This window comes from Thermobia domestica, chromosome 6 (genome assembly GCF_964235325.1).
Source record: "Thermobia domestica chromosome 6, izTheDome1.hap1.1, whole genome shotgun sequence".
NCBI lineage: Eukaryota > Metazoa > Arthropoda > Insecta > Zygentoma > Lepismatidae > Thermobia > Thermobia domestica.
Window position 1 is genome coordinate 123,337,343 of NC_137459.1, and position 72,089 is coordinate 123,409,431.

Sequence of the window (72,089 nt, forward strand, 5' to 3'; positions counted from 1 at the left end):
GTGATTCTTATAATATCTGCAGATACACAACGGATATCTCACTGTGGTCCATGGCAACGGTCCCAGTCCATGCCAACAGAAGCATCCCCAAACTATACAGCCGCCCCCATCTGCCTGTACAGTTTGCACCATGCACAAGGGGTCCATAGCTTCGTGCTGTTGACACCACACATGCACATGTCTGTCCGAGAGGAGTAGTACAATCTGTGATTTATCGGATCAACACATCCTTTTGCAATCAACCACGGTCTAATTAGCGTGCTCATGTGCCCAAGCGCTACAAAGTCAGCTGTCACGGGTCGTAAGGAGTGAGTCGTCTGCTGTGGTACCTCATGCGTGCGAACGTAAGCAGTACAGTTGCATGGGATTTGGGTGTTGTGTATCCACCATTGTATCACGCAATTCCCGGACATTGATGGTTCGTTTGGCTGTCACGAGCTGTTCTACGCGACGCTCGCCCCACGTTTTGAACTTACGTATGCTCCTGTAGTCCGTTACCCCATTTTCTTCCCACTTCTTGTACACATTCACTACACAGGAACGGGTGGATCTGACAAGTATCACTGTGTACCCACAATCATGCCCTATTGAAATGGGGATAAATCCTACCACTTTCGATTATAACAGTGTGCGGTCTGCCAACATGTAGACTCGAGTGTGTTCTTTCACTGCAATGCTACCAGTCGGGGTGATCATACAACCAGTGTGAAGAGCAAAATAGTTTCAAAAAATTTCAAACGGTGAAGAGTATTATGCTTTTTCAATCTACTTTTTCCCCATTTTACAATCAGGAAATTAATGAATGTTAAGAGTTCCCGCATTTCTTTGCTCAGGCTTAGAAGAGAAAACATTTTTTTTTATATTTAGAGGAAAAGAAGTTGTGAGAAAAGAAAACTAAAGATTGGAAAACAAAATTAATAGTTTTGTTCTACTAAAACCCTTAACTACTTACAGAGCAACACAGAGGACAGACGTGAAGAAACTGATTAAGCGTAATTCGAAATCGGTTGTGAAATATTTTAAATGTGTCGATTTTCCCTTGGCTGTGAATATGACATTGCTAACTTATTTCGTTTATTATGTATACCGGTTGACAGCACAAATAAAAGTTTAAATAGCACAATTCAGCAGAAAAGCAGCAGAACCGTTAAGCTGATGTTGCAATTATTGGGTTACTTCCAACATTTGTTACAACTGACCTAAAATAGAATTTGTTTTATTTCTATCCAACATCGCTTCAAAGAAAACAAACTCCAATTGCTGTGTAACACTAGAATTAAATATGACGTTTGCACGGAAAGCAGTTGTATTCTTTCATGCATACTAGCAGTATCGTGTTTTGCATAAATATAAAATTAAAGAATATTAGGGCTAACTACAGCAGAGCGCCACCCAAAGCTGGTGTACATTAAGAGTATTCCGTGAAATTAAAAGATAATAACATTATTCTTTTACTTGTCTTGCTTTAAGTGATTTTTAAGTTGTTGTGGTATCTTATTTCTGGCGAATGTCCAGATAATTACGTACAGATTCATAATTGCATCTGATGTGTCTGGAATTATTATGAACTATCTTATTATATTGAATTAATTTCTCAAGAAATTCATCCGTGGTATCTTGGAAATTGTTTCTTAGGCTATGAGTTGCATCCAGTGGTGCAGTTTCACTTTGCGAGGACTTTCCTTAATCTATAAATACACATCGGACGTATACCATAATAAAAGTCTGCAGAAAATACAACTTGCATTTGGTTTTCATTAAAAGCGAGGATGTTATTTAACCATGTCACGGCAGGAGTACAGCAGAGAACCCGCGAGTTAGCACAGTGTTGTGTCCGCAAGGAAAAGGGGCGTCAGTGAAGGAAGGTCTGCGCGTAAATGAGGCTAGTGCGTAAAACAGTTGATGTTGCATAAAATCACGTAGGTCAGAACACATGCAATAGTTTCTCATTTCTAATATAAACTACTGTTTCTTACACTGTGAAAAATTCCTCCGGAAATTAATATCCTACAGAATCTTCTTTCATATGCACTCTCTCGTTTTAACTGAACAACTATCATTTTTATGACGGATTATTTATTCTTAAGCAGTACCCCAAAGTTACAAAAAATACTCAAACTGAATTAGACGAAATTTAAGCATCAGACTATCATACAATATAACCCTGTTTCAAAAAGAATATGCGTATTTCGAATGAATATATTTATTAAACTTTAAGACATACGAATATCAAATTTTACAAACATATTTACGAACCTCTCAAGTTCAAATTACAGTTCAAAGTTCAAATTACAGATGTTCAATATGTCCTCTATCAGAAACACGAACAATATTAAATCGATACTCAAATTCCTCCCATACTCGGGCAAGTATGTCCTGCGTCACTGATGTTATAAGAGTACGGATCCGGTTCTTCAACTCTTCCAGGTGCTGAGGGAGTGATGGTACATAAACGTTGTCTTTAACGAAACCCCACAGGAAGAAGTCACAGGGTGTTAAATCCAGTGACCGTGGAGGCCAGCTGAGACATGCGAAGTCGCCAGTTGCTTGACGACCAATCCAACGGTTCGGTAGAGTTTCATTCAGATATTTACGCACTTGGCGACTCCAGTGAGGGGGTGCCCCGTCTTGTTGAAAAATGAAGTTGTCTTCGTGCAGCCTCGGAAACAACCAGTTCTGTAACATAGCGAGATACTCCTGATTGTTAACCGTATTTCTATTAAAGAAGAATGGGCCGTAAACAGATGATCGGGATATCGCACAAAACACATTGACCTTGGGCAAATCTCGTACATGTTCAATCACTGCATGTGTGTTCTGTAGGCCCCAATTTGTTCGTTTACCTGACCACTAACACGGAAAGTCGCTTCATCACTGAACACGATGCGTTGTACAAAAGTGTTATCATTGTAAATAGCACCCAGAATTTCGTTGCAAAATACCACACGTTTGCGTTTGTCGTCAGGACGCAGAGCTTGTAACAGCTGTAACTTGTACGGCTTTATAACCAACCGACATCTCGCCAAAATGTTGTTTTAGGCACTTGTACCTCCTGACTGGCACGACGAGTTGATTTAGAGGCACGGCAGTTTCAATTCGTGCAACATTTTCTTCAGGAACATGAGGGCGGCCAGGACTCTTTCCTTTACATACACATCCTGTATCTAAAAACTGCCTATACCATCTGCGAATGTTCCACTCGTTCGGAGGAGCAATTTGGTACCTCAACCTGACACGTCTTTGCACTGTAATCAGGGAATTGCACTTCGAAAACTCGAGAACACAAAATGATTTCTGCTGCGGAGTAGGCATTTTAAACAAATGACAGTTACCAAGCAAAACAGAAGACAACTGACATCTAGCGGCTATTAATATAAACTAGACTATGCATTCCTTTCTCCAATAGCCGAGCCGAGGCGCAGCGATCGATAGTTTGGACAAAATAATTCTCCGTAATACGTATATTCTTTTTGAAACAGGGTGTAGATTCATGCGTATGTAGTGAACATAAAGGAACGCATGAAAATAAGAAGTGTTTGGGAATAACAATAAAGGAGGAAAATGAGACAGAAGTAATTGTAAGTAGTCATTCCGTTCATTTCTACAACTTACTCATTATAGTTACACTACAGGTAGAACTATAAAAGTACACACGTACGCTGAAGTAACCTAAAAATTTAACCACGAAATATGAACAAATGAGCAAGGATCTTTATATTTGATCGTTTATAATGGGTGTAAAAGTTTTAGTCAACTTATTTGAAAAAAAATCAAAGAAAAGTTTCATACACTATTTGATGGAAAACTATGATGATGTATAATCGGCTTTAAAGATTAATTTGAAATTAAATTAGAAATATTTTGTTTCGTGGCAATTTTCACTTGACTATTAAACCAGCATCGCCACTTATTTCCGTTATTACTTATTTCGGTTCATAGCACTAACGAAAATTTTAACGACACAGTCCAGACAAACTAGCACAATCGTTTTGAAGTAATTTTGAAAATTTTGAGATATATTTTAAGAAATGGCGTTTTTCACTGACGTCAAGCCAGCAGAGTCACCTAATTTTTTATTAGCATTCTCATTATTGGTTGGAAAGATGAAAAATCTCAACTTTACAATTCAACAAACGTAGCAGAACTAATTAAAAGTTATTTGAATTAGTTTGGAAATATTTTGATTAATGGTAATTTTCACTTGACTATTACGCCAGCATCGCCATTCTTTTTCGTTTATTAAGTATCCAGTTGATATAAATAAATAAATTTTTGGGCTTCTCCGTGGCTAAGCGGTTAGCGTACGCGCCTTTGGCATGGGAGGCCCGGGTTCGATTCCCGGCGGGAGCTCATGTGGTTCGGATTCCACGTTAATCAGTAGGTCCACGTCTCGTATAGCCTCGCTGCTGAAAAGGGACGTTCAACTCAAAATCAACTCAACTCAACTCATAAATAAAATTTGAACGGCACAATCCAGAACAAATGTAGCTCACTTATTTTGCAAACATTTTTAAAATTTTAAGATATATTTTATGCAATGGATTTTAACAGGACGTCATGCCAGCATCGCCTTCTGCTTTTTGATTGACATTCTGATTATTGGCAAGAAAGATGAAAAATCTCAATAGCACAACCCAGCATAAACTTCGCACAACTGATTAAATGTAATTTGAAATCAGTTTGAAAATATATATATATATATATTTTTTTTTGGCTGCGATTTTCACCTATCAGGTCTCATCGTCACTTTATTTCCTTTGTTATTTATTCCAGTTGATACTACAAACAAAAATTTGAACATCACAAATAAAACACAAACGATTGAAACTGTTCTCCATAATAATTTTAAGGTTACCTATTTTGTGTTAACCTATGTAACTTCTGTAACTTAATCTGCTTTTTACATAAAATTTCCTTTAAATTGGATGTATATTTCATTGTATGTTTATGTTTATTTATGTAGAAACCTCATATTAAACCTTGCAAACGTATTAAATTACAAAGAATTGCTATTATTTTTATTACTATATAATTATATGTAGTAATATATTCAGTTACTAAATAGTAAAATATATACTGAATATAATATATTCCATATATAAAAGAATTGCAAGACATACTAAAAACTATTTATCAAACATATATTGTTTTTCAATATTTTAGAAACATGCCTACTACTAATGATAGCACTGTTAGGGGGGGGGGGGGGCAAGTTCACTAGTAGGGCCAGGTCTGTTCTCTCTCTGCCGCTGCATTTTTTTCCTCCATTTTTTTCTGTAGTACACGTATTTTTACAGATATTTTATACCATGTCTACAGATATTTTGCCTGCCGGATCTGGTACTCTTTGCAGGAGGCTAGGAGTGTGAGTAGGTAGGAAGTAGGGATAGCCACTCTTTGTAGCAAGATGGCTGCTGATGGTGATGAACCGATTACAGATCAAGAAAAGGTAAACAACTTTAATTGACACGTTAAAACGAAACTTTTATTACTCGTGTTTTAATATGTTTTTTGTGCAGTTTAGTGAATATAATTTGTGCTTTGGTGTGAGTGAAATTTTGTGGAAATGACCACCGGTGACAGCTTATCAATAGGTTCCGTAGCTTCGTGAATGAAGCCGGATGTTAAGCATTTATAATGGTCTTATTCTATAATATGTTTGCAATGAACCGTGTAGTGCTTGGTTTGGGAAATTTAATGTAGATTGTTTAGAAGGTTTTATCCGTATAAATTTTTACTTCATATAGATGATTTTCCAATTTAAAAGGCGTTATTCTTTTGTCTTGCAAATGACACGTTTGTATCTTGGAAAAGTTTTCATAGTTGATGAGGTGAGTCATTCGTATACCTAATTTGGTTTGTTAAGAATTCAAACAAGGCTGATTGCATTTCTCTATTACACGTCATAGTAAGTACGTTGATTTTATTCACATCCTTGAGTTTTATGGCAGTCAACGTAAGAAATATACATTGGTGTAAAGTACAACTTTTTGATGATTTGATTTTTAGATACCAAAAATCGACAGCCCACTGAAAATTAGGCAGCTAATATTTTATTGTTTTTGTTTCATAAGTGGATAGCACCCTAAATATTGAATAAAAACATGACATTTTAATTTATCTTTCGAACTTACTTTTTAGTTGAGACACTCTTTTCAGTTTGTTCGATGGAGTCTCCTACATTCCTTGATATGAAGAGGCTTTCCATGTCTCTCGTTCAGTTTTACTATACGGATCCATAGTATAAGTAGTAGGCAGGGGTTCGTTGGGTTCTGTTCTCGAAATAAAATAGGCAGATTCAAGACTTTCCCAAATTTTTCCTTACATGTTACAATCCTTGGAACCGTATAGTAAAACTGCATCCTCTCTATTTATATATGTTTTTGGGACCTTGTAGGTTAGTAGCAAAACAAATATATAAGGATTTTGACATCGTGTCACACCGTACTGGAATAGTGAATACAGGTTTCATATAAAGTTCCCTGTCTTATGGAACTCCCTACAAACTTTGTGTTTTCGTTGTTACCGGAAGTGATGACATTTCTTGACGCATCCAATTACAGTTTATTGTCCAGTTGTTGCTTTTTATTCACCAATTATAATTATTTCTCTTCTGCCATCTCTTAAATGTAACTTGTAAATCAGTTTCGTTGGGTTTTTCGTAGTGTATTTTCAGGCTTTAAATCGTAAAAGTTCTGACATTTGGCGGGGTATTCACCTCCACTATCTTAGAAAGTGTTTCTCAAGAATTCCTGTATGCTCTTTCACTTTAAGATGACTTCCCCGTTTTGCATGTAAACACTGTGCCCGGAAATATGCCCTAGAAACTACAGTATAAAAACCACGAAAGAATTTGTGCTGGGTAGCCAATTAAAAGTACGAATATTATGCACCGGAGTGAGGGCAGGAGTGGACCAAGTTTGCGAGGGTTGCGTCCGTAGGGAGCAGGCGCGTCAGCGATGGCTGGTATGAGTGTAAACGAGGATGTGTCTAAAGACACTAGATTTATCTGTGCACCAATACATTGTAAATAACAACACATTCTCTATTGACAATTTTGTATCCACACACACAAATACCTTTCACTGCCGACTTTGCCAATGACATTTTACACCAACATATTGTTCACATTTGAAAATGTAAGTGTTCGACAATTTCTTTATTTTCAGTGCCTCCTTACATTTGCCACAATTTCTGCTCAGTTTCAATAATCATTGCCGCTCCACGAAAACTAATAACTCTTTCTTCATCAACATAGGTTGTAATAAACCTCATAATTGAAATGTCACATCCGTCACATGCACCTACCGTCACTGAGTGCTGGGAATTATTATTATTATTTTTTTTTTATCACAGCATAATGTCCGACGTCGTCATTCTTCCACTCAAAATAGTACCAACAACACGTAGCTTCTAACACTTCGAGATGTCAGATTACACTTATTTTGTTAACATGAATATCATTTTAAAAAATTACCAATTCACCTTTTCTTTCTTGTCAATTCACCATTTCTGGACCCACTCTCAGGCACTTCTACTTCCGTACATGGTGCCCATGTGCAGGAAGTTAACAGAAGTAGTGCGACAATTTCGATGTGTAATGTTTGCATTTCTGATTGTTTAATAGTGTGTGTATATGATATTTGATCTATTGCTATGGCTGTTAGGGTGCTTAACCCGTTAAATTATCTGGATTAAATTTAGCCTCTTATTATCTGACAATAATTTGTTAGTTTGTTCGTTTTCGTTGTCTGTACTGTTTCGGTTCGTGTTCTAGTAAGTCATATTTATCTTTTTAACTGGACATCAAAACTTTACAGAGCTCATTCGTGGCTAAGCGGTTAGCGTATGTGCCTTTGGCGTGGGAGACGCGGGTTCGATTCCCGGCGGCAGCTCATGTGGTTCGGATTCCACGTTAATCAGTAGGTCCTGCTGCTGAAAGGGACGTTAAACTCAAAATCAACTTAATCAAAACGCTACAGACCTCTGTTCGTATCTTTAACTCAGTTGTTGTTTTACTGATTAGTGTCGTTCTGTGGAAGTTTCAAAACTGTTGGTCTTTGGAAAAGATTCTTGCTGTGATTAAATATTGAGATGTAACAGCCCACACAGATTTGAGTCGTTTATGCAATGTGTGCACATTGTGTGGATTCATTGTAGTTTGATTTTATCACAGCCATCTAGTGAATCCTGTTCGAGAAAGTGTTTCGGTTTATTTTGAATATTGATGTTGGAACATGTGGGCTTTGTCATACTTCGCTTATGATGTTATTTGTTGTGCGGTGAGTATAATTTGTATGCGATTATGAGAGTGGTAGTTATATTAAGTAATGTGTACTAGTTTTTTGTGGCTAGTCTGTGTTTTTATACATACAAATTGATCAGTTATTTGAGTAGTGAATTAGTTTCTGAAATAAAATCGTTTATGGGTGTTTACTTTGTTAATTGGATTGTTTTAGTTTCTTTTATTCTTAAATATGATCGATATACATTTTTTTAAACTATTCTAATTGCCACCTTCAATCTTGTTTTATCTTGCAAAGTTTCACATATTCCTCCTTATGCAGAGTCGTTTTGTTGTACGATTAGCGTCATATTAAAACCTGACTTTTGCAGCAAACATATGTTAATCGAATTCTTTAGTGTGGCACTAATCATGCGTCAGAACGATCTGGATAAGGCCCATTGTGCTTAAGATGTTGGATTATCATCTTTATTCTTGTTTTCGTCAAATTGCATGTTAGATCTTATGTTTAGTACTTCCTATTTTATTACTGCATTCTCTTGTGCTTAACATGATATAGATAGTAGTGTATTTCCTCATTATGTAGAACATAGACCGTTCTTTATAATCTTTTGCATGGAGGGGTTTTCGTAGTTCCTCAGTGTAGATACATGAAGGCCCGTTGGTTTGAAACAAATGTTTTCTTGCTCATTGTTTATTAATTTAAAATCCGTAACTAGATTTTAAGAAAAGTATGTATTATAGTTTTGTAAAATTTGAACATTTAAGGAAAAAAGATAAGCTTCCTAATAGTTAAGGTACTTCATTTGATTGGCACCTTGCTTTAGAAAGTATATATGTTGACAAAATAGCACGGTTTGCCATGAAAACTATTTCAAGTGGCAGACCATAGAGTTGCTAAATGTATTGTGCGATAGCAAAACCTGATAATAAAAATTTATCACTAATATATGTATGCATAACAAAGCTAGATTTATATTTGCGGTAAATGAAGTTTTGTTTATTGAAAGGTCCCAGTCTCAGTGATATTTTTGTATTTTGTTTCTGATATAGTTAACATGTTTTGCAGTCGGACTAGGCAGTTGTTAGAAATAATATTAAAATTAATTATTGTTAAGTTTTCACAACGGTTAAAAGCTTCTGATTTTTGATTTTCAGTTTTCCTCATTGTCCATGTCTTATTTCGTGTAGCTCCAACGTTCCAAATAAAATCCTTAACGCAACGTTTCTTTAATTCAATCGAAATAACTTTGAAAGTTGGTTCCTTCCTTTGGTTTTGCAAAATGCTTGATCTATCTTGTTGGCACAGTTATTCCACTTCTCCCATCCGTGATAATCACAGGTTTTCAATCGTATATTTGGTTCGTAGTGTCGGGTCGGGGACAAATAGCCTCGATGCTCACGTCCCCATAGATCCTCCCTAATTCCAACTCCAATTGATTCGTGGTGTTCTTTCTACGTAGAAAATTATATACATAATCTTTTCCCTTTGTAAGGAACTTTTTGGGTTTCTCAGGTTTTTTTATTATTATTTATTCAGAACTAGTGGTTAATGGGTACTTGTCTTCATAGGTGTAACAATGTCTCGTAGTTGCTCCCAAGTCTTAGAAATTTATTGGATTGCAATTCGGTTATGTTGGCTACTACGTTGTCGTTCTGTAGCTGCCCACTCCCCCTCAGTAAGATTCTTTCAATAATGGCAGGAGTCCATTATGGTGTTCCTTATTTAAAGAAATAATTAGAGGGTATGTAACATTTCCGCATAAGATGATAGTTTTCGAGGTTAAGCTGCTTTCTATTCAAGTGTGTGTGGATTGAAATTGTTAGGGAAGGTTTTTATTAGTGAGAGAAGTGTTAACAAAGCAAGAACTGCTAACAAACCCAACTAGCGTGAGCTTCTTCGGCTGCAATAGGACGGTCTATGAAAAAAAAAAATAAAAGTAAAAAAAAAAAAAAATAGATTTAGAAAGTGGGTTCAGTCTCTTACGGTGTTTATAGTTTCGTTAGTTCTGGCCTTTCTGCTATTAAACACTTTTCCATAATTATTGTGGCCAATTCGGTCACAGGTGGGTGATTTTCTCGATGTGAGCATGCGAAAACTTGTCGAACGCTATGGTAAATGCTTCAACAAACATGGCAACTATGTAGTACACTAGCTCAATATATACAGAGAAAATAATGAAAAAAGTAATGGCAAGGTTTTTACTTTTATTTTGACACTCAAGCCTTACTTAGAAAATAACCATCGTAATCTAGGTTCTGAAGGAGGAAAAAAATATATCGGTTAAATATTCATACGTAACCGTATACTCAAGGAAGAGGTTCACCAGGATTGACTTTCGATCCTGAAGAAATGAACAACCACATGTATTCAACCTTAGATAACCATAAGAGTCTAAAGACTCAGTCCTTCGAACAATCAGCAATTAAGATCGCTATTTCAGGTTTGATTTACTTTTGTGTGTGTGTATATATATCTTTACATATCCTAACTATATATAAAACTACATGAGCTCACATAAATTATTGAGCACTTCCTGTAGGCTACAATGGGTAAATTTGGCATGGTTTTAGCTTTCCGGAACTAACTCACAGGAAAATTGCCAAAAGTGAATATTTTTAATTTTTAGAGGATCTAAATCCTAACTATGTATAAAACTACATGAGCTGATATAAATTATTGAGCACTTCGTGTAGGCTACAATGATTAAATTTGGCATGGTTGTAGCTTTCCGGAACTAACTCACAAGAAAATTGCCAAAAGTGAATATTTTTAATTTTTAGAGAATCTAAAGAGGGGATGAAAAATTTCCCCATGTTTTTTAAATGGGCTTTTTTTTTTTTTAGCTATAATCTCATGTTTTAGGTACTTAGAATTGGTAATAAAACTTGAAATTCGGTATGCTTGTACGTTTTCTTAGCAGTACCTAAGTAAATTAGTAAAAATAATAAAAAAAAAAAAAAAAAAAGAATCCAACTTCAGAGTCGTTTTATAGGGAACTGAAAAATCTTTCCCATGTTATTTATATGGGACACCTTTTACACCCCCAAATTATTGAGCACTTCCTGTAGGGCTACAATGGTTAAATTTGACATTACTGAAGCTTTCCGGGATCAAACCCACAGGAAAATTGCCAAAAGTGAATATTTTTAATTTTTTAGGGGTCTAAAGGGGAATGAAGAAATTCCCATGTTACTTAAATGGGCGTTTTCTCGGAATACAAAATCTTATCTCTTAGATAGTTGAAATAGGAAAAGAAACGATAGAATTGTGGGTTCAAGAGATGCGAGGCCGTAGGCCGAGCAAACTCGGGGGTCTGGGGGCAGAGACCCCAGCTAGCCAAAGGCTAGTATATATATATTCTGTTTAAAAAGTCCGTAAATTTCTTTGATGGAACGTGTAAGGAAAAGTTTCGATTTTTTAACTTTTTGTCCATTTTCGATCACTGTAATGACATCGTACTTAATTGAGACTTTGTCTGGAGCATTCCAAATCATCACTGACGTAATAGTTCAGGCTTTTTACACATCATTGAGTTTATTGGATGGTCGTTTCAAGTAAACTTAAAATTCGTGTGTTTCGTATTCGTAATTTCCATCTCAGATTACTTCGGTTAAGAACACAGAGGAGTAGGGGAGAATCATTTTACTATTTCAGAGAGCATTTTTGATTTGATCAAAATAATAAAAAGAAGTTAGGAAAACCTTTTATTCTTCATTTAATGAATGTGAACCACAAACATCAAATCATTGCACTTTTATTGTTCCCAGTGTTGCTGTGACATCAAAGTTAACGAAACTTTGCTAACTTTAAAAGGTTGTAGTTAATTCATGAAGCATTGGTCGAGAATGATATTTGGTATGTTTATTATTCATGTAAAGTTGAACCATCTGACAAAATTTCAGAATTTTAAAATATGGTTTTTTCGAGAAAATGGCGCCCGAGTTCCATGTCTTCTACAATTCATAAAGTGTACTCCCCGTCTTTGATGGCCCATTACTTGGCGGGAAAATTTTTTTCGACAAAACAAAAAAATATGGATCTCTTAAATGTCTAGTTGCTATAAAAAAAAGTTTCAACAATGTCTGAGATGATGATGGTACATGCTCTGCCTAGATTGAAATGGAAGGCACCCATTGTATGTAATATGATTAGCGGTAAAGAAGGTACGGATTTGATTGCTGGGGGAAGCTCATGTGCTTTGTATTTCATGTTAATCTATAGATTCGCGTCTCATATAATATAGCCTATGTGCTAAAAGAAAGAAGAAGAAGAAAAAACTCAATTCAACTAGATGTTTGTTAGTTTGTCATTTGCACGTTGTTATAAATATTGTAATTTCAATGTGTTAATTTTTCACACGGGAAGAATAGGTTTGTGAGAAGTATTTGAACCATCATATCTTCTAGGATATGTATTTGAATGAATGTACAGTGATAGTGATGCAGTTACTCTCTTGCTTAGTTTGTTTGAGCTACGTAAACTGATTTCTGTAATCTTTTATTTCTATACTTCCTTACGAAGTATACAGTCTATATTCTCTACACAATTTTCTTACTGCTCTTGCGTTTGCCGATTTTTTAAAACACTTTCTTTTGCGAATCACTCGAGATTAGAACGATAATATTTAAATTAAACAAAATGTCTTGTATTTAGTCGTAATCAAAATTATCGAAGCTATTTCATAGACTATCTTCGTAGGGACAAACGCAAAACGGCATTTGTCGATTTTTAAAAACACTTTTCGTTCGAACTCACCTACACAAGCATCCAACCGTTATTCCTTTCTTAGTTAATAATCTTGTAATTTCATATTAAAAGGAGAATCATAGTTGCAGTGTTTTCTAGTATAATCAATGACGCTAAAATTCTAGAAATAAAGTTTAAATATGTGTTAAAAAAAAAAAAAAAAAACTGGATGCTATTCAATTCAAATAAACAAAATGAACCATTGTAGTTCAATTTTACCCTATGTGTTAGCATTGGAATACCGTTGCTAGGGGCATTGTCTTCATTTAGGGAACCCTTTCGGAAAAACTAACGTAATAAACAAAAATATCTGAGTTAGGCCATGATACACTAATGTATCAAAAATAATCAAAATCTATGCATTGGTTTAGGAGGTATTGGTCACCAAACATCGTTACGTCCATTTTTATTTATATACTAGCAGAATACCTGTTCTTTACACGGGAATAATACGTTTCATTTGAACATAAAGGAGTGAATTTGGATTTAAATAGCATCGGAAGTGTCACTGTTCATCTCAGCAACGCTGGAAACTATGGTTTCTACACTAATATTGGCCATTTTCAGTCATTTTTACATATCTCCCGCTCCCCAAGTTGCGGGGCTGAATTTGAATTTAAACATCATCGAAAGTTTCACTGTTCATTTCACAATTCCAAGAACTATGGATTTGACACTAATATCTGTCATTTTCGATCATTTTTGAATATCTCGCCCCTCCCGTGAGTTGCACCGTCAAAGTGAAATGGTAAAAACATCCCAGGCCCGAATTTATGTTGAAAATTTGATCGAGATCGGCGGGTGGTTTAAGAGTTAAGTCACAAATATAGTGATTTTGATTTATATGTATATAGATAGATAGATACATAATATTGAAAGACATTGTATAAGCACGCAGGTGAGTATGTTGCACTGAGTGTCTAAGAATGTTGAAAGTTTTTTAAAGACCTTATGGCAAATAAAAAGGCATGTTGATATAGATGTCATAAATTTATCATCAATGGTGTCATTCAAAATAGCTGTCGGATCAGTGAATATTATTAGTAATTAATTATAGTATTTAATAAAGTCCGAAATTAATGACACGATCCCATTATATTGCAACTTTCGTGATCTTTTCAGGAAAGTGCAGTTTCACAGTTTAAAAGCAGTTTGTTGCCATTTTCCATTTTGTCTTCAATGCTCTTTATCCAAGTATGAACGATAGCATACCAAAAATTTGGCTCGCTGTTATCTGGCAAAGCAATCACAGTGTCTGATAAAGTGCACTCTGGGGGCACTTGTTTCCAGAATTTTATAGGCCCCTGACATGTGTACATTTTTACGTAACTAAATTTGTCACATTTTTTATTATTTCGGAAATATTTCAGGTCGCAAAGTTAGGGGACGTACGTACGATGATACTAATTTTTTTTGCGATTACAGCCATCTATTAGAATAACGAAAAAGTGCTTCATATAAAAGTTGCTTAGTTTTGATTGCAAAATCATAATCTGCAATAAAAATAAGGGATTCTGTTTGAAATTTTCAAGTTGGCCCGTGAGGCCGTATGATGGAACCCCTGGGGGCACTTGTTGTTTACAGAATTTGAGGCCTCTTCCATGGGTACATTCTTGCGTAACTAGATTTGTCAAATTTTTTGTCATTTTGGAAATATTTCAGGTCGCAAAATTAGGTGAGACACCCTGTATATATATATATCTACTCTAGTTCTCTAGAAACCTTCAATGATGTCGCCATTGTTCTGAGTATTTTTCCCGGTGACAGGGGCGCGCACATTTGACGACAGTGATCACTCTGTAAGTGCTAATCCAGTTTTGGAAAACTCGAACACTGCTAGTGTTACGGAAGGTGATGCTGATATAACTGTTGACAATATCATGAATCCTTCCCAAACTAGTTTCCAGTGACATTTGTAGATGGATTAGAAAGATCATTTTCACATTTAAAGCAAATTCTTTCTAACAAGAGAGAATCTTTCGTTTGAAAATCTTAATTTCAGAGAACAAAAATATGAAATAATTATAAAGGGCATATCTGCCCTTAACTATTTTAGTTTATTTTCTTTTTTCCTTTAACAGTGGCTTCTCTCCATAGCGGTTCATGTAAAGTGTCTTATGCAACATGCACCCTTTTGTTTAAAAAAATCTTGGCCATCCATCTTTGTCTAGAAGGCCATATTCTGGTGACCGTACGTGCGAAATTCTGCTAATTTGGCTCTAAGTAAAGATCTTAATTGGATTAAAAAAAAATAACTATATTTATTTGATTTCATTCCAACTGTAGGTAAGAGTGCGTGGCTTTAAAAGACTGAAGGTGGCCAGTTACTGTACATTCTTGGTTTCAGAAATAATCAGGAACACAAATTGGACTTACAGATTTCCGTGATATCATAACTGCTATGAATATATATTGTAATAATTTGTGTAGGTAGAGACAATAATAGTCCAGGATTCTAGCTCTTCACCTATTTATTTCTACAAAAATACAAGTGAGTATTTGTGTGTACAAAGTTTGATGTAACTTCCTTATGACCTGGGGTGAAGGAAGTAACGTTTCAGACGGGAACCCCTTCGTTCATGGCAGGCACATGAGGTATGGTTTGTGTTGAGGAATCACTTTTGCTTCAAGGCAGCCTTCAGGGATTTTTAGGAAAGGTAGAGCTCCTTCGTCCAGTGCCACTTCCGGAGCTTGTTATGGGCGGGACAGGACGTTTGGGCGCGGACGTTTGGGCGCCAGATGTTTGGGCGCAAAGCCGTTTAGGCGCCAGACGTTTGGGCGCGAGGTACATAGTAAAAATCACAATTTATGACATATAAAGTGTGCTAGGCACTGAAAACTAAGCGCGAATCAAGATATGTACATTTCCTACATTTCTATCTTTATCTCACCTCATTTATCTGTATATTTTCTATCTCTATCTTATTCATCTGAATTAAATAGTTTAATGCGTTTGTGGCATTTGTTGCCTAACTTCGTCATGGATTGATTTTTCGCTTGTTCACGATTCTTGTAGTTCTGATCTAATGTTGATCTAATTTTTGTATTATATAAGAAAGCTAGGAAATGAAGAGATCAGACGGTGTTAATAATTTTCTTAATGTTAATTAAAACATATTGATTTAATTTTTGTATTTTTTTAAAAAAAGTTGATAATTACATACTTACGAATATTAAAATTTGTTTTCTTTCGTATTACGTTTGCCAAACTCTTCTTTTCCGTAAGTCCAATAAAGAACTACCAATAAAAGATTTCCGCGCACTCGAGTTGAGGGAAGTGGCCCCGCGTAGCGTAGTCGCTGACGCTCTCGCCTTCGGTGCGAGCGGTCCTGGATTCGATTCCCGGTAAGGGCACTCGGTCGAAAAAGTGTAACACGCTCTTTCAGGCCAACTACCCTGAATGAGGTTTTCCTCATTCACACCAGGCAAATGCCGGGGTGGTACCTAATTTATAGGTCCAGGCCGCTTCCTTCCTTCCCTTTCCCCGGATAGTGTGCTCCCTCAAACGTGACGGGCTAAATGGCCTTAGATGCCGAGAGCCCAGAAATCTAAAAATCCTAAGTCCTAATCGAGTTGAGGGAAAGATATTTCGCATACAGGGTGTCTAAGACATTGAGTTTAGGAACTGCAGTATGCCGTATTTCTGGTATCACCTTTTTTTTATTAACATTCCAATATAAAAATCAAAACTTAACACATTTTTTTGCCCCATTGTAAGCATTTAATCTGCATTAAAGAAAGTGGCGAAAGGAAAAAAAAGAGAACGATTTCAAATTGGAAAATAATAGTTAACTGTACATATACAGGTCATTTAGCCACTAGAAATGTGTTTGACATTCATACTTATTGCGTAACTACAGTAGAAGGCCTGCTTTAAATTTTTTTAATGGAATAGGCTCACTATGTATGTAATGCAGTCAATCATATCTAGTCTGGTCTACTTACCTTTGGCTTGATAAGTTATCAAATAAAAAGCACACTTAACTTTGGTTGAAACTTAAATTTACAAAATTTAATTGTTAATTCAGTTTTTAGAATTTTGAAATTCCAGTATTTCTAGTATGTAAAACAAAACCCAGTATAATTCAAGGCTTCCACTACAGTAGACACCTTGTGATATATTGATTCCAACTTAGTACTCAGCGCCTAACATAATGACTTTTTAATTTAACTCGCGCCAAAACGTCTGGCGCCCAAATGGCTTCGCGCCCAAACGTCCAGTGCCCAAACGGCGGGGCCCAAAGGTCCGCGCCCAAACGGCGGCGCCCAAACGTCACGTACCGTGTTATGGGTTAGCGATCAGTGATCAACTGATGCCGCCTCCTTCTTTGGATCTACTTTTTATAGGTCCTCTTTCGGTTCCCATCGTGTTGATCTTCTTGTCTTCTTGGTCTGTGTATCGTCTGCTTGTTTATAAACAATAAAACGTGCCGCTGATAAACATGTGCTTACGCTGTGATGTAGAGATCCTTACAATATAAATAGATTATAGATAGATAGATACCTCACGATGCCAAAATAAAATGTTTATCCTTTCGTTTTTAGTATTAATTGCATACTTACGAGCGAAGAGAGCTTAAGTAATAAAAGTTCATTCCGAAATTTGGAAGTTTTCGATTTGAAATTTCGTGCTTGCTACCTTAAGTAAGGTTTTCCTAGGCTGCTGATTTTATCGTCAGATTGATACTGGGAGGGCACCTTTAAATAATAGCCGTAGCCGACTTTTTCTATCTCGTTTTCTTTCTGTTGTCATTTTAATATAAAATAGCCTTCGGGGGTTAAATAAATAAATACGTATAATTTCCTGTATATGTGTAATAAAACCAACGAAATTAATTAATGAGGCTACATGTTACACAGGCGTAGGCTTTTCATCTCCCGATTATGAGGTGATAGCGATGAGGTATTGTATACTGCTTCGTATTTGCTAGCACAATTTTAGAAGTGTTATCCTTTAAGTTAAACCAAATTCACAGTTTAAAGTGTTTCTTTCTGTTCAAATGACTGACGCACGTTGTTCGATTTTCAGGGAAAGGTGTGGGGTTCCGTAGTGCTGAAAACAGACAAATTTCAGTGAATCAGTCAATTTATACTTTCGTAGGTTGAATTGTTTACAGTATAATAAAACATGCTTCGTTATACAGGGTGCTGCAGCGTTCATAGCGTAATTTGACTTGCGTAGTACAATGACGTACTGCATGAATGCGCGCCAGTTCATGCCGCATTCGTGTACTAATGAACTTCCATTTCGAGTGTGACAGTGATATGGAGCGGTGGAGTGCACAGCATCGTGCCTTTGCTGTTGAAAGTTATTTCAAGAATAACGACTCTGTTATTGCTACCCAAAGTCTATTTCGGTAACATTTCAACTTGGGACATCATGGGAAAGTTTCAGATGGATGGACTATTGTGAGGTGGGTACGTGCATTTCGAACAACAGGTTCTGTTTGCAATGGCAAACCGGGAAGAAGTGAAAGAACTGCGAACATCAGAAGCCGTGGAAAATGTTCGTGCTGCAATATTGCGTAGCCCAAAAAGATCTACTCGTCGTCATTCGCAAACTGTGCATATGTCCGATCGCTCATTCAGGAGAATACTGCACGAAGATCTCAATTTTCATCCTAATAAGCTGCAGATTGTTCATGAAATTAGGCCTCGCGATTGGGTTTCACGAGAAACATTCTGCTTAACCATGCGTGATCTCCTTCGCCAAAATCGACAAATGTTGCACACCATCCTGATGTTAGATGAAGCTCATTTCGAGTTATGTGGTTCAGTGAATAAACAGAATATGCGTTATTGGAGTGATGTAAACCCGCATGAACTGCACATCAAGCCCTTGCACAGTTCTCATGTCACAGTGTGGTGTGGAGTTGCTTCCTTTGGGATTATTGGCCCTTACTTCTTTGAGGATGACAGCGATGTGGCTGTAAGTGTTACCAGTGAACGCTACCTCAAGATGCTGCAAGACTTCGTTCTTTCCCAATTAGGTAAGGTCGATGTGGATGTGGAACAATTATGGTTTCAACAAGGCGGAGCGACCTCGTATGCAGCCAGAATTTGCATGGATTTCTTGCGACAGACATTTCCAGGCAGAGTAATTTCCCATTTTGGTGACATTTCCTGGCCGCCTCGCTCACCTGATCTTTCATGTGCAGACTTTTTCCTTTGGGTCCTCCTGAAGCAAGAAGTTTTCCGAACACGTTGTGCCACCATTCCTGAGTTGAAGGATCGCATCAGAACTGCCGTCTGCAATGTCCCAGGGAATACGTTACGCCGAGTTATGGAAAGCTTCCAACGCCGCCTAGATGAATGTGTTGTGCAGAGGTGGCATCATTTGACAGGAGTCATATTCAAAAAGTAATCCACGCAATGGACAATGACTTACACATAAGTAAATAGCATATCTTTAAATATTAATTGACGTAAGAGGTAATAAATAAATTTCAGTTACTGCCTGTTGGTGTGTTTTTAATATCCTACTATGAACGCTGCCGCACCCTGTGTTACGTATTTGTACCATTGTAGTTCATCAGCATTCTTTGAATCTTAAACACAACACTTGCCAATTTCTCACTTAATAAAGATTATTGAAAGATGTCCGGCAAACCACCAACATATTTTATTATCTAGTCTTTTCAAATTCTTTTCTCCGTAATTTTACTAGTTTCGTTATCTTCATGAACAGCTTTCCAAAAAACAATGTAGTAATGCGTTCTCGTTTACTTACAAATTGCATACAGGTGGACATTACTTGCTTAAAACCTGATCACATCATTACATACTATTCAAATCAACTCCACCCTAAAGAAAATATGAATTTTGACTTACGTAAATCAGTTGAACAGACAAGATGAATTATATTGCTCTAGTAGATTCCATGGTTTGCCTGTTGGTTTAAGAAGCGCATTGAGATGTTTAGATTTGTTCTATGATTTTTGCAGATTTTTCTGCATCGTATAAGCAATGTTTCAGTTTTACTTAAGTGTTACTTATGCATTCTGGTTGTCATAGTTCTTTCAAGTTGTCTTTTTTTTATTTCTTCTTCTTTTTTGTTCTTTTTTCATTGTTTCTTGTTGGTTCTTGTAAAGATTTGCCTGCTTTTGCAAACACTCGGTTTTTGTTCCACTATGTACTCGTATTCTGTTACGAGTTTGTTGTGTTCGTTACTAACGTGTATTGTCGCTCTGTTGAAGATGTTCTAATGTTAATTGTTTTCCCTATTGCCTTTCTCATACTAATTTACCCTACGTAGGTCTCTCTTTTTTCTGTTTTTCCGGTAAGCCTTTTCGTCCAGGGCTATTTCCTTTGGACTTCGCTCAGGTTTCTGAATTGCTGTTTGTTTAGGTTCTTTATCCCTGTTATTCCTGTTGTTGTTAAGACTGTGCATTGTCTAATGGACGTTATTGAAAGTTTGTTTTGTTCGCTTCTTGTGAAATATTTTATACATATTTCTTCTGTCATTTGTCTTAGTTTTCCTGAAATCATGATTTCGATATTGTTGGTCTTTTGTCTATTTTGCAGAATTCTGAGTTTACTTTTTTGTATTCTGTTTTGAGTCTGTCTCTGTCTGATTCTTCCTTGTTATTATTATTTCGGTAGCTGTGTTTGTAATTTTATGTCTTTAGATTGTGTCCATTATCATTCTTTGAGTTTTTTTTTCTTTTCTCTCGTTTTGGATGGTGTTCAATTGCGTAGCTGTTGCTTTTGCTGCTGCTTCTTTAATGGTTTTAGTATGATTATTCGTATTGACTTGTTTACCGATCACGAGTAGTCTACTATTCTTTGATTACTTTCTCTTCTTTTGAACTGCTTTACAACTTCTTGTCCGTATCCTATTTTATCTATTTCGAATTTTGTTGTTGTGCATTTGGCGTGGGAACCCGGGTTCGATTCCCGGCGGGAGCTCGTGTGGTTCGGATTCCACGTTAATCAGTAGGTCCACGTGTCTCAATGCCTCGCTGCTGAACGGGACGTTAAAATCAACTCAGCTCAGTCGTGATGTTCAAGACATGACTACTATAGTATTACTACGTTATCCACATTTCATTAAGCACTTGAAACATTTGAATTAAATTACTGTATTCCTTCGCCAATAAGGGTAGTCAAAAATACTCAGGTAGCTAGGCAACAAAGCTTTGAGTACAAGGCATGTTTTGGTGGTTGGTTCCCAGCTTAAGAACTGGGGACAGGCATGATAAATCTAAACTGTTTTCGTTCCTTTAGATATTGATTCGAGTATACTTTTAGTCCTAAGTAATTTGTGACTCAGTGCTGGGTGATGTATAAATAAACAACTCTTGAACCAGCGGTTTCGAATTTACAGATCATATTAATTAAATATTTTTTAAAGATGTATAGATACAGAAGGCAAATTATTACAGCAACTGTTAGATCCATTAATACGGTTGTGCCTTTTAATATTTTTCTCATTTCAATAAAATAGGAGTTCAATGCAGAGAAATGTACGTAGGATCTGGTCCTTTACTTGTATTATTTTGATTTTACTTCAAAAGTGTATATATACAATCTAAACAAGTTAGAATTTACGTACAAGCCATCAATCTACACCGTCATTTTTGTAAGAAAGTATTAATACTTGTTCTACGTCATTTTCTGTTGATTACAATTGAAATAAATATCAGTATAAGGTGTTTTGCAGCTCTCTTCCCTAAAGCACCATTTTCAATAACCTTCTGCGTGAAATATCAGTTATTTCCTCATTTCGATTGTTCATTTTTTAGAATCTTTCGTTGTTTTGTCTTTTCATTGAAATTATTCATCGGATTGTTTAATGATAGTTAAAACCCTTTGATCTTTAATTAATTTTTTTTTTTTCGTTACAGGTCAAAATTGTATCAAATTTTATTTTGCATTCTCCTCCAGGAGAGTTTAATGAGGTTTTCAATGGTAAGTATTTGAATTTTTGTTTTCCTCTACTATGTATTGTGTAAATGTGTGACACTTCAAGTGATTTCATGTACAGAATTTGAAGTTTTAAGTAAGCATTTTACTGTACACAAGAAAGCTTGTAGACATGCACGTCCTGATAGATAAATACTAGAAAATGTCAACTTAACGTTTTCAAAGACGGCTCTCCTAAAATGTATCACAAGGCTGTGAATTTTGTAATGTTCTTCTTTCCATAGCTCGAGGTGTAACATGTAGTATTAACTGGTGCTGAGGGCTGAATATATCTACCCGCACCGAAGGTAACTTTGTCTATCAGTCGGTTAATCAAGATAATATCATTTAGATAAAACATTTCTAGTACGGTCCGCTTTGTTGCTTTGAGTTTGTCTCCGTAGCAACAAACAATGAAGCATGCAAGCTGTATACAATTGTTAAAAAGCCAGTAAAGTGATATAAGGAAAGCATAGTTACTGTTCAAGTTAAAACAGGTTCCCATAGACATAAATGAATTGTACAGGGTGATCCACGAAAACCCTCTTATGAGGTTGAATGAGTGATTTTGTAAAGAAATAGTATCTGATGGTACAGAAAAAATACGCACACACGTCATTAATGGAAAGATTTGTGCTCATCAGAATTATAGGTGGTCTGAAATGTTCTTTCCATCCATCAGTGCACTTCTGCGCACGTCTTAACATGTGCATTCAGTGCAACTCTGCTACATCATTTTTCGAATTTCACTACGGATATTGTCCTTCAAGTCTTTGTTTTTAACTTTACCCTTCAAACTGCTCCAAAGATAGAAATCACAAGCAGACAGATGTGGTAATAGCAAATAGCATATCTGGTGATCGCAGCGGCCACAATCCTTTCCTTTGTGAATTTCTCGTGAATAAGTGAGAACAACGCGCGGGGAGTCTGACAGGTAGCCCCACCCTGTTGAAAGAAGGCATAATTACATTCAAATGGTGTCAATTGTTCATAAAATTCTTCAAAAATTCCAATATATAGTGTTTACTGTTGATTAAAAAAAAAAAATCCTACCGTCAGACAGCACACCAGACCTCGATCTTTTGTCATGGAGAGGCTGTTGATGAATCATGTTAGGATTTTCCACGGAACAATATCTAGTGTTCAGCGAGTTTATGTGCCTTGACAAAGAAAACCATGCTTCATGAAGAACAGCATCGGATCCGTCTAACCACTCGCATTATTTTAAAGAAGCCACGTACAGTAATCGACACGTTTGGCCTTGTCTCCCTCTTTAAGTTCTTGGACCTATGTCGTTTTGTATGGATTCATTTGTAGACTGTGTAGAAACGCTCACACATACTGCGCAGAATACCTACTTCGTATGATAACTTACGTGTTGACTTCAGAGGACTTCTTGACATCCATACTACGATATCAAAAAGGACTCACCAGGTGTACGGGCGGAAGGAGTTCGATTCTTTTTGGCGTTTCCACTGATCCTGTTGTTCGCCATTTTTTCACCAAACCTTGAATACTGCTCGTTGCAGGAACACCTACACTAATTTTCCTGCTTCTCCCTAAAGGAACCGGTGAACACAAACACCTCAACTATTGTTATTCTCTGCTGATGGAATACATTTTGCAAACAGCCATCACACGCTCGTCTACACCTAATCTGCATGGCTCTACACTGTCTTGAGTATGCAACAGCAATGAGGCCCCATCCTACGTAAATGCCGCAACACAACCGTTAGCAACAATTACTGGTGCCGACAACATAAGGAGTTTCATTGCAAACTTTTCAACAGGTTTTTCGTTGGCCACCCGATACATCACCGACGCCGTCACCAGTCATCATAAGTTCTTTCATAATGTGTAGATTTTTAACCGCAAACAATGGATTGAAGATTTCAATTAAAGAAGATGTCTTGGCGAGCGCAAACAATCGGACAGCCAAAACGTTGCCACAGTGTAACGTCTTGGCATGATGTAAAAGAGCTGTCAATACTGAACTAATTTTTTCCTCATTTGAATGAGAATATTAGTCACAAGGAACAGTGTGGATATTATATATGTAATATTTGCTTAGTTAATAATCTTTTATTAACACCAGTGTCATATTTACCCATTGTAATGTTGGGGTGAATGTACAGATATTTTTTAAAATTATTGATTACACAGGCATGGGCGTTCATATGTTCGTTTCCAAGAGCGCGGGGAGGGGTAGATTATTACACACTATATATATAGAGAGGATGAGTTTCTTTCAACGACCACCCCTTACCCTAACCATTGGACACTTCTTGCTTTCATCTATGGACAACCTCTTCGTATTACAGGAAATCCACAAAGACAAGATATCACGCTGTCGGACTTCCTTTTGCCCGCTTGTCACTTGGAATATTTTGTTGTTTCTGGTCAACCAGTTGTTCTATAGAGGATCTAACCGGCGGTATTCATTTCAAAACTTAAAATTCTTGCCTTACGCCACTGCCAGAACACCAGTCAAACCTATGTTATACGGCCGGGATTGCTAAATGTTGCCCCAATCTCAACCCTATTAAAGGGAACTGAAGAAAACTAGTAGAAAATTAAGTAATAAATGACTTCTGCAGAAAAAATGATATATTTGTCAATTGTCTTCTTTTCTTATCAACCGAGAGCTGCCTTTTGTTTTGTGATAAATAGCTAGTGTTGAAAGGAAATACTAGGTGGGGACAAACAGTTTTTACAATCACTGATAGAAATGAGCTAGGATCTGCAATTTCTCTACGGACCCATCTTTCTCCACGTGTATGCACTTCGTATTGCTTTATATTTCCTTCACCTATGCTTTATATTAATGTTAATAACATCTGCATAAAGTTTGCGGAGTTGGAGGCAAACCAGGGTTCCACCGCATTAATGGCCACATTACCCGCAAAACGCCTACTTCGCAATTTTTTTTTTTTTATTTCATTCATATTTGGGAAGAGGAAGTAATCGAATGGAGCTAGATCGGGTGAATATGGTGGTTGGCCAAGGGTCGTAGCCACATTGGCGCATAAAGTGAATGTTTCTGCAGTTTGGTGTGCTGATGCACTTTCCGCTAGAAGTAACACGTTTCGAAAGGAAACTAGGTCTCTTGGCTTTGGTAGCGTCCCGTAACTTTTGCAGCAGGTTGGTACAATATGTTTCTGTGATTGTAGCACTTTTCTAGAATAAACGGTCTAGATCACATCTTATGGTCTCAAATCACAGAAATGACCTTGTGGATGAATGCTGCACTTAGCCTTTTTTGGGGTAGGGGACGAGGTATGTTTCCATGTTTTACTCATTTTCTTGGTTTCCAGGGTCAAATAGATGCATTCAAGATTCATTATAGTCGCTATACTGTTTACAAAAGGATCCTTGTTCGTGTGACGTAGGTCCAAAAGGCTTTGTGCACATTGCAAACTTGCTGTTTTTGAAATTGTCAACAGTCGGAAACCCAGCTTGCTCCCACTTTGCTCATATGCAGAATAACATGTGTAATACGGTATGAAGGAACTCCCTACTATTGGTCACTTCCCTGGCTAAACAACTATAGTCACACATCTATCTCGAAGCACTAGCTGCTGAACTTTACCACCAGGCTTGAATCTGTAGCCGTTGACAGACGATGTTGTTTTGGGTCATCCTGTAAACATGTGCGACATATTTGAATTCTCTCTTCCAACGTTTCCATCTTCCCTAATTTTACATATCGTTTATACATATTTTTCTTTAAGATGAAAGAACTTTATCACAACTCCGTACTCGATTTAGGTAAACATGGTCGTGCCTCCGTCTAGTTTTCTAGTTATAACATTAATTCAACAGTTTCTATCATTGTGATGCTAAGACCTCGCTATCCCCTTGTAGAACAGTGTGAAGATTCCCAAACGCTTTCTGGAATTGGTTTGCTTGTTCAGAAAACTTAATATACAGATGTTCAAAAAAATAATTGATAACCCTAAGATGTATGACTACATAATAAATGACAGTAGATTAATAATAGCTTTTGAGGCAATAGGCAAGTGCTTTCTCCAAATCAGTGACAAAATTGCTTCAACAATTTTTAATTAAATGAATGTGAAAGTCTATGATCTGTGAAAATATTGCTTTAATACATACATTGTAATGAAAAGAATAAAATACATAATAATAATTCTTCCTCGTTGCCTAAATCACGGTAAAATTTAAATTTGTTCAGTAGTTTGCTACACACTATACACACACATATATAGAAGCGTTTTATATATATATACGTAGTTTGTATTAATTTTTTTGTCTTGTTTTAGCACCTTTCTTTTCCTCTTTTCTTATAAAAACCGCTCCTAGAAATCCTAACTCTGCTCATAAACTGATTCAGATGAATTTACAGGGTTCTATATACATTCATTTTTTTTTTTCAGATGTACGGGTACTATTGAATAACGATACCTTGCTGAAGGAAGGTGCTTCATCGTAAGTGATACATACATATATATATAATTGTAATATTTATATATCAGTATTTAATAGTAATATTTAAGCCCAGAGTTCAAAAGTAAGTACAGTGTTGTGCTAAGTACAAAAGGTAATTGGCTAATGAGTATAGATGCAAGTATATATTTGGTAATTGGGTATAAGTATGCTACATAACTATATATATTTGAAATGTAACATTTTCCTACCAAATATCATAATAAATGTAGTAAATGCTAAATATATTTAGTGATAAAATCAACTGTTTATGTTTAATGCAGTTTCAAGTAACATTGAGGGTGGGAGGAATCAGTTACAGAAAATCGCACCTAATCTTTCTATTCATTCCCAATTCATTGGTAAAAGGAGTGAGAAAAGGGATTTTGAAGTTGAATGTCAAACAGGATGATTATGGAATACATTATTTCCAACTTTCGTAAAGAATTTAAAACTATTCTGCAGTCACAAACAAAACCGTACGCACTTCCCGGAAAATTTCTTATATAGAAGATGTGATAACAGAGATATAGAGACTGGCTGTAGCTTCCTATAACTTTTATCTTATGTATCTGGAATTCGGTCAAAATATTAAGACAATCTACGTTTAACTTACCCCCCCCCCCCTCTTTTTTACTTTACTTTTCAGCGGAGAAAAGAGAGAAGGATCGAAAAAAAAACAGCGGGATATCAACGGATTTACACGTTTCATGGCCCATAGATACAAAAAAAAAATAATAATAATAAAAAAAAAAATAAAAAATAAAATAAAATAAAATAAAATCGTTCAACATATGCTCGTCCATTCGTCGTGGTGCACACTCGTCTAGAGGCCGTAACATTCGACGTATCTCAACAAGATTTTAAACTTGAGATTTTTGCGTGATTCTTTAGGGAGGGGAGTCAAATTTTATTCGTACTCTTAAAATTAAGGATAGTTTACTGAAGGGTGACAATCAAAAATTATTTTCTCAATCTACTGTAACGAATTTGTTTATATTTTATAAATCTGTTTTCCAATTACAATTTCATACTGTAGTATAAGTAATTTCTCTGGGATAAATTGAGACGAGGTAGTTTTTCCGTGGCGATTTTTTCGGACTATTTCGTCAAACACAACCCAGGCGATTTTGTTGATATTTCATAATTAAATATTTCATTAATAACCTGACAATATGTTATAAATTATACAACGATACATGTATTTTATACTTGTATTTCAACATCTTTGGACAGAATGTACTTTCAATTGATACACAAGCTATTTAAGAAAAGGAAGAAGAAATATATAAAAACGATATATATAAAAATTGTAATTGTTTTGCTGTTGATGTACGTTGCTGTTTGTTAAAAAAATAGAGATTCGTTGTCATAGCAACAAAGTATCAATATATATAATTCCGGAACCATCTTTTAAAAAGCTGCAAGCATAATCTTTGAGGTGTGTATGTATTTTAGTAATTATGTGCCATAATGAAAAGGAAAATATTAAATGCAATATAAGATGTGTTACGGTGGGTTTAGTAGCCTAGTTTAGATATAAATATAACTGAGGACCTTTATATAAGTGTCGTGTTAATTATTTGTCCTGAAAATATTACGAGGGGTAATTTATTCTTGGGGGTGAATTTTTTTCGGACAGTTTTTTCAACGAATCAGGTGATTTTGTTTAATTTCATTAATAACGTGAGAATATGGTATAACTCATTTGTTATATAAACTGTGAATGATAGTGTATTCTTAAGGGTGAGCTTTTGGGAAGATTTTCTCAGAAACTACTCAGACTATTTTGTTCTTTTATAAGTAAGTGTTTCTTTAATATTACTGTAATGTTGCATAAGTCACTTTCATGGGAATATCCACAAGGAGTAGTTTACTTTTTTTTTTTTAATTTTTGTTTTTGACAGTTGTGAGGTAGACGCACGCGACATTTTATTTTATATATAAATATCTCAATAATAACATAGTAAGTCATTACTTATAGCTTACTTTTTGGGGTGAAGTGTTCGAAAACTCCATTATTTTGTTCGTATTTCACAAAAGAGGTTTCATTAATAATTACAGCACAACATGATTTAGTTTACGGAATTAGTGAGAAAATTGAGTGTAGTGGCCAGGGACTTCTATCGTGCTTCTGTCCTTATTGTTACAGAAGACTCGTATTTCAGATATTTGAGACATTGCACCGCTCTAAGGATACGATTTTAGTTGAGCGTCTCGTTCAGCAACGAGGGTATGACATGCAGACCTACAGCTTAGCGTAGGATTCAAACTACATGACCTCGCACCGGGAAACAAACTCAGGCCTCCAGCACTAAAGTTGCGTACGCTAACCCTATAGCCACGAGGAAACCGTGAACCGATTTTAGCATGCAACATTGACGAGCAAGTGGAATTTTACAGGACTATTATAGATTTAAAATGCACAAGAAATTTTTGGTGCCATTTGAAAAATACTGGATGTCCGGCTTAAACGTCATCTAATTGTTCTGTTGCTACAAAGCTGGGTTCTACAATCTGAGATTTTTTTGTTTTGTTTTTGTTTTTTGTCGTAGGCGATTGTCTTCACAGTTCGAATGCGCAATACTGCATTGTGTACAATTTATACACCATGAAACCATCACTAGCGATGTGAATTCCACAGGAGGTTTTCTGTGTGCTAGTTTTAGCCGAGCTGAAGTCTGTAACACTGGTGCAACATTGTTTTCGTCTTGTGTCGACTACAAAAAACAAACAAACAAACAAAAAAAAAAAAAAAAAAAAAAATCAATGCGACATATTCTTGAAATCGGAAGTTTGCAGTCATTGTCGGGTCGTCATTAATTAAAGCAATGCTTACAATAATTGATGAAAAGTAGTCATTTCCCGATGTTTTAATTTTCTGATGAGTGCACATTGTACAGTTTCGGGAAAGTAAACAAGTATAATTGCCAGATTTGGGGAACAGAACCACCCCATGTCGTGAGGGAGCACGAAAGTGATACAGCAAAAGTGAATGTATAGTGCAGCGTTTCCCAACCTTTTTCAACTTGCGGCACACTACGGGTGTTACTTGGATTCTCGCGGCACACTTATAGATATTATTTGTATATATAAAATACAGTCATATTTTTTCTTTGATTATTGGTCTCCTTGTCACAGAGAAGAAAACTCCATCACTGGGTTTTCCGCGTGGTAAATCATTATGCTTATTTTACATTTTAATTTAAAAATAGAAAACAATTGCAATAAATATTGAACTCAGGTTTTTAAAAATACGCTTTCTTTTTAAAAACTCTATCCAACCTGAGATCACTAAATAACGAATGAACAAACAAATCTCTTACTTTTAAAACACAAATGTAGGTAATTTGTCGAAAGGATTGAATGATATTTTAAATTTTCAAGTTACGAAATAGTGTGCAACAATAAATAAGCACTAATGGTCATAACAATGATAACAAATACTTTTTTTCAATATTAGAAATGTACAGAACAGTAACCCGGTATGAAACTTAAAATTGTAGATTCGTAGTAGAGGTTCATAGTAATGTGAAATATAAATATACTTTTTTCCCTACGTTTTGCAATTTGATTGCTATAAAATTAATAATTTTGTTTCGATTCCTCGCGGCACACCGGTTGGGAAACGCTGGTATAGTGTGTGTGCTAATGAACAGTTACATGGCCTTACTTCTCACGGAACATACCATGAATTGAGAGACTTACCTAGACATGTTTCAGCTTTACGCGCTGCCACAACTCCCCGCAAACACAATCTATAACAAGATAGCGCACTGTGTCTTACGCTAGAATTGTGTGTGAGGTTTTGAACGGCTAGCAGTCCAGGGCGGTGGATTGGCAGGGATTGGCAGGGCAGTTTCGTGGATACCTAGAAGCTCTGACCTTACACCACTTGATTTTTTCCTTTGGGAATTTCCCCAGCCCATGATCTGCGTGATCGCATTCGTGCTGCTAACAACAACGTTACACCGAAAATGCTAAACAACACGTGGCAAGAGGTAGAATACAGGTTCAACATATGTCGTGCTATAAATGGTACACGTATTTAAATCTATTAAGTATATAAAAAAAAATACATTTTCAGTTTCTCTATTTTAGAACTAAACTTCGTAGAAATATATTAATTATGTCGGAAGTTACGTTTTATTATTATTATTATTATTATTATTTTAATTGGACGTTTAAGCTGGACACCTTGTCTAACTTTATACTGGGTGGAAAACCTTAAATATAAGCGTCTTCGAAAAAGAATGGTCGGGTTTCATGGGGCTGGTGTGCAGGACTGATAACACTTGGATGGGTGGTTCAATGATAGATTGTTTTGTTTGGCTACTGAATAGTTTTATTGCAAAAACAAATTCATTGCTATCAGAATCCATTATACTTTATGGAGAAGAAATATGTTCGTTTCCATGTCGATATGTGTGTATATTGCACCATTCACAGCACTACACATGCCTACGTTATGAGCAGTTTCACACCAGACGCTGTTTATTATTTTTCAGCACGATTAAGCACCTCCTCACTTTGCTTGTATTGTTTCACATGTTTAGAATGTTCATTTTGGAGATCAGTGGGCCTACTTCAGTGATACATTCATTGGCCTCCAAGAATTCCCGATCTCACACCATTGGATATTTTCCTTGTGGTGGTTTATCAAAATCATTGTAAATCGTGTTGAAATCGATAATGTGACCCACAAGAAAGCAAGAATAAATGAGGCACCATTGTGACTGTTACGTCAGACATGTTCAATAGGGTCTGGTATGATCGTGTAGACGTGTGTTGTGTCGTATATGGTGCAGACAGAAACATACTGACATGCAAATGGATTTTTTTTTTTTTTTTTTTTTTTTTTGTCATAGTATAGTGGATTCTAGTAGCACTGCATTTGTTTTCGCACTGAAAAATCTGAGTTGCTAAACAAAACAGCATTTCATTCACCTACTTAAGTGCCATCGACTCCACGAAACCCCACTATTATTTCTCGAAAACCATGTGTATAAATGAAAATTCCACCCACTTCAACCACCTATTCTCTCAGTTATTATTATTAATTATCTGTCTTCCTTTACCTAAGGGCATAATTGTGGGACGTAAAACTAAAGATTTTATTTCTTCACAAATGTAGCTATACATATTAGATACTTTTGTACCTAGATAAAAGTTTTTTGACATTTATTAATGCTGTATAGTAAGATATTTTGTGTTGATTTGATCTTGCAGTTTTGTTTTTATGTTCAGTTGTTATTCTGTTTTATTTTGCATTGACAGTGTATGTAGTTTAAAGCTTTACGTATCGATTTCTGCTTTCAGCTTTCTGTTGAAAGCTAGTGTTTGATGTATCTGTGTCACATATTTAATTGGTTGTTTTGGAGTTTAGTGTCCCTTTTCAACACAACTTCTAACGTGAACTTATGTAGCAACTACTGTATATGGACTCTTTACCGGGAATCAAACCCAGTACTCCCACACAAAGAGCGAGAACTTAATTTCGTTGTCATGAGGGAATTTTGTGTTTATTATTTAGATCTTGGCATGCTGAAATATTGTACACTTTGTCGTTTTTATTTATTTATTTATAAATGTTACAGAGCATTTTCGCAGTACAACAAGGACCAGTTAACACCAGTAAAACTCGAAGGATCGGAATACTACGCTTTGATCACCGATAATAACGATTTAGGGGGTAGCAGGTTCTATGATCCTAGATCAAAACAAAGCTTCAAATACGATCATTTGAGGAAGGAAGCTTCTGATTACCAGGTAAGTATATCACCCTTACTAGTGATCAAAAAAATGTTTTTTTCTCATTTTGAACCACTGAGCATTGATTGTATAATCGGATTTCAAACATTGCATTTCTTAATTTTTGAGTGGTGTGTACTTCTAAAAACTAGAGTTCAAAAATGATTTCTCATTGACATTTACACTTCTTTACCCAGATTTTCATCATAAGCTATTAAGTAACACTGTTACCAACATATCGGGTTACAGTTGAGGACCACAGCTGTTCGAATATGTTTATAGATATCACAATCACTAATTTATTCCACTTTTCATTAAATTCAAAATCAAGTTCTTCATTTAAGAATTATAAAGCTTTCCCGTTTTCTGTAATGTTATAGAAATTGAGGTATTGGGTCAACAGAACACACGTTGAAACTGGCAGGATTTATTTTTATTGCTAATTCATGTAATTTTATTGTTCACCTATTTTTAAAAAGGCTTTGCTGTTCCCTGTGTGTGATTAGACATATATATTTGCACTATTTATTGTAAATGCACCAACAATTAAAATGCATTAACAATTTTTTCTTTTTCCCCTAAAGGCTGTACTTGTTCAAGTTATAGGTAGTTCAATATTTTATGTATGTTTATTTGATGTCAACCTGTTTTTCCCCGTTTCTTTAAGCCTTATGAACATGACAAAACAGCAGAACCTTGGAGAGCTGCATTGGAGGCTGAGTTTTCCAACTATACTTCTAGCCACTACAAGAATGGAGTTTGCAGTGTCTTCGCCAAATCCCAAGGGAATGCTATTACTTTGATAGCTTGTATAGAAGATCATCAGTTCCAACCAAAAAATTACTGGTGAGTAGAATTATTGGATTTACTTGAAATATTTGAACACAAGCCCACATCATTACAATACAGGTTCTTAGAATTGCATTTTAGATGGCAGTGACTACCAACTGGAAGCAAAATTTCATTTTCCAATACTTGTGACGTATCTTCTCTCTTCTTCATCTCCTAATATATGTAAATAGGTTCCTTTATGTACACTAGTTTCTACAATTGAGTAGTTAATTCTTGTTTAGTATTTCCAAATTGCTGGAAAGTTACTTTTAAATATAGACTGCATATTTTTAGAGAACGTACTAAGAATGCGCAATACTGTTGTCCTCATTAGTCTTACATTCTGAGTTGGTTTGCATGCATTCATTCATAACACCCTTTCTTAGTTCGTGTATTTTATAGTATTATGTTAATGTCCTAACTTTTCTTCTTTACCGTTGACATTATAAAATATAGTCGACCCTAATCCCGAAATCTTTTAAGACTTAGCATAACAATTTAAAGTATGATCCATTTTGTTGTTTATTCTGTGCAATGAAAGGTACGAAGATTTTTTTTTTTTCATACCAATAAAATACATAGTTAATGTACTTATGTTGATCAGATTCATTATTAAGAATAAAGTAACTTTGTACATACAGCAGTAATTATTTTTGTTTTAGGAATGGTCGCTGGCGTTCGGTTTGGTCAGTTACCTTCTCATCAGGGTCAGCCGAGTTGCGAGGTGTGCTTAAGGTTCAGGTTCACTATTATGAAGATGGTAATGTTCAATTAGTTAGTTCCAAAGAAGTGAAGGAAGTCCTTGTGATATCTGTAAGTATATTAATAACAAAGTACTTATAACATTAAGTGTCTCATTGTCTTTTAGCTTGGTGTAGAGAAAGTAAAAGAAAACACAACGCACAGAACGTGAGAAGGCTAAACAACAAATAAAGATAGTACCTTGAGATACTTCTATAGCCTAACTAGACCAACCTAAAGTATAAGAGTAATATTTTCATCATATCTTTAAAACAATATTCCAAATTTCAGACAGTTTGAGGAAGAATGGACTAAATGTAAGAGCTGTTGTATGGAACCTGATGTCCACTTAGGTGTGTATGAAATTGTTTGCCAATGTGAAAAGAGTAGATGGGTATTGCTAAATACAACACACCAGTGATGGAACATATTAGAGATTCGAATAAAAACTTCAATTCATATATACGTTAATCAGTTTATCAATAAAATGTTAAAAACAGAAAATAAATAATTTTTATATATATATAAAAAAAGAAAAGAAAAAGAAATTGAAGTTTGTGCTAAGCCAAACAAATTAATGGATAATATAAAATTATAATAGCAATGTTATTTGTATGAGGCATTAATCTGTTTGGCTTGGCACAGACTTCAATTTTTTCTTTATAAATAACACTAATTGAATTACTAGTTTCTTTGCTTTTAGCGCTGTTCACCTCTGGTGCTTGGGGTCCCGGGTTCGATCCCAGCCCCCGCCAAGTGAACTTTGTGGTGGACAAACACCGTGTGCGTAGGTTTTCTCGGGGTTCTCCCGTTTCCTCCCACTTTCTTCATTCCACCATTTCATTCATCACTCATAATCACCGTCTCCTTTAGCCTAACCGGCATAACCGTGGGACGTAAAACTCAAAGATTTCTTTGCTTTTAGCGCTTTTTGAAATCTTATATTTTTCTTTTACATATGTTTTCACTTCTTCCTTATCCCAGTAGTTTAGATAGACACCTTAACTAAAGGTAAAACATCAGGTGTACCATCATGAATACTGACGACATCCGAGCGTTATAAAGCGAGCTCAACTTCCCCTTGAAGAACGTAACCCGATCCCGCGGTATGATCACAGCCCGGCAAAATCAAACCCAACCAGGAACCTCAGGATAATCTGAGGGATTTCGGATGCTGACGCTGCCTACCTACTTGCCGTTCCACATCGCTAAGCGTTACTGTACAGGCGTCCAGCCTCCGCTTCCCGGACCCAAGGAGGGATCCCGTTTGCAAGGTATCCTGAAGGATTCCCTCCCCCGGTAGGGACGATAGGGTATCAGGCCCTGCGTACCTCCTTTTACTTAAGAGGTGCCTGTATATTACCGGTACCAATTGGTGATAAGTCAGTCTGAACCAGGCTATTCTCATTTGAGAGGAAGTAACCGCTTTTTCCCAGTAGGGGAGGCTACAATAAGCCTGCCTGGATCGTAACGTGATGTACCACGTACACACCTGGGCCCAACGGTTTGTGTCATTGATTCGTTTAGGAAGCTGACAAAAATAACCTCTTCTGGCACCTTGGCTTTCCCGGTAGCGGAGCCGTCACCATCTCCACCTGTGTCCATCTCTTGTCACCTCATACTCTATAAGAAAAAGTCAAGGACAGAAAGCGATTCTCTCAAGCCGCACAATAATGTTCAAACATATGAAGCGTTGGAGAAGATGGCCAGGGCTTACGGCTTGAGTCTCTACCCATTTATCAAAACACGGCTTGGGACTGGCTATGGCTGTGTTGAGGGAGACAAGTCGATAAATCACATTCTTGATCTGACAGTGTCTGTAATTGGCAGCCTCATTGAAGATGACAGGAAGAAAGTGTATCACAGTCCCCTGTTCTTCCGTGGTCACATCCGTTAGCGACATCTCCATTATTGTTAAGCCTCACAACAGCACGCTATACTTGGTGGAAGGAATTAAAAGTGATTAGACAACTGCCCTTCGCCATCTAAGGGACAGTGTACATGCGATGATGTCCCGCCACTGCCATGTCACAAACACATGTTAGGCTGAAGATTTTTAAATTAACTATTTAATATCAACCTATTGTCGCGGATATCGTATCGTCAAGGTCGCTTTAAAAAATTCAATATTGTGCCCGAAGGTCGATACCATGGTGCGAGTAGTATTTAGTGTGATTTTTACCTCGTTTGTGAAAAGTGAAATCATTATGCTACAATTGAGAAACTGCTTTTGCAAAGTCAGAACAAATTACTGCTGCAGCGTAACAGTTTTTTCTATTTCAGAATATGCAACATCAAGCTGAAACAGTGTACTTTTCGATAAATAGCGTTGTTTAAGTCGTGTTAGCAAGAAATAGCTTTTAAAATAATTGGAGTGTTTTTGCCGTTCACCACGTAGACAGTTATTATATTCTTACATCTGGTGAATGTAATTTCTTCGGAAGTAATGAAGAACAAAGGAAGAAATGAATATTCGTTAAAAAGGATTTTCATATATAGCCTTGCTTGTAAAATTTACAAAAGAAAGAAAAAATGAGCAAAATTTAGTTTCCTTTGATGATCGTTTGACACTATTTCTTTGTTGCCTAATTCTGCTTACATTTTTTGTGTTAAAATGTTACCAGCTACAGTTTGTTTCTACTTGTGTCTTCGTACATATTTTCAATTTCAGACCGTAATTAATTTTTTTTTTTTTTTTTTTTTTTTTGAAGTAATGAATTTCAAATTTCTTTTAGCATTTCTGAATGGCTTGAACTCATTCCAAGCCAGACAGTATGTTACGAATCCCTGTTACAAATTTACAAGACAATATTTTGATAAGTGTTATGATGTGCTTTTGAATTAACCCGACTCCATTAAGAAAGGTACCAAAGCTACCGAAATAATACATATTTAATTTTACAAGGCCTATTCATTCAACTCATTCCAAGCCAAACAGTATGTTATGAATCTCAGCACCTCAAAATTTGTTAGTACTTAATACTGTTTTGGAGTAAATATGACGCAAATAACGATTTTATCTAAAAATCTACAATATTTGTCACTATAAATTATTCAAGTATTATTAAACGGCTAGTATTACATACCTATATTTGTTTTCCTGCCAATATGAATAATCAGAAAAACTTCTCTCAAAGTACCATTATGAAGAGAGTAGAAAGGCTTACACTTCATTTCGATGTAGTGTGTTTCTTTATAAAATAAGATTGTGAAATTTAATACTTGTAATTTGTAATATACGTTTGAGTCAGAACATATGTTGTCAATATGTAAACTGTAATGGAAAATTTCAATTTTTGACTTATAATTGTGGAATCTTGGAGAAGAAAAAATGGTAAACATATTAAGTCACGTTTGAATTGATGAAAACTTTTAAACAGTTCAATAACGTTCAAATTTCGAACTCGAGCTGTAGCATTATCTATAGCATCTTCCAGACCCAGCAGGCAAAGGATGTCATGCACGTAAATGGGTGAATGAATGATATATATAAACTTTTTTTAGTTTTAGAAATTCGATGAGACTAATTTGAATTTATTTAAAAGTTGTTATATAATGTTAATTCCGATTTAAAGGAAGATAATTTAAAGATAATTAACATATTTGTATTTTATTGTTGACAGCTTTCACAACTCTTGCAAGCGTTAAAGTTCATACAGTTTAGAAGTGTACACTTACTTACCACGGTGGTATCTTATTTGTGTCCTTATAATCAGCTGTAGTTTCATAGTTGCATTTTTGTAATATCTTGAATGTACGATGTACCCCAATATTTTTCATTGCTGTAGCCACACTTCTAAGTATAATGAAAGTATCAAAACTTTCCGAAAAAACTAGAACAATATATTAGTATCTGAAAACATTGGAGATATGGCGCTTATGAGACGTACCTATTTTGTGTAGAGTAGTCCTTGGCTCATTATACTAGTTTTATATTGAAAACTAAATTTGCGCTTTAGATCTGTAAAGAGCTCTAGTTGACACACAACTTGTTGTCGAGCTAGGTGTGATGAGTGATTTGTACTCCCTTTTTCTCAATAGAATTGAGTAACTCACAAGCACATCACATCACTTTTCAAAATATCATTTTTTGCTTTGTGCTTGCAAAGCCGGCGAGCGGTAAATTAAAAAAATCTTAAAAAGTGGGTCCTTGTTTCTTTGGTGCTTCTTCCAATAAGATAGTTTTTCCAATATAACACATGAAACAAATAAATTTGTATTTTTTTCTTTATTTTCGTCCAACTTCTAAAATCCAATATACTTGTGTTTGTGTATATCACATGACTAAATTCTGGAACGTAAGTAGAAAATTGGAAATACTTTGATACTTACAAGTGCCTATTAAAAAATACTTATTTACACTTTCTGCCTATTAAAAAATTAAATGATAAACTTTATTGGTTTGATATTTATAAAAACCCATATCTTGTTGTTGCCAGCTCATGCTTGACCAAAATGAGATTCTGGATGGTAATTAGATCTTGACACAATTAATCTTTGGTTCCGAAGTCTCTTGCTTCATTGTGAAGTTAAATGACTGTTGAAAAGTAGTTGTTTTCTAGTGTAGGGTAGCATCACAAATGATCAAAATTTTTAATTTACTATTTGATAAGCTGTGTGCATTGTTGCTTACCATTTGTTTCTTGCCATTAGTATGGGGTTGGTGGCTCAGTGGTGGAGCGTTCACCTCTGGTGTGTGGGGTCCCTGGTTCGATCCTAGCTCGCACCAAGTAGATTTTGTGGTGGACAAACACTGTGTGCGTGGGTTTTCTCGGTGTTTTCCCGTTTTCTTCCACTATTCATTCCACCATTACATTCATTTCTCATCTTCACAGTCTCCTTTAGCTTAGCTGGTATAACCGTTGGGTGTAAAACAAAGATAACATTTCATTTTCATTTTCATTTACAATACAAAAGTATATTGGATGACAGATTTAGGTTTATTATTTATTTATTTATTTATAAAGGAAAGTATTTTTTTAAAATTTATTTCCAGTGCAACATTTGAAATAAGTATTTGAAATAAAAATACCAAAGGAGAAAGGATTCTGATATTTCAAGATTGTTGAATTTACCACTCCCCAGCCTTGCACACAAGAAGTACAAGATAATATTTTGATAAGTGTTATAATGTTCTTTTGAATTAACCCGACTCCGTTAAGGGTCTTCACTACAGCGAAATCAAACTACCGCTAATTTTAGAGTTCTTTAATATCTTCAAAACAAATAAGAATATTCAAAAAGCAGAAACGTAGTGATCTAGACAATACGATTTTACCTGTGATAACCGTTATCACAACTCATCTATCTGCTTTCGATTTGGAACTGTAGATAGATTTAGCATTTTTTGCGGGTTCAGTAAATAGCGGCATACCAAAAGCAGATAGATGAGTTGTGATAACGGTTATCATATACAAAATCGTATTGTCTAGACCACTACGTTTCTGCTTTTCAAATATTTTTGTTTATTTTGAAGATATGACAGAAAAACTCGAAAATTATCGATAGTTCAATTTCTCTGTAGTGAAGACTTAAGAAAGGTACCAAAGCTACCGAAATAATATATATTGAATTTTACAAGGCCTATTAAGAAGGTAGCTACAAAACTTACCAACATTAATTATTGTTTACCAGATATTTCGGATTCGTAGCATTTTATAAATTGAACATTTTTCATTGCAGAGTGATGTACAGACAGCAAAGGAATTCATTAAACTTGTGGAGGAAGCAGAGAACGAATACCAGAAAGCGATATCTGAAAATTACCAGACAATGTCAGACACGACATTCAAGGCATTACGTAGGCAATTACCGGTTACACGAACAAAGATAGACTGGAATAAAATTGTATCCTACAGCATTGGTAAAGAATTGAAAAGCCAATGATGAACAGTTGGTTATATTTTGTAACAAGGGTGAAGGAATCAACCATGACTTCACTGTTAATTCTGGTTTCACATGTTTTGTAAATAATAAGTTGATGAAGGTTATCATTTTGTTGATATGAGGATGTATGTGAATAACGAACGGAGGGTGTAATGTATAAATCGTATGGGTTATATAGATAAATTTTTTAAAATAAATGAATTTGTGGCTGAGCGGACTTGTCTTTTAATTCCATCAGTGGATCTGGTAATTGTCCTAAGGGCATTTCGCGTCAGTAATTGTAATAAGCTGAGCTCCAAATGAAGTAAAATTATGTGATTTAAAGAGTTGAAAGCAATTATTTTAGTTCGAATAAAATTTAATTATTGTTGATTTACCCTTAGCTTTCTTACACACCGTAGCATGTAAGTCGTTAAGTTATTTTGGTTTTGCGTACCTTTACACATGTTTTGCTTACAATTATTTTCTGTTTTGCTTAGGATCATTTAATTCTTTTTTGGGAGCAAATTACATTTGTTAATGAAGTGCTATTTACAAATATGAATTTAAATTTATTAGCTTAAGCTGGCAACTTGCGATTGCCACCTTTCCGAATTCTGCACTGCCATTTTTTTTTCTCTAAATGTGAGTGTGTGTGTTTTACATTCGCTTGCTTCAGTTAGCACTGAAAATGTCTGTTATTATCTTTTTAAGTTAGAGTTGTATGTATTATTGGATTTTGTTGGATGTTATAGATATGTTAATTTTCGGCAAAAGAGAACGTTGATGTCAAATACAGACTTCGTTGTTGCGCTGCAAAAGTTTCAGTACATGTACTAAAGCAATCAGAAGATATAAAGAATAATAAACCGGTAAATTTTTTTTTTTAGTTAAACTGTAATAAGATGGTGAAATAAATTTTTGAAAAAGTGCGTTATCGTACTAAGGATGTTGTGTAATATAGAGGATATGCCCATAGCTGTCTTCATCCTAGTAACTTAATGAAGCAGAAATAGAACTGAGGACTGGTACAACTGATTAGCTCTTCTCTTTTCTACCATTAATGTTTATTCAAAACATTAATTAATGGTTCCTATGTGTATAGGTTAAGCGCGTACAAACAGAAACGAGAAGAAATCATCAGTAATAAATTTTATTGCAATCAAGTGTTCCACTATCTTTTAAGCCAATTTGAAACGTGTTGCATAGTTTACATTATGCGAACTATATTGTTAAAACATTTCGTGCTACATTTATAGTACCAATCATTCATATATCTGGTAAATGAATAGATCTTTCATAGAGAACCAGAAATACCAGCAAGGAAAATTTTCGTTTTAATTCAAATTCCGTACTTTTGTATTGGTATTAATGGAACAAAATTGTATTAGTTTCTTTCCATTAATTGAAAGCTCTCAATAATAGTTCATAATAATACATCTATATGTTATTAGAATTTATCATCGTTGCCTTATGAAATCATATAATATATTGGTTGTTTAATTTATGCTTGTTTGTGATCTATCTTTTTGGATTAACGTTCAATTCAAAAACACAACCTGAAAAAACGCTGGTGTAGAGGACTTAAGAAAACAAATATTTAAGATCCATTAATTTGTGTGTGTGTGTGTGTTCTTTATTTTTTCAAATAAATAGTTTTAAAAAACGCTGATCACTTACAGCCGCATTTTGTGTCAGCATCTGGTTTCTTCCCACTTCTTGTTCGTTTAATTTTCATGATATAGCAATTTTTAGTTTTAAGTTAAGGGATATTTGACTATACGTTGAGCAAACAGGCGGCGGTGGGTGTAGCGAAGCTTTGACATATGCTACATGATTTTGCTGTATGAGCATGTCCTTTATATTCTACCCATATCAGATTTATGTATTAATTTTTTACTGCTTTCACTATCGTCTCCAAGAAGCTCTTCATAAATCTATAATACTGTTTCTTTTACAGTTGAAATTTCAAGTTCCGTAGGTTCTTGCAACAATTTTTATTGAAGGAAAATTAGATACGGGAGACAAGAACAATAGTGTACAGTAGTAATTTTAATAGAGGAACGTGTGAATTTGTATCCTTCAAACTGTCTTGCACCTACGTCATTGCTTGTTGAATTTCACTAATCAATTATCCAAAACAAGATTTTGTTAAATTATTAGCGTCTAAATAAAAGAAGGTTTTTTTGTTAAAAATAATTAATAGTTCTCCCAAATTTTATTTAACGTTCGTTTCCTAATCTAGAGTTGTCATATTCTTGTAATAGTCAAAATTTGTTTTTCTTTTTTTCCTTTTTCTCTTTTTAAATTTACATTAGTAAGGAAAGAGTGCGGAATTGCTGTTAAATGGTTTGAACTGAAGTCTTTGTATATGATGGAATTGTTCTCAGGGTTGAAGCATGTAGAAAGTTGCACTTTTTTCTCGCTCTTGTAAACGACGAAAAAAAATCTTTGATTCATTGTATTGGAAAAATAAAAAGTAATAAAATATTTTATTTGCTCATGATATACTAACAAGATGAGTTTTAAATGAAGTTCGCGAAGAATTGTAAATTTGAAACTGGAAATTGTGAATAGAATAGGCTGTAAACATGTTTCTAGATTGCGTAATATAATGAAATCGAAGACCAGTGACTAATGTTAATGGACTATTAAATCAACGATATCATTCCAAATTGTTTGTAGGCAAATTTTGTTTTTACAAGAGAACTAATACCTTTTATGTAATGTTAATTAACTGTATTTCTACATTAGTTAAATATAACTGTTACTTTTTTTTCCCGGATGAAATAATAGTTGGCATATTTGACACTGCACAGATGATTACTTGGGGGAGATAAATTAATTTGCTAAGCGATCCGTAGCAAGTAGTATTTTATTAATTTATCGCGAAATTTACTTAGCTTAATTAGATAAGTTTAATCGTTAGCCGTTTGTTACGTTACAAATAGTGACAACAGTTAAGAATATTTTATATTTTGTGCTTCGTAAAATCCTGTTTACCAGTCATACTTACAGTGCGACATCTGAAACAGCAAGTGCCTTGCTTAATATGCTGTTTGATTTGCTATGTGTATCTGTAAAAAGAAGAAAATCATAGTACATGTGTTATGTTCATTAATGCTTGTAAATTTTATTGCTTGTAATAATGAGTTTATTTACATACAGATAATATGTGCAAAATGAGTATGTATATCCATATAAATACATATTATTTTTAAACACAAATTTCTTATTTAAAGAAAACATACAATTTTGAGTTATTGATGTGCATTTTCAGTTTGTCCATTTATTTGTAAATTGAAAGGCAGAACTGTGCAATATTGTGGAGTTCTATAACTGGGACATGCTTGTCACTGTGAAAAAAAAGGGAAAAAAACATGGGTATATTATGTATATACACATGTCGATATCTGATACTTCTGTAGGTATCCGATACTCAAACTAATATATTAAGCGGCCCCATACTTTTCTCTAAACTGTTAGCATGTAAATTCCACAAACCTATGGGAATTTATGATGACGAGAACAGCTTCGGCTCATCATTGTTGTATCCTTATTGTTAAAATCAATAAAAAATGCAATGGTCCATCATGGTCCTTCTTTATGAACTTGATGCATTCTTATTTATATTCCTCATTCGTGTGATTTCTTCGACTGTTGTCGAATTCTTAAGTCATACACAGAACACATTTGTGCAGTTTAAAACGTTTTAAAGTAGTTCTTACAAATGCTTGTGTTTGAAAGCATAATTTAACCTTCGCTTTAAAGACGTAATTTTAAAGACTTGTTTAAACTCTTTTCTGTGTTTGTGTATGTGTGGCGGACGCACAAAGAAGCGTATGACCCAGTGTTCACTCAACCGTGAAATATGACAGCGGCTCTGTGGTGCTATGGGTCCTGTGCTGACGCGTAGCCGTCACGTCATTGCCCGTGATTATATTTTCATTTTAGGGCACCACTTGCATTTTGTGGTCCAGATGTTACCGGACAATACAGAGTGTTTCAAAACAACACCGACAACGTTTGGGTGATGATTACAGACACCAAGATAAAATATAGACCAACGTGGGTGCACAAACGCTTCCTTTAGGAGTTACAGGCTGCCGAAAACATGAAAAAATGAACTTTAAAGGCCCATAGCTGCAATACTACGGGACCTACCGTACAACTAAAATTGTATTATAAAACATTTAATTTAGTGATTCAACAAAAGTAATGGAATATCTGATAGTTCATTTGATAGTTAAATACCTAAATATAGATCGATTAACAGGCAAGATATTCAAATATTTAAGTTATTGGAGATGAAAATGGTTGACAAATCATTTTATAGTACTGCATGACATCTATAAACTAGAAATGAATGATGCAACAAGTGCTCGTACATACCTTGTAAGAGTGGTCTTGTAACTCGTAGAACTTTGACGATGATTGTCAGCGCACAACTTGCGTCTCGGTCTGATTCTCGAATCTCCGAGGCTCTGAAATGAATGAATTGAGACATTGAGGTCTCTTTTTATTATTTTTCGAGGGACATACCCAAACCTCGTATCAGTCAGTTCATCCGTTCTATCATCTCCACAAATATGGAAACTTATTGCTCTTTTGCATTCTGATTGGCTCTTAGAGACTGCCGCACCCAAGATACGTGGTGTGACACACATGTACACACGTGTATTGTCACAGCCGGAAGAATTCAATAGCATAATTTCTAGACTTATCTATATATTCCTAACTGTTTAACCAATTTCCGCATATTAATGCGGTGTCACGTTGTCAAAATCATGATTATGTATCCTGTAGGATGACTGAGTAAACTTCGACAAGTAAACTTCCTACAAAATTGCGCAGCAAAAGCAACATTAGTCACCTTCAGAAGGTTTTACGTATTTCCTGTCTGTTGCTGGCTTGTGGCAAGTCGAGAGAGAAAAATGTCTTTTATAATGCATATTAATTCAAAATAGCCTTCTCAATTTCTTCAATAAAGAGCAATGTAACCATATTTTTGGACTCAGCGTCACATTCCCACTGCTTCATAATTTTCGACCTCGAAAATTACCAAGAACTGAGCGTTAGAGCCGGAACATGGGTAACTTACTTTCCGAGTGCCCCTCGCAGAAGAAATTATATTAAAAAATTTGCAAGGTGAAGAATATTATGTCATGCACATAATTATGAGCCTGTTGTCTACATAGTCGCATTTCACCTTTTCTGTACAATAATACAGAGAACGTTTACAACAGGAATGGTGTGTCTGATCCTTCAATAACACAGCTAGATGGAAATACAGGTGATCAAACGTAAGTAACATCAACTAACAAGAATATTTTAGTTTGACACATCATATAGCATTACCGATGTACTATATCAAAGTTAAAAATTAACATTTTAATATGCTAAAATTGCAAGAAGTCACTCGAATGAAATACTACACTAAAGTTGAAAAGTCAATGACATATTGAACATGCTACATTAAGATAAAAAATCAATTTTCTCCATTTTCACAAATGCTACGATTGCAAGAATGTAACTGGAGAACAACCTACATAATGTTCATTAACAACTAATAGTTCTCAGTTCCAATGATTCATTATTAAAAAGTCAAGAACTTAGCATAAAAATTTTAACGACAAGCATTCACATTTTATTGGAATTGTAATATATGCAAAAATAGGACATAGAGCAAAAGTAATGACAGAGAGTGAATTAGACTACTTGACAATAACAGAGAACCGTTCGGTTTATCATTCTAACGATGATTTTATAATGTTCAGAACACTATCTCAGATACGAATTCAGTTTCTTTAGTACCGTAGAGTCACTAATGGCAAATTCTGAACTTTATTAAAGGTAAGTATTGATATACGGTTACGTATGTTAAATGCTTATAGCCTAGTGAGATGTGTACCATTTCATATTCAACGAAATAGGGTCCCATTAGAATTGAACAATACACTATAGGGAAGAATTAATATTGTTATAATTAGTAATGAATATGGTATACTCAGGAACACAATTAGTTTGCATTATTCCATTATATTACATAGATTTTAGTATCAATATTGTGCTTATGAAGTGATTGACTAAATGTAACATCAACAATTGGGTAGAGGTTGATGGTTAACAGAGCGATGCATTAGTGGCATCGAATTTGAATGACATTAACAATTTGACGAGCAAAACTTTGTCTTTCTTTTTTTCATATAAATGGTAGATTACATAGCAAATCAGCCTTGGTTTGTTGCTTGCAAGGATGAGTGAATATTTACAATTTAGTCACCCCAAGTGAATGTGAATAATTAGGAATAATAACAAATTATGTGGTTTAGAAGTTAATTTCTATAGTTAGACAGCAATATTAAGAATTTATTACATACAGATTAGAGTTATCCAAGAGGGGATGACATTATTATTGACTTCTTATAAAGAATCAAGGTGGCCTATGGGCATTGGATTTTGCAAGTTATTTATACTACAATTTTGTAAAATTAACAAAATAGACAAGACAAAGAGAGATTTAAAATTGAGTTGGCCCTTAGGAACGCCTTGAGTCTACATGACATGGAACCCTGTTTCGTTTTTGTAACCTTTCAATTAAGGAGCAATCGTCTCTCCTTTCTCCTATTATTTACTTGTATAATCAATGGAGCGAAGAGAGAGGATTTCAGATTGTCGGTCTGTAATGGAGGGGGATCGAACCCCCGAGACATTCGAGAAATAAACCGTATCCTTAATACTGAGTTAAATCAACATATCCAGGGGGCTATTCAGGCACGTAGCCAAGGGGGGGGGGGGTCCGGACCCCCCCTTCGAGACCAGAAATGAAAAAAATTAAGGAAGGATAAAACAAAATGAAATGAGAAAAAGAAAAATCGGCGTTAAAAATTTTTTAAAAAAGTTACAGAAAGCTTTTGGTTACTCTTTCTTACTTGCAATACATGGTTGCGAGGCAAGTGGGATATCCTGGAAGAGTCAGGGAATTTGAAATTTCCGGAAGTTACGCAATTCTTAGAATTTCTGCTACTAGTCAGGGAGATTTCAAGCTTCTGAAAACATAATGCCGGTTGTGTTACGGCGTGGACATTTTTGATCATAATTTTTCGTCATCGAATCCTTGCACTATCAAACATGTTATTTCAAAAACAATTTTCTACTACTCCTTTAACCTGTCATTTCGAACAGACAGAAGTTGAAGGAATAATAAAAACAAAAATTTATGTGAAAATTCAACAGAGAAAGGGACGCAGATATTGTAAAATATTTTACAAGACATTATTGAGTTTGTACACTCATGTCCAAAATTATTGTCGCATGTCTATAAATAGGTTGTTGTAGGAGTAAAATTTGATAACGAATTCGTCCGGTATTTCTTATAATGTTAGTATGTGTATAATCGACAAAGACATGTAAGTGGCAAATTTTGTCAAAAGAGCAGTAAATAAGAACAATAAAATAAAAATAAAACTTTCTTGTCCATTTAGCAACATTTCGTTTTACTCACTCCAATTTTCGTATTTATAATTCTTTTCCTATGAAATTTATCACAAATAGGGTCTATACAATTCCCGATTTTATACATGGTATCAGAATTAAAAGTACCCTGCAAAATCATTATCAAATTATATTCTTACAAGAAGACAGTCATAGACATGCGACAATCATTTTGGACATGAGTGTACTTTTTATAATAGTTGAGGTTGTAATGAAAGGAAAATTGTTATATTTGAATGAACAAAGGAAGAATTTAAATATTGTAAAATCATTTTCAATACTTTTTTTTTAAATTTTACTCGAGATTTCTTCGTGGTTTGTTATTAAAATACTTACCAACAATTCCTCCAAACCAATATATGTTGATAGTAAAGTAGTTTAGATTGATTGGGCCTTCAGTGTTTCATGTCACGTCTCCCCCCCCCCCCCCGATACGAAATCCTGGCTAAACGAACCAGTATATGTTCCAGTAAAATAGTTTAGAATGATCAAGCCCCTGATGTGAAGGCCACAGTATTTTATGTCACGGAACCCCCCCCTTCACGAAATCCTGGCTACGTGCCTGGGCTATTCCACTATGGCCATGATGATTGAACAGGCACATGCAATTTTTTTGTTAAAAAATGCAGTTTTAATTGTGATTTTCAGGCATAGTCGGTTTATAGCAGAGAGAGAATTATTTTAACAAATATTCTGAGTCGCGTCTAGGATAGCCCACAGTGAGCTGATATGGACTTCCTGTTTACGCATTAAAATTATATTACAGGAAACTTGTGTGAATACAGCGAAGAAACAGAACAGTGTTTCCATGTTTGATCGTGAACTTTTAACCAAAAGAGGGAGTTAGGAATGCTACTATTAAAGGTCAATTCTTAATCGTGTTATCGATATACTAGTGAAAAATGTTGGGATGGAACGTTTTAATTCTTACTAATGTTAGCACCCAGACAGCACAATGCACGTACAGTACCCGAAAGTACATGTACAATTGCACGGATGCAACATGTGCATCATCTGTATAAATGCACGCCTGTACATGTGATGCACATATACGTCACAAGTACTATTCAACATCTTCACGTGCACAGGACATGTGCAATGCACACTTACACGTCCTGCACAAGTGATTTACACCTACTGCGCAGGAGATTTACAAGTAGCACGTATTCGATTTACATGTAGTGCACAGGTGATTTACATTTAGGACAGCGATGATTTACACGTAGCACACAGGTGATTTACATGTAGCACACAGGTGATGTACACGGAGTAACCAGGTGATTTACATGTAGGACAGAGATGATTTTATGCAGTACCCAGGTGATTTACATGTAGAACAGAGATGATTTACACGCAGTACCTAGATGACTTACATGTAGAACACAGGTGATTTCCTCGTAGTGCAGAGGTGATGTAAAAGCACATTCGAGATGCAACGAAAAACAGAGTTTATATATTATAGGCTTACGCAGTAACACCATCTATAACACAATTTTTTTTGCTAGCCAAAGGCTAGCTCCCTTGCGAGGGTTACGCCCTCTATTCGGGGTGAGAGGTGAAAGTACTGGTGCAGAAAGGAGATTGGACCCGGTCTATGGGATGCTGAGGAAATCTGGAATATCTTTTATACGGATAGCACTTTATTATATTACATCTTTATTGCATAATATTGCGGTATCCATTTGGACATTATGATCTTGTGATCATAATCATTAGGGCAGGGAAAAAAGATGATGGTGAGGTGCACTTCACAGGACAAACACAAACAAACAATTTGTTAAAAGGACGAATGCTGGTTATCTTCTTGTCCAGGGGCTACTCTGGACAGTGATGAAGACATGTGAAGCCCTGTTAGTATAATGGATTTACAGTGCAGTAAATGTGGGTGAAACATGATGGGGAAGATGATCGGAAGAATAGGCAGATGCGACAAAATGGTCGGGGTGATCAGGTGGAAGAGTTTTGAGATAAAGGGAGAAGAGCAGAGATAATGGACAGGTGATGGAATTATAACCCAGATCGTAGTTGCGATCGATATCCATCGTGTCCACAAGTAGATTGCCGTTGCTGAAAACGGGTAGTAATGAACCTGAGCCTTAATTTTTCGATGTGATGAAGTAGGGTAGGAAACGTTATGCGGTCATACAACTCCTGCGTTGGACTCGAAAGCTTGATTCGGTAGGCTAGACGAAAAGCATGTCGTTCGAGCACTTTTAATTTGTTGTAGAAGTAAGGTAATGCACTAACCCAGGCGGGATGTCCATATGTTAAGACGGGGCGCAAAAATACCTTGTAGGTATTGAGTACTGTAGAAGGTTGTAATCCCCATGTGGTACCAATAAGACGTTTAAGAAGGTTTAAACGATTATAGGCCTTGCGAGTGATTTCTTTAAGATGTGGGCGCCAAGTTAGATGATGATCGATAGTGAGACCGAGGTAAGTGACCTGTTTAGTGGGTTGAATTCGTGTACCGTCGACACTGATGTTAAGGAGATTCGGATTTTTCTGTACTCGAGAGCGCTTGCGAGGTAGAATAAAGACAATTGCCTGCGTCTTAGTGGAGTTTATGTGGAGTCGCCACTTATTGCACCATCGAAAGAAGGAGTCCGTCGCTTTGCTGAGAGAGGAATTAATCTGTTGAATGGTTCGGGCTGTACAGAGAAAAGCAGTGTCATCAGCATATTGAAAAGTGTGCACACTGAGAGGAAGTGCCGGCATGTCAGCTACAAACAGAAGATATAGTAGGGGTGAGAGTGCAGAGCCTTGGGGTACACCAGAGTGTATAAAAATTGGATGAGAGAAGGAGCTATTGATGGTTACATAAGAGAGGCGGTTAGAAAGAAAGTGAAATATGAATCGGAGATAAGAAAGCGGAAGCGGTGTAGTTTGAACAGGAGAGCTAAATGCCAAACTTTATCAAAAGCTTTTTCGAGATCGAAAAGGATGAGACAAGACGGTCGAGCAGTATTATAATGATTGGTAATGAGATTTAAGAGTCTGAGCAGTTGATCATTGATGCTAAAATTAGGTCTAAATCCAGCCTGATGCACAGGAAGCAAATTATGGGTAGAGAGATGGAGATGAAGTCTGGCGACGATGATGCGCTCGAGAATCTTGCTAAATACGGAGGTTAGCTGTATTGGTCGGTAAGATGCAACAGAATCTGGAGGTTTGTTAGGTTTCAGAAACATTAAAGTAGAGGATGTTTTCCAGTCTGAGGGGAAGTAGCCGGTACGAAGTATAAATGTATAGACATAAGAAAGAAGAAGAAGAAGACAGCATGGTGCTTCTTTGATGTGGCGATAAGTTATCCGATCCAAACCAGGAGCTGTATTACGCTTGCGATTCACGACAGACGAAATATCGTCAGTAGAGATAGGAGCGGTGAGAGGATTATTGTCGAGAAGACTATGAGTTTCACTCGGTTGTAAGTAAGGTGCTGATAGGTTCAAGATGTCCGTGGGATGCCTCCGGGGAAAATCTGGTGAAAAGGGAGTGAATGTAGTTTGCAGGTGGTCGGCAAAAGCGTTCGCTTTATCTTCATCTGTTTGTAGCGGACAGTCATTAATAAGCAATGGATAAGGCGTCCTGGTAAGCTTGCCCGTCAGCAGATTAAGCGTTTCCAGTACTTAGTTGGGTGCGAAGTTTCTGCCAAGGTGTTGCAAGTCTTTACCCAGGTCCGTAGTTTATATGCCTTAACATAGTTTCGGACTGTGCGCTGGAGTTTGCGATGATGTTGCAGAGCTTCCAAGTTCGCAGTGCGCTGAAACTCTCGGAAAAATGCGCGGGAGCGGTGTATAAGAAGTAAATAACTTGGTGGTAGGCGTGGTTGGAACCGGGAGATTTCAGTGGTTGGTATATGAAGTTCGGACGCATGACGGATAGAGTAGGTGATATCAGAAATGCAATTATACAGATCATCTTCTGTGGTAGGCGGCTCAAGATTGGCTAAATCGGCAGTGATTGTTGAGCAATAATGTTCCCATTTTGCTTGGTCAAAACGTAGGACACGCCGAGATTCTGGTAAGGTTCGAGGAGTATGAGGCTGTGGTTGATCAATGTGAAGTTTGATGGGTAGATGATCGCTACCAATGGAATCTAGTACCTCGAGAGTACATCGTTGGGAAAGGTTGACAGATGAAATCACTACGTCTGGTGTGGTTTCAGTGATAGGTCGGGTAGGTTTTGGTATGTCAAAGATATGGCCTGTGGTATGACTGGTGATGAAGTTAAGGAAACGTTGTTTCTGGTTATCTGAACGGCTATGAATATTAATATCTGCCATAATGATATAATATTTAAAGTTATTAGAGATATACTGAAAAAAGGAGAGGGGGATTGGGTGTCCAGGGCGCACATATATGGTGGCTATAGTGACATAAAGTGAGTGAAAATAGAGGGTGATAATGAGGTGCTCCGGTATGTTATGTAAGGCAGGGTGGTATTGGCGATGACTAATGGAAGGATGAAAGCCAACAGCCACTCCCCCATTTACTCGGCATGCTGCTACCGTAGAATCACAACGTAGTAATGTATATCTAGGTATTTTAAAAGACATAGCTGGTGTGAGGTGAGTTTCGTTAATAAGGAAGGCTTGAATAGATTCTTCTAAGAGAAGCTGTTCGATAAGGGTATAGTGAGTAGCGAGGGATCGAATATTAACAAATAAGAGCGAAATACCCATGATTACGGTGCAGTAGAAGGGTTGGAAGTTTCTGCGGAGGCATGTTCTTCGAGTGGAGTGACATGAAAATACACGTGTGGACCAGAGTAGGTAGCTTGAAAGGAACATTTAAAGATCAGGCGAGCAGAGTGATTGACCACCCCGAGAATGTGTTGGCGAAGAAAAGGATGAATGTTTTGCATAGCGATAGTGAAAAAAGATAGTAATTGTTGGAGAGTAATAGGTTCATCGGTAGCTGGTGGTGGTAGAGCTTGCTGGGTTGGCGGTAAAACAGGTCGCAAAGGAACCGTTAGTTCCGGGCCGAGAGGCTCAGCTGTAGGTTTGGCTTTGCATCGATAACTGTACGTCGGATGCTGCTCTGGACATGTAGAGCATTTAGGTGGTTTAGCTAAGTTGGTGCATGCCTTAGTATCGTGGGCATCACTACAGTATCCACATTTGCTAGGTTGCGTACATTTTGAAGTCGGGTGGGAGTTGTACGCTTGACAGCGCTCGCATCGCAATGGTAAAGGCGGAGGTGATTTTGATGGCTCGACGCGATGCTTCCTTTTATAAATGAAGGCGCCATAAGTTAGCAAGTCATCGATGGTGGTTTCGGAACTAGTAAGGACTCGTACCATGTATTTGGCTCCATGGTCGTTTTTAATGCGTATGCACTTAAGTATAGAGTGCCTCTCTTGAGTGAGTTCTTCCTGAATCTCATCGTCTGTCAGGGTAGGATCCACCCACCTAATGACAACTGAAAGAGCCGGGGGTCTTCGTGGAGGTGGTGCCTGTTTGAACGCCTTTGATTCAAGTCGCTTCATTTCAGCATGTTTGCCAAAAATTTCGAAACTGCATTTGTTTCGTACAGTGGTCAAGAATGATGAATCGTATGACTTGAAGATTATCCCATTGCGTGTATGAACAATTTGAGCGACTGAGGCGCGTGGTAGATATTTTATGAGTTGTTGAAAAGCCAGTTTGATATTCTCAAATTTGGGATCAAAGTTGGTAAGCAAGAATGAATGAAGACGAGGTTTGGTAGAATCCAGTAGTGGCGGAAATTCATTAGCGTCGTCGAGGTTCATGGATGAAACAGACTGCTCGGATTCACTAACAGTATGATGACGCTTAGGCGGTGGCTGAGTTGAAGAAGTGAGATGTTCGTCTGGTGTGCGTGATCGGGATCTACCAGAATTTTTGCCTTGGGAAGCAGATGTATGCCTTCGATCAGTTCCCTGGCCCACGGACGTGGGGTTCAGAGACGGCCCAGGAGGTTGTTGTGGTAGTCCCGGATGGCCACCCGACGCCATCCAGATGGGCGCAAAATACTTCGGCGAAGAGGATGATCGAGAGGAAGCCCACTGTGGCTCTCACTTGAGGCAGCAATACGTCCTCGCGGAGATGGCGGTCAGTGCGAGCACTGGCCCTCCACAAAAGAGATGAGAAGACGAATATGATGATGGCCTCGGGCTCCCACTTGAGTCAGCAATACGGACTGCAAGGGGATGTCGATTGTCTGTTACAGAACAATCCTCCCTAAATGATCAAAAATACTAGTGAATGCTCGTAGAGCGTTAGAAATCAAACTCAGACCTGTAAATCGATGAACGATTCGGAATTCTGAGTGATTGCGTACCTATAACACAATTTTTTTTACCGGCCCATCATCGGTGAGCAACTACCCGAAGAGGGTTACGCCCTCTGTAGGGGAAGAGTTGTGAGCTGAACATGAATGGGTTGTAAACATTTGTTGTTGGGAGCTTAGGGGTTTATACATATTTACATTTACCATCGGCTTTATTAAGTATATTACATCATTTGGTCATTATGATCTTTTGATCATAATCATGAGGAAGGGTAGAATTTAAGGGATGAGAATGAAGTGCACTTTCACATCACATCACAGGGGTAAGTGTTAGATAGACAGATGCAGGTTAGCTTCTCGCCTAGGGGCGACACTAGGCATTGATGAGAGACAGTGGGAGCCCTGTTAGATACAATAGGTGTCACTGTGCATGTGATGGCCAAATGTAAGGAAGAATTTCATCGGAGCAATATGGCTGGTAGTAAGCAAAATCTGGGTGGTCTGGAGGAAGAGTAAAGCGATAAAGAGTGAACAGCAAAGCGAGAGGAGTAGGAATAGCCGGTGTAAGCAATGGAGGGGGACTGCGAGCATGTGCTTCAAAAGTATCCTGGAGGAGGGGTTGATTGAGCGCAAGGCGGCGGCAGATATATTTGTTGCGAAGGTCTTCAAGATGGTATAAGATGTGGGGAAAACTGAGTCGCTCATAGAGTTCTCGGGTGGGACTGGGAAGCTTAACTCGATAGGCAATTCGCAAGGCATGGCGTTCAAGAACTTTGAGTTTTTCGAAATACTGAGAGGAAGCAGACAGCCAGGCAGTGAAACCAAATGTGAGGATTGGACGAAGGAAAACTTTGTACGTTTTCAGAAGCGTGTCGGCGTTAAGTCCCCAAGTAGTGCCTGTCAGACGCTTCAGTAAGTTGAGGCGAATATACGCTTTATTAGTAATGTCTTTTAAGTGAGGCTTCCAGGTGAGGTGATGATCAAATGTAATTCCAAGATATTTAACTGTTTTTGTAGGTACTAAGGGTGTGTCGTCAACTGAAAGATGGAGAAGAGTTGGGTTGCGCTGGATACGGGAGCGAGCGTGAGGTGGAAGGAAGACTATGGTTTGAGTTTTAGACGCATTAATTTTCAAGCGCCAGTGATGACACCACGTGACGAATGTATCGATGGCTTGTTGCATATAGATATTGAGCTGATGAACAGTTTTATATGTGGCTAGTAGGGCAGTATCGTCGGCGTACTGGAACAAGTGGACATTTGTTGGAAGAGGGGGAAAATCAGCGACAAACAGAATATAAAGAAGGGGAGAGAGTGCAGAGCCCTGAGGAACACCAGAGTGGATGAATATAGGAAAAGACAAGGTGGAGTTAATGCAAACGTAGGCCAGGCGACAGGTAATAAAGTTGAAGATGAATCGGATGTAAGATATGGGAAGTTTAAGCTTATCGAGTTTATAGATCAGTGCAGGATTCCATACCTTATCGAATGCCTTTTCGAGATCAAAGAGAACTAAACAGGAAGGGCGTGAAGTATTGTAGTGATTGGTAATGTAATTACTGAGCCTGAGAAGTTGATCGTTGATACTATAATATGGACGAAAGCCAGCTTGTTGAAAGGGAAGTATGTTTCTAGACGACAGAAAGATATGTAAGCGTTTAACTATGATGCGTTCGAGTATTTTACTAAATGTAGATGTGAGTTGGATTGGACGGTATGACTTGGTGTCGGCGGGAGGGTTCTGTGGTTTTAAAAACATGAGCGTCTTGGAGGTTTTCCATTGAGCGGGAAAGTAACCAGTACGTAGGATGAAGGTATAGATGGCCGACAAAAGGTATAGAAGGGAGAACGGACTCTCTTTGATCTGGCGATATGTAATGCTGTCCAGTCCAGGAGCAGTGTTGCGTTTGTTTGCGAGAACGGAGGTGATGTCTGGAACTGTGATTGGTGCTGTTAAAGGAGTGTCAGGAAGTGTATGATCTATATGAGGTTGAAGATTAGATGAGCTTAGGTTCAGATGATCAGCTGGGTGTGGGCGATGTGGGTTTGTAGACGAGAGAGGAGTAAAGATATCCTGCAGATAATTAGCAAAGGCATTGGCTTTGTCGAGATCAGTATGTAGAGGTTGATTTTGGTCTATGAGAGGATAGGTGGTACGAGTGGTCTGCCCAGTAAGAGTCTTAAAGCGTTTCCAGTACTGACTGGGATGTGCTGTAGTGCCTAATTGATTACAAGTTTTGATCCAAGAGCGTAACTTGTATGCCTTAAGGTAATTGCGGACTGTGCGAAGAAGTTGACGATGATGATGAAGGGACTCGACATTGCCAGTATGTAAGTAATCTCTGTATAACTGACGGGAGCGTTTAATGAGAGGAATATATTGTGGAGGAAGGGGAGGGCGAGAGAAAGAACAGTTAGATGAAGGGATATGTTGGGTTGTGGCAGAGGTGATAGCATTTGTGATAGTATCTACACAAGAATAAAGTTCAGACTCTGAAATAGGAGGCAAAACAGTATTGACGGTTTCCTGTATACATAGTCTGTATTTTGCCCAGTCTGCTCGATCAAAACGCAGCCTAGTACAAGTAGCGGGGTTGGATCGATCAACGGTAGCTGGTCTGGGATGAAGTTGTAGCTTGATAGGAGCGTGGTCACTGCCTATGAGATCTAGAACATCGACCGTAAACTGAGATGCGAGATTAGTGGAGAGTATGACGACGTCTGGGGTAGTTCGACTATCGGGGCGAGTAGGTTTCGGAAGAGGAAGTATTATGCCAGTGGTATGACCGGTGATAAAGTTATGAAAGCGGTTTCGTTGTGCTTCGGAACGGCTATGGAGATTAATATCTGCCATTATAAGATAAGTACGAAAGGTGTTAGATATATATTGAAAGAATGGTAATGGAATGTTATGGCCGGGCCGCACGTATATTGTAGCTAAGGTTATGTAGAAGTCCTTATAGTAAACAGTTGTGAGAAGGTGTTCAGGAAGGTTGTGGACAGGCGAAAAATGCTGACGATATGGAATGGTAGGCGAAAAGCCAATAGCAACACCGCCACTGGCACGGCGTAAGACATGTGGATTGTCATGGCGGATAAGCTGGTACCCAGGAAGACGACAATGGAGTTTGGAAGTAAGGCAGGTTTCATTCAGAATGAATGTATCAACATGTTCTTCTTGGAGTAAGGCGTGAAACAGTAGTTTATGCTGTTGTAAAGAACGAATATTTAGAAATAAAAATGTAAGCCCCATAATGAAAAAGAACATGTATTGGATAATGAAGGAATTAAACTGCTGTTTCCTGAGTGCGGGAGTGAAAGTAAACATACGGTCCAGTGTATGTGGCATGGAGATTGGCATGAAAAACATATTTGGCAGCTAGCTGTATATGACGTAAGATATGAGGTCGCAAAAACGGATGGATGTTCTGTAGTGATAAGGTGATGAAAGAAAGCAATTGGGAAATGGTGACAGGTGCGTCCAATGAAGGTGGTGGTGCTGGTTGTGCTTGTTCCGGGAGACGTAATGGGACAACATTCTCTGGTTTGGACTGATCTGGTGATGGTTTAGACTGACATTTATAGCTATAGGTTGGATGTTTTTCTGGGCAGAGAGAGCACTGAGGGAGTTGCTGCATATTGGAGCATGTACGGGTCAGATGCTGTCCTGCACAGTAGCCGCACTTTGGTTGATTATGGCACTGATTGGTAGGATGTTGACCATAAGTTTGGCAACGCTCACATCTAATAGGCAAAGGTTTAGATGTGTGAGACGGCTGTACACGATGTCGCTTCTTGTAAATATAAGCTCCTAGATCCAAAAGATCGTTAATGGTCTGCTGAGAATTGGTGAGAACCCGCACCATGTATGTCGGGCCTTGGTTATTGCGAATTCTCAGGCATTTAAGAATATTATGACCTTCTTGGGTGAGTTCATCTTGAACTTCTGTGTCAGTATACGTAGGATCTACTCCACGAATGACCACGGAGAGAGTAGGTGATCTACGAGGTGGGGGTGGTTGCTTTAGACGTGAAGTAGGGAGTGTCTTAAGAGTTGCCTTTGTGCCGAAGATTTCGTAGCTATAGGAATTCAAAAGTTTGCGAGATAATTCTGAATCAGTAGTCTTGATAATAATTCCATTTCGAGTACGAACTAATTGAGTAATAGCAGAACGTGGCATGTATTTGGTGATTTGCAGTATAACACAAAGACATCACCTTCAAAGTATATAACAAGTAACTAATAATTATCAGTGAGAATTTTACTTTTGGAGTTTATTATTTGCAACGAGCAAAGCTTTAAGTAGTATCTTTGACATGTTTGCCAAGTAACAAATAACGCAACATATTCTGCTGTAATCGGTCACGAAAATAATTTTGTAAACCTATGAACTGTCTGACAGTAGTTACAACAGTACAGTGCTGTCACCTGTTGATCTTGTATCTTAGCTCAGCGACGTTATGGAGTTTCTACAATCATTCAGCTGTCATTCGTCGAAAATTTTCTATAACACCGCCTGGAGGAAAAACGACACCTACCAAAATTGGAGGTTACTTTATATTGTTGATGAGAATGAGAGTAAAAGAATGAAAGTAAAAGTATACACTTGCACGTTATTATGGACGTCTCATACAAACGTGCAGTAGCCGTGCAAATGCACATGTGCACACAACGGCTTAAGCACCGGTAATTTAAATGTGCTTCATCTTCGCAAATGCACATGTGCACATGCACGGCTTAAGCACGGGTTACGTATGTGCGCTGCATCCATGCAAATGCACACGTGTACATAACGGCTTAAGCACGGGTTATATAAATGTGTGCTTCATCCATGCAAATGCACATGTGCACATAACGGCTTAAGCACGGGTTACGTACGTGCGCTGCATCCATACAAATGCATATGTGCACGTAATTGCTTAGGCACGGGTTTATAAATGTGTGCTTTATTCGTGAAAATGCAGATGTGCACATGCACGACTTAGTCACTGGTTATATACGTGTGCATAACCCACGCAAATGCACATGTGCACATACACGAGTTATGTATATGTGATTCATCCACGTAAATTCACATGTACGGCTTATGCACGGGTTATGTATGTGTTCATCGTCCACACAAATGCACATGTGCACATGTACGGCTTATGCATGGATAGGGCACATGTGTCGTACACGTACGTGTTTTCTGGGCAAGTGAACCCATAACGCCTAATATGGGTTTAAAATATGTTTTCTGTTATTCGATTGGCCGTTGCAATTTGTTTACTGGAGATCCGGTCGGGCGTTGGCCGGAAACGTTTGATTCGTATCAAAGAATAATATTATTCTTCAAACATTCGACCCTAAGGGATCAGGAGGTGTGCAGCGTAAAGTTTGGGTGGCGTTACAAGGAACAAGGGCATTTATTTAGTGCAATTAAGGAAAGACAGGAAGCAGCGCCAGTCGGCTGCCAGCCATAGCAGGGTAAAGATCGCTCGTCATCGTAACCTCTGCGAGTGACCCTCCTCACGCTGCGTCATGGCCAATCTTTTGGAACAGCGTTACGCCATCAAATTTTGCGTGAAGCTCGGTAAAACTGGGAAAGAGACTCATGAAATGATCAAGACGGCATACGGTGATAACGCCTTTGGAAGATCGAGTGTGTTTGACCGGCACAGGCTGTTTAGGGAGGGGAGAGAAGAAGTTGAAGACGCTGCACGGTCAGGACTACCTTCGAGCTCCAAAACGGAGGAAAATGTTGCAAGAGTGAAGAATTTGCTGGACAGTGACCGAAGATTGACTGTTCGCATGATTGCCAATGAAATTGGTATTGCTAAAACCCAAAATCACGAAATTGTGCACGAACAATTGCAAATGAGGAAAATTTGTGCAAAGTTGGTGCCGCGAGTGCTGACAGGCGAGCAAAAGGACGATCTGCCAGGACCTTCTCGAAGAAGTGAGTGAAAATCCAAAATTGTTAGACAATGTGGTGACTGGGGACGAGACGTGGACGTTTGAGTATGACCCTGCGACTAAACGTCAAAGCGCGGAATGGCAGTCCCGAAATTCCCCACGCCCCCAAAAGGCGCGCATGACGAAATCAAAAGTGAAAAGCATGCTCATTTGCCTTTTCGATTCACAAGGAGTGATCCACAGGGAATTTGTTCCACACGGACAGACTGTCTATGCAGTTTTTTTATCTCTAGGTCCTGGAACGGCTGAGGAAACGCATCGTCCGCGTCCGCCCAGCCATCGCAAACTCCTGGCGACTGCATCATGCCACTGCACTGAGCCACATAGCCTTTTGAGTGGTGGCGTATCTGGTCCAACATAACATTACAACCTTACCTCAGCCACCCTACAGACCCAACCTTGCCCCACCAGACTTTTTCCTCTTCCCCCGCCTCAAAACCACCCTGAAAGGGCATCATCACGGCTCGGTGGAAGCATTACAACAGGCCGTGACGAGGCAGCTGAACAGTATTCCAGTTTCCACCTTCCAGGAAGCGTATGAAAATTGGAAATCTCGCTGGCAGCGGTGTGTGGATGTAGGAGGATCATATTTGGAAGAATAGTAAGAGTAAGTGTTATTTCTGTCAATATCTTATTTTTAATTGACTCACGAGGAAGGTCCATAAACCGTGAGAGTTGAATTTTGATGAAAATTAGTGACAAGATTCAGTTCGAGTTGCTAAGTAACGTAGTAATAGTCACTCGATGCGCAAATGCTTCGTTGAGCTGCTACACCGACGCCATCTTGAAATCCTGTAGTCAATGTCCAAGAATACCCTTTTAGCACAAAAATGAAAAAGCTTTTGATATACCTGATTTCAGTATCGTAAACCAATGCAAATCATCTATATGGGAGAGTACTTCCAGTGCATGGCCGCCATCTTGAAAGGCGCCATATTGAATCGTTGTCAAATATGATAAATAGCAAGGGGGCCATGTGGGGTATCAAATAGCACTGGAATTTACTCCTGAGTTCATTTCCGTAACCAAAGTTTAGATATCTGTTTTCACTTCAGAGTTAAGAGCTCTCTCGCTCACAGGAACATACAAAAACTGAGCAAGTAAAATTTGTGATATGAAATGCGGTCGTGCAAACACTTGCATGATTTTAACTAATGCAATAGTACTTATTTGATCTACGATAGCCACTATACCAATCATATCTTGAGACTAGTGAGAGATATCGTTAATTAAATTGAAATGCCTGTAGTGAAAAATGGAATAGCAGCACTGTAACAAATTATACCTATTTCAAAATCGCTATATATATGAGTCTGTGTGTGTTGCGATTATGCATAGCATTTAAATGCTATAATATAAGTTAGGTGGAACGGCACATATGGTTTTAAAGAATCTGTCTTGAAGTTATTAGAAAATTAATAGAAAAAATATTAGAAAAATAATATAAACTATTGCACATAAGCAAATATTAACTTACTAACCTTTTGCTCTTCAATTGTGATGATGGAGATCCAAAACGTAGTAATTAGCACACAGCATCATGGAACAGTGCAAACACTTAAGAAATGCACTTCCGTCACAATCTTCATGACCACAGACACTATTTTCTGCTAGTCTTCAGAACATTTGTAAATGAACTAACTATTGTTCTTGTTACGTACTCACATTTCTGCCATGCATATGCAAGCATGTCCTTTAGGACTGACGCACAAAATTGATGATACACAACAGAATGCATTTTCTTTATAAAAATTCTGCCATATAACTTGTACACCGAACAAGTGAACACCTGCTACAATCAGTTATTTATCACAGTTTTGATATGAAAACTAGTCTTGCCCTTATTATAAGCAAGTGTTTTATCGTTAAAAGTGGAAAGATGCAGATATTTAATTATTTTATATTGAAGGGAAAAGTAAGAAAGAGGCTTGTTTTATGGATTGCAACTTGGAATTGAATCTTGTAATAATCTTTACTGCCACATATTCTTAGCAGTTGTGCATGCATTCTCTTATCACTAATAGCAGAGCAGACACAAGAAAAGTGAATTCTAAGTTTCCAGTTGTATCTTCTAAAAATTGGCTGTGAACTGATAATTTAAATCTCCTTCATTGATCAATGTGGCAGCAATAAATCGATTGTATTTAGAGAAACTGTCAATAAATACATTAAAGTATTTTAACTTCGTAATATGCACGGTAAATTATAGGTCGTCAAATATGAGTATTGTAAAGGAACGTAATATTCTGCAACAATGATGGTCCTTGCTAAGGTTTCTAGATTGGAGAATAAAACTTAACACACTATAATGGACCACGTAAAATTGCCTAAAAGAATTTTTTGGTTTGATACAATTCAACGTCCCACATGCCTGCTACGCTAAAGGAGACGTGGACCTACTGATTATAGTGGAATCCGAACCATTTTGGTCGTTCAACTAATATGTACCAGTTTATATAATTTTTCTAATATATATCCGAACAATCCCTTTGGTATTCTCTGCTTGTCAGTACTATTAGGCATGTGTTTCATCAACCAACAGTCTATTCCATCGCACTTTGAAATAAGTATAACTTGTAGCATGCTGATATTCCATTTTTCACTACAGAACTTTCAATTTAATTAACGATTTCTCTTACTAGTCTCAAGATCTGATTGGTATAGTTGCTATTGTACTGCATTAACTACTGCATTAGTTAAAACCATGCAAGTGCTCGCACGACTGTGTTTCATGACAAGTTTAACTCGCACAGTTTTTATATGTTCCTGTGGGTAAGATGGCTCTTAACTCTGAAGTGAAAACAGATATCTAAATTTTGGTTACGGAAATGAATGCAGGAGTAAATTCCAGCGCTATTTGATACTCCCACATGACCCCCTTGCTATTTATCATATTTGACGGCGATTCAATATGGCGAATTTCAAGATGGCGGTCATGCACTGGAAGTACTCTCGCATATAGATGATCTACCTTGGTTTACAATACTGAAGTCAGATATATAAAAAGCTTTTTAATTTTTGTGCTAAAAGGGTATTCTTGGACATTGCCTAAAGGATTTCAAGATGGCGTCGGTGTAGCAGCTCAACGAAGCATTTGCGAATCGAGTGACTATTACTACGTTACTTAGCAACTCAAACTGAATCTTATCTCAAATTTTCATCAAAATTCAACTCTCACGGTTTATAGACCTTCCTCGTCAGTCCTACTACTTTAAGGAGGATTGACCCTGTACTCATCAAGAGAATTTCGTAAACTGCAAGACTTGTCGGATTTCGAGGAGTGCTGTGGTGAGTGTCTTTTACAAGTGGCGAAACCAATGGCAAACGACGTCCAAACGTCTACGGGTTGGCGCCCCCACCTCATTACAGATGTCGGACGTCGTAGGTTGGGCAGACTGTTAAAACAAGACAGGCTGCGAACTGTGTCGGAACTAACATTAGACTTTAATGCTGGGCAAAGTGCAAGTGTGTCTGAACTAGTGTTGTAAGATTTCCGGAAATTTTGAACCTGGTTTTTTTTTTGATTTTTTCCCCGAAAAAATTGGAAAAATTAAAAAATGCAAATATTTGTATTAGGGTAATTTTACTAGTAATAGAATCTTTTTTCTCAAACGCGTCAAAAATATAAGTTCAGAAATTTCAATGTTGCGAATATTAAAAAAAAGCACCCAAAACTATTCCAATTATTATCTATATATTAAAATACTAGGTTTTTTATGTTTGTCCCCACAGAAAAGTATATATGTTTGTCTCCAATCTTTCCAACAATGAGATCTAGAAATCCACAAGTGCTAGAAACGTGCCGTTTTCATTGGTCGATTCCAAATTTTCTGTAAATTGTCCAGTTCTAATTGAATATTTAAAAAAAACATGGCTTTATTTCTTTATTACATTTTTAGGTGTACAATGAAAGTACTGAAATTTTAAAAAAAGTAAAGCATCATACCCTACGAGTTATATATTCCAACACCACATAGTTGTATATAGGGTTGTATATCTCTCAGGTTTGTTCCATGGCCAAATGATAATGGAAAACGAAGCATAACCATTTCTCCAGTCTAAGATGAATCTTCATTGTTTGGAGTGTTTTACCCAATGTACACCGTATATCACTGACATAATTAATTGTGCGTGTAGTTTATTTACTTATTACATACTGCATGCAAAAAAAAAGAAAACACCGGTCATATATGAATTAGAAATTAAAACCAAAAGTGGGTTCAAATCTTGGGAACAGTGCGAGATATTGAAAAAAATTCCCTTTATGATAACCCTTGCCGATTTTTATGAAGACGTCCTTCACTTGTATCTGTAAAGGGACATGTACATATATGAGGAATAACATGGAGATTCATGCCCATATGTGAATGATGTACTGTGTAGACAGAGCAGGTTCAGCTAGTTGAAAATTAATAGTCTGCACTCATTTCTGTTATGTCGTTTATTCGTGGATGTGCACTAATTACAGAACTTTTACAGTTACGTACAAGCCTACCATCATGAAGTGTTTCTGTTGCAACAAATAGGTCTCTCGAATAAAACTGAGCTCTTAATATGCTCTTTGATCTGGTGAGGTTTTGTTAACTTTAACCAAATTACTTCTTAAGAGAAAGAGCAGTAGGCAAATTTCACTAATATTCATGCCAGTGTTGGGCAAATTTCAATTGAATTAACAATTAACAATTAATCTCTAAATTTAATTGTTAATTGCAATTAACAATTGAAAAAAGTAATGGTTAATTGTTAATTGCAGTTGGCCATTAATAAAGGAGAATCAATTGCAATTGATCAATCGATTGAAAGTAATTGCAGTGGAAAGTAATTGCAATTGAATTCTGTAATTCAATTGCAATTGAAATTAATTGGCAATTGATTCAATTGCAATTGATTTCCACAGCAATTACTTTCAATTGATTGATCAATTGCAATTGATTTTCACTGATTAATTTTCAACACTGTAGTTCAGAGAGGGCGTGGGGCAATGAAAACTTTAGCCACGACCAATTGACTCACCACCCGTCGTGACCCACGACCCACCGTGACCCACTGTGACCCACCACCCACCATAAACCACTCTTACCCACTGTGACCCACAGACCCACCAAAACCCATTGTCATCAACTCTGACCCATGATTTACGCCCTCTTCTCTACTGACTAAAGAGTTTAAACTTGTAATAAAACAAGCCTATAAAATTATCACTCATCGGAGTTTGAATTTCTACGACCAATCGCTCAAGCACCGCACTAATACAATAACGGCGGATCTGACCTTTCTAATATAAATAAAATAGAGTTTGTTCGTGTGTCTGTCTGTCTATCTTTGTGCGGTCTGTGGACAAGACGAGTGGACCGAAACTTTTCAAAATTTGGTCACGGGTAGCTTGGTCTAGGCCCCAGACCAAGACGAAGATTTTTTTTTTTAATTTCTTACTAGGGGGTCTCCAGGGGACGTTAACCGGGACCGGCCTGGGGACCAGAAAAGTCGACCGAGAGTTACCAAATTTTGATCAAAGATACCTTGGTCCAGGTCCCACACTAAGGCAAAGCGTTTTCAACAAAATTCGAACCAGGGGGTCTCAGGGGGGCGTTTACCGGGACATGTAAAAGTAGAACGATATCAGTGTCGATTTCATAGTTTTCGCGGTCGCTGAGATCAATGGTGAAACTCCGATCGCATTAACTTCCAAACTCACCGTATTCGGCTGCGGGCCGTGGGGGGGGGGGGTACCGAAACGTAAAAGTAATCCAAAATGACCGATATTAGTGTCAAATCCATAGTTTTCGCGGTTGCTGATATCAATGGCGACACTACCATTAGCGATGACTTTCAAATTCATCCACCGTTGTATGCGGGCCTTGGGTCACCAGAGGGGGGAATTCCGAGACATGTGAAAATAATCGAAAATGACCGATATTAATGTCAAATCCATAGTTTTCGGGATAGCTGAGCTCAATGATGAAACTCAAGACCGCGTTTACTTTCATATTTAGCCCCCATCAGCTAAGAAAGGGGGCATTATAAAGGGGGGCATCACGAGACATGTAAAAATAATCCACAATGACCGATGTCAAATCCGTAGTTTTCGCGGTGGCTGAGATCAACGGTGATACTGTCATTAGCGATGATTTTCAAATTTAGCCACCATTGTATGCGGGTCGGGAGTCACCGGGGGTGGGGAATTGCGAGACATGTAAAAATAATGGAAAGTAACCGATATTAGTGTCAAATCCATAGTTTTCGCTGTCGCTGAGATGAATGGTGATACTTCCACAGGCGTTGACTTCCAAATACAGCCCCCATCGGCTGTGGGCCAAAGGCATTGTTTTTCAAAATTGGAACCAGAGGATTATAGGGACTTTTACCGGCATATGTAAAAAGTAGTAGAAAATGGCAGATGTTAGTTTCACATTCATAGTTTTCGCGGTATTGGTTGGGGGTTGGTGGGGGCCAGAGGAGATTTTTTCACAATTCGAACCAAGGGGGTCTGAGGGGGGTTCACCGGGACATGTAAAAGTAGTAGAATTTGTGTCGAATCCATATTCATTTTGACCCTCTCCCACTGATGCACAAAGCGACACAAATCATGCATTAAAAATGTGAAGGAAACGACCTCGACATTCGATGCTGACGTAACAGCATTAAGTTATTCCGCTATACTTGTAGGCCATTTTGACCCATTTTCGTTGTCGCACTAAAGTGGAATTAGGAGCACAAAACAGTACAAAGCAGGCACTATACGATGCGAAAGAAACGACCTTCAAATTCGATAGTGGCGGAAGAATGGCTCCATTTCCTCACACATTGATAGACCATTTTGACGCATTTCTGGTGATGCTCAAAACGTGGAAGTAGGCGAACAGAACGGTACAAAATACACACTAAACGATGCGAAAGAACCAACCCCGAAATTCGATAGTGGCGGAACAGTGAGCCATTTAACTCCCACTTTAAAGCCCCGTTTAACTCACCTCGGGTGATGCACAAGACGAGAAATAGGTGCAGAAAACGTAACAAAACAGGCACTAGTCAATACGAAAGGAAGGACCTCGAAATTCGGTAGTGGCGGAGGAGTGAGTCATTTTCGTCACACTTTGGAGGCCCATTTTGACACACTTCTGGTGACGCAAAAAACGTACAAAACAGGCCCTAAACGATGGAAAGAACCGACCCCGAAATTCGATAGTGGCGGAAGTGAGCCATTTAACTCCCACTTTAAAGGCCTGCTTAACTCACTTCCGGTAGCGCACAAGACGAGGAAGTAGGTACAGAAAACTTTTTTGAAAAAATAGGCACTAAACGATGCGAAAGAAACGACCTAGAAATTCGATAGTGTCGGAACAATGGGTCATTTTGGTCACACTGTGGAGGCCCATTTTGACACACTTCTGGTGATGCCCAAAACGTTGAAATAAGGGCACGAAACGGCACGAAACATTCACTAGTCGATGCGAAAGGAAGGACTACGAAATTTGGTAGTGGCGGAGCAGTGGGTCATTATCGTCCCACATTCGAGGCCCATTTTGACCGTCTTCCAGTGACGCACAAAACGTCAAAATACACACACAAAAGGTTACGCGATGTGAAATTAACGACCTCGAAATTCGATAGAGGCGGAACAGTGGGTCATTTTCGTCCCACCTTGGAAGCCCATTTTGACCCACTTCTGGTAACGCACGAAACGTGGAAATGGCACGAAACAACACGAAAATTCAGTAGTCGATGCAAAAGGAAGGACCTCGAAATTCGGTAGTGGCGGAGCAGTGGGTCATTTTCGTCCCATTTTGGAAGCCCATTTTGACCCACTTCTGGTGACGCACGAAACGTGGAAATGGGGGCACGAAACAGCACGAAAATTCAGTAATCGATGCAAAAGGAAGGACCTCGAAATTCGGTACTGGCGGAGCAGTGGGTCATTTTCGTCCCACCTTCGAGGCCCATTTTGACCGTCTTCCAGTGACGCACAAAACGTCGAAATAGGCGCACAAAAGGGTACGCGATGTGAAATTAACGACCTCGAAATTCGATATTGGCGGAACAGTGGGTCATTTTCGTCCCATTTTGGAAGCCCATTTTGACCCACTTCTGGTGACGCACAAAACGTGGAAATGGGGGCACGAAACAGCACGAAAATTCAGTAATCGATGCAAAAGGAAGGACCTCGAAATTCGGTACTGGCGGAGCAGTGGGTCATTTTCGTCCCACCTTCGAGGCCCATTTTGACCGTCTTCCAGTGACGCACAAAACGTCCAAATAGGCGCACAAAAGGGTACGCGATGTGAAATTAACGACCTCGAAATTCGATAGTAGCGGAACTCTTGGTCATTTTCGTCCCATCTTGCAAGCCCATTTTGACCCACTTCCCATGACGCACAAAACGGAAGTAGACGCACAAAACGGCACAAAACGATGTGAAGGTAACGACCAGGGGTGGACTGGCCATAATCAAGTACCGGCCCGATGGCCGCTGCGCCCTCCTCACATCAGTGCTTTTGCGCCCTCCTCGGGAGGGGCTAAGACCCGTCTTAGGCTCGAGAAGGCGCACAGTTTCCTCTCTGAACACATTAAAAAAAAAAAAAACAAACAAAGGTACGTAATTATTTTATAAATTCGCTAGCCTTTGGCCAGCTAGGGCTCCACCCTAGACCCCGGTATTTGCTCGACCTGCGGCCTCACTGTTTCTGTTTTCGGCGTGGGAATGCTATTAATGACCTTAGATTTACCACTAAATATATAGATTTGACTCTAATATTAGTCATTTTGGACGATTTTTACATATCATCCTTACCAACCCCACGCTCCGCCCCAAATCCCAGTATTTGCTCGGCCTGCGGCCTCGCTCTTTCTGTTTTTGGCTTCAGGAATGTCATTATAATGATCTTATTGACCCTGAAATTTATAGATTTGACTCTAATATCGGTCATTTTGGATGATTTTTATATATCAACCCTCCCACCCCCAATGCTCCGCCCCCAGATCCCGTCTTTACTCGGCCTACGGCCTTGCCCTTTCTGTTTTAGGCTTTAGTGGTACCATTAATGATCTCAGCGACTTCGAAATATATTGATTTCACTCTAATCTCGGCCATTTTGGATCATTTTTACATGTCTCTCCCTCCCACTCCCGCCGTTAGAGACGCTAGTGGCGTTACATAAAAACAAGACTCCGTTCAAGACTTACAGATGAACATCTGGAATCATTGTTCTTGATGAACTCAGAAATATACATTCTGATCAAAATAGACAATGTTATTACTGACAAAATGTGTGGAAAAAGCAAGGAGATGCGAAAGCTCCTTCAAGCATAAAGCGGTGACTTTACTTTCATTTTCCTGTTTTGTTTTTAAATTTCTTTTTTCGCTAGGTAGGTATATAATTCTAAATTTACTTTTGTTAATTTGTAGTAAATGTTTCATGTATACTTTTTATTAACGGTTTTAAAAATAGATGAAAAATAATGTTATGATGAACATAGCTTTAAAAGGACAGAAGTATGAAAAATGGCATAAGCCCCAAACTTAACTCAAATATTCAGTTATAGTTAGGCTGTTAACAAATGTAGCCGAAGAATTTAAACAACTGGTGTGATTTTTGTAGTCTCAGTTAAAGTGTGCAGATTTATATAGACCTAATATACGAGGCGTTTGAACATAAGTACACAACGAAAGGTTATTTCAAAAAAGTAAATGTATTTTCAGACCTACATACTTCACTCTATTTTTCGACATAGTTGCCAAGTTAGTTCAAACACTTATCATACCTCTCAACCAATTTCAAAATACCCTCTTCATAAAAACTTGCCGCCTGCTCCGATAACCAAGAGTTCACAGCCGTTTTCACATCGTTGTCATCATTGTAACGGTTGCCACTAAGGTGTTGTTTGAGGTGGAGGAACAGATGGTAATCGCTCGGCGCAAGATAAGGACTGTAGGGTGGGTGGTTTAAAACTTCCCAGCCAAAACTGTCCAACAAATCGCGGGTCTGACCTGCAGTGTGAGGTCTTGCATTGTCATGGAGAAGAACAATGCCCTTTGTCAGCATGCCGCGTCGTTTGTTTTGAATCGCTCTGCGTAGCTTTCACAGGGTTTGGCAGTATGCTTCTGCATTGATAGTGGTTCCTCGTTGCATGAAGTCGACCAACAAAACACCATGCCTATCCCAAAACCCCGATGCCATGATTTTGCGCTGGGACAGTCTGTTTGGCCTTCACCTTTACAGGCGAGTGTGTGTGTCTCCATTCCATACTCTGTTGCTTCGATTCGGGCGTGATATGCGAAACCCATGTTTCGTCTCCAGTTACGATCTGACTCAAGAAGCTGTCACCTTCTTCGTGATAACGAGTCAAGAACTTCATGGCACACTCAAATCTTTGGTTTTTGTGATCCTCTTTAGGAGTTTCGGGACCCAACGGGAGCACAGTTTCCTAAACTTTTGGTGTTCAAAAACAATTTTGTAAAGCACTGATCTCGACACATCAGGAAATTCGTTTGAGAGACCTGTTATTGTGAAGCGCCTGTTCTCACGAACCCTCTCTTCAACTGAAGCAGCAAATCGTCTGTAATCGAAGAAGGGCGACCGGAGCGGTCCTCATCATGGACGTTGTCATGGCCATTTTTGATTTCTCGTACCCACTTACGCACTTTGCTTGCACTCATAACAGTATCACCGTACATTTCGCAAATCTGCCGATGAATTTCTGCAGCAGACAGGTTACTTGCTGACAAAAACCGTATCACTGAGCGAACCTCACACGCGGCGGGCGACTTGATAGTCTTAAACATTGTGAAAGCACAGAACACAACCGTACAGGTCAGCTACAGAGTTGAAACTGAGCACATTTGTTCCCGAGGCATGCCGGTACACGACGCACACGCTAGTTGCGGTATGCGCGCGAACTACTAGTGTCTACAACAAAACGGACCTTACTTAAAAAACACGCCTCGTATTTAGAACTCAAAGTCTCTGTTTGTTTATGAAAATATTGAATTTGTATAATTCTATCGTGATTAACTGCAATAGCTAGTTAATCTTTTGTTGTGTTTTGTGTACTAATTTTCTGGGGGAATCCCCCCGGCACTTTCTTTTATTAGGAGGGGGTATTCCATACAAGCGAAAGCCTCAGATGAACGGCGCCCTCCAGAGTATGTGACCGCGCCCTTTTTACATAGCCAGTCCACCCCTGGTAACGACCTCGAAATTCATTGGTGGCGGAAGAGCAATAATTTGTTCCGCCATATTTGTAGGCCCATTTCGACCCACTTCCGGTGATGCACAAAATGTGGGAATATGCGCACAAAAGATGCAAAACAAAGTACCTCGAAATTCGTTGGTGGTGGAACAAGTTAATGACGCCGTGAGCACCAATATAAGTATATACTGTAGTTCTTACCAGGGGGCGCGGTGGGTCAGTGATAGAGCGTTCACCTCCGGTGCTTGAGGTCCCTGGTTCGATCCCAGCTCGCGCAGTTAGGACTTTGTGGTGGACAAACACCGTGCTCGTGGATTTTCTTGGGGTTCTCACGTTTCCTCGCACTTTCTTCATTTCATTCATTTCCCATCATCACCGTCTCCCTTAGCCTAACCGGCATAAGCGTGGGACGTAAAACTAATGATTTCATAACATTTTTTGTAGTTCTTACCATCAAGGCTGAGAACTGCACGGTCCAATTTTTTAGCCAAAGTAGAAGCCCAACCGGAATAGTGATGTCAACCGGCCCGGCTCGGTTCAACTGAGCGTACAGCTTGAGCTGGCTTGGTTGGGATTACCCATCGACTGGGCTCAATTGAGCCAATGGCTTGAACCGGCTCCGTAAAGACGACTTATCGACTCGGCTCGATTGGAGCCAATGGCTCGAACCAGCTCCGTTGAAACGAGTCCATAGGCTGGGTTCGAGTCAGCTTAACTGAGCCAATGGCTCGAACCGGCTCGGTTGGGGTAAGCAATCAGCTCGGTTCGGTTCGGCTCATGTGAGCCATCGGCTCGAACTGGCTCGGTTGGATGAGCTGTTGGCTTGGCTCACTTCTCGGTTCGGCTCGATAAGTGAATGAGCTGCGAGCGAGCCGCTTGAGTCGTTCATAACCCTAAACCCCGGGTCGAGCAGTTTTAAACATTTTTGGCTGGAACCCCATAACTTCTAACAATTTTTGGCTCGAGCCCGAATACTTGCTCCTCCTGAACTCAAACCAAGAACCTCGTGACCGATGTCCTTGCCTCCTGAAGATTTCTTGACTACCGAGATCGACAGTCAATTAATTTTTAGTATTCCGATACAAACCGCCTATATTCCATGTTTATACAGGTACACGGTGTTATAATAATAATTAGTTATAGTAGTAGTAGTAGTATCATAGATAATTATATTGTCTATGTAGGATACTTGAAGATGGTAGTACTTGGAACTACACAAAGGATTTAGCTCGAATTGGCTCGACTCGACTGGAAACTCGATCCGAATTCGAGTCGAGTTGGGGGAAATTTTTCGAGCCGAGATCTCGAGTCGAACTCAAATATGTCTGCTTCGAGTCGAGTCGAGTTTTAAAGAAAACTCGCTGGAACTCGCTCGTGCTCATTCCCATTGTATGCATGACGGGCATATAGAGTTCTTTCGAGGGGGATAGAACCATAAACATAATATATTTAAACAATACTTAGTTTCACGACTTTCTTCCCAGGGGGAAAGGGATGGTAGGTATCCAGCATTTCTTATAAGTACCTTATTTGAAATATGTAAAACAGTAACCAGTGGACAATACAATATACACACATCTTCTTATCTTCAGTTTTAATTGCTGATTTCAATTGCAATTAACAATTACAATTAACAATTACAAGTTTCAATTGTCAATTGCAATT

The 72,089-nt window shown here is 37.7% G+C and overlaps 1 protein-coding gene and 1 pseudogene across 1 annotated transcript; both read left to right on the forward strand.

Moving 5' to 3' along the window:
* Nucleotides 1-5,305: 5,305 nt before the first annotated feature.
* On the forward strand, nt 5,306-43,144 carry LOC145688179 (F-actin-capping protein subunit alpha-like). Its single transcript, XM_081762035.1, has 7 exons — nt 5,306-5,449; nt 21,842-21,905; nt 26,297-26,348; nt 31,943-32,114; nt 32,764-32,942; nt 33,590-33,740; nt 39,351-43,144. The coding sequence occupies exons 1-7, from the start codon at nt 5,408-5,410 to the stop codon at nt 39,552-39,554; spliced, it is 864 nt and encodes a 287-aa protein (XP_081618161.1). The 5' UTR covers nt 5,306-5,407; the 3' UTR covers nt 39,555-43,144.
* Nucleotides 43,145-58,802: 15,658 nt separating this feature from the next.
* Nucleotides 58,803-59,228, forward strand: LOC145687295 (protein GVQW3 pseudogene; annotated as a pseudogene).
* The last annotated feature ends 12,861 nt before the right edge of the window (nt 59,229-72,089 follow it).

Coding starts and splice junctions, on each gene's coding strand:
- LOC145688179 (XM_081762035.1), top strand. CDS start 5,408: ATGGCTGCTGATGGTGATGAACCGATTACAGATCAAGAAAAG. Junction 5,450..21,841: donor CGATTACAGATCAAGAAAAG/GTAAACAACTTT, acceptor TTTTCGTTACAG/GTCAAAATTGTATCAAATTT. Junction 32,115..32,763: donor AGGAAGCTTCTGATTACCAG/GTAAGTATATCA, acceptor CGTTTCTTTAAG/CCTTATGAACATGACAAAAC.